The 53474-nt window shown below is 39.5% G+C and overlaps 1 long non-coding RNA gene and 1 pseudogene across 1 annotated transcript; both read left to right on the top strand.

The window, feature by feature from the left end:
- Nucleotides 1–5661: 5661 nt before the first annotated feature.
- Nucleotides 5662–37893, top strand: LOC118800557 (annotated as a pseudogene).
- Nucleotides 37894–47609: 9716 nt separating this feature from the next.
- On the top strand, nucleotides 47610–51832 carry LOC118800564. Its single transcript, XR_005006252.1, has 2 exons — nucleotides 47610–48446; nucleotides 51534–51832. It is a non-coding gene; the product is annotated as an uncharacterized LOC118800564 (long non-coding RNA).
- The last annotated feature ends 1642 nt before the right edge of the window (nucleotides 51833–53474 follow it).

Below are 53474 nucleotides of genomic sequence, written 5' to 3'. Positions count from 1 at the left end.
ACCTCCCTCATGTTGTTCTGCTGGAGTTTCCACTCCAGCTTCCTCCTATATTTGTTCTTAGCCTCCCTGATAGTTGTCTTCCATTCCCTCTGGATCGTTCTTACCTCCTCCCTGTCTCCAGCTCTGAAGGCCCTCTTCTTTTTGTTAAGGAGAGCATTAATGTCCATTGTTACCCACGGCTTGTTGTTTGGGTAAGGTTTAACAGTCCTGGTTGGTACAGTGGAGTTCACACAGAAGTTAATGTAGTCCGTGATGCACTCTATGAGCACGTCGATATCCTCTAAGTGCGGCTCACAGAGTGCCGGCCAATCAGTAGCCTCCAAGCAGTTCTACAGTGCCTCGTAAGTCTCCTCAGACCATCTACTCACTGTCCGTGTGGTCACAAGCTGACTCTTCACCAGCGGCACATACCAGGGACTGAGGTTCACCAAGTTGTGGTCTGACTTTACCCAGAGGGGGGAGGGGGGAGCAGCTGTATGCATCCTTAACATTAGTATACAGCAGGTCCAGTGTTTTTTCCTCTCTGGTGGGACAGTCCACATACTGAGTGAAGTTTGGTAGTGCCTTGGCCATAGTGACGTGGTTAAAGTCACCCGATATGGTGAAAAAGGCACTCGGGTGTTGAGTTTGGAGACGCACTATGGTTGAATGAATGACATCACACGCCGACGTCGGGTTGGCAGAGAGGGGGACGTAAACAGTCTTGATAATGACATGGGAGAGCTCCCGTGGTAAATAATATGGCAACAGCCAACAGCTCAATGTCCAGGGCAACAGGCACGTTGCTTGATGGTAATATGACCAGGGTTACACCAGCGGTTATCAACTAGCACAGCGAGACCTCCTCCCTTACACTTACCGCTCTCGGTGCAGCCCTGGTCGGCCCAAATAGTCTGAAAGCCATCGATGGAAACGTTGTCAACTGGAATGTCCTGGTGTAGCCATGTCTCCAAAAAGCACATTAAACTACACTACACTCCCGGTACTCCCTCTGACTCCTGGCTAATGCTGTTAGCTGATCCATTTTATTAGCCAGCGATCTCACGTTGCCCATGATGAGAGAGGGGAGATGCGGTTTATATCCCCTCTTCTCCATAAGCCTCCGTCACCTCACCCTTGCTTTCCCCATGCACTGTTTTGTTCCTCCTCTGCATTCCCTGTGCATCTGTCTCCAAAGCTCTTCGGGTATGTTAGTTGTCCTGCTCGCCATGCCGGCCAGCTTCAGTGCGATCAGCTGATCCCGGGTGTAAACAAAGCTGCCATGTTGCTGCACAGCAGTGGACCAGGAGAGTGAAAGAAGCACTTTCACGGCGAAAAAACAGACCAAGACTGAGAGGGCACAGCTTCACTTAGTTGCCTTGTCAAATAAATAAAATATTAGAAAGATAAATAAAAGTTAAAAAGAAAAACAAAATACACGAACGGGTGTGCTACTGTAACAGGCTGCATGCATGGCCCGCGCATACGCACTTGTGGCTTTGGGTTAAAAAGGCTTTGGGTTAAAATGTTCCTTCATCAACATCACCAGTTCATTGTATGTTTTAGTGCTTGATTTTGTTGGACTAAGGATATTTCGCATTAAGCTGTGTGTCTGCAGCCCCACTACACTGATGAGAACAGCCCTTTGCCTCCATCATCAATACTGTTTGCTTCAGAAAACTGCTCCAAAATCTCTCAGTGTTCTTCCCATGTCTGATTCTTTGAATCAGATGCCGTTAGGGTGCCAATCAGAGCCTTCAGCTGTAACATCCTCTTTTCTTTTTGTACGCCGTTCTGAGTTTTTCAGTAAAGCTGAGTCTGGACTCGATCTTCAGCTTGTGTGAGGTCTTTGGAAACACCATACACTACAATATGAATATATTCATGAAGTTAAGTAGTTCTGTCTGTTTTACAGTTGTTTGTGGAACCAGTATGTTTTGGCTCCTCTTCATTTTCAGTGAACTACACTGACATATTCACGGCTCCTGGTTCTGTGTATTGTGTAAAAGTCATAAGATGGTAATAAAATATCTTTTATTCCTGTGAATTTTGTCAATGTCCTGTTGTTATATGAGCCATACTGTACTTGAGAGGGCAAAAGAGTGTCTGTCATTTTAATAAGTAATGATTAACCTGTACTGTTTTGTTAGCTTTTAATCAGTAAAAAAGTCTGATTGGTTCATCACTTTACTTTAGTGGCACAGATGTTATAAATTCATCATGAATAATCAGTAATCATTACTTTCTTTATAATGAATTGAGAATTGACTCAGTCATGTGTTCTAGATGAGGGAAAGCACAAAAATGTCCATAGTGTGGGGTCCAGAACTGTAAGGTTTCAAGCAGAGTCAGACGCTCGCAGATGTAACTTACAGAAAGGGCTTTACTCATAGGAACAAAGTCATTGTCAAAAACCAGGCAGTGTTCAGATCCAGAAAGCACAAGAAATACAAACAGACATACATCAGACAATGCATCAAATCCAAAAAGGGAAAGGCAGAAGCGTGGTCGAAGGTGCAGGCAATTGGTCAAAATCCAAGATCAGAATGAATGCAAACAAATCCAAAGGGCAGAGCAGAAAGGGTAGAGTCGAGAAAACGAAAGGCAAAATCATACACGGAATACACAACATTAGAAAAATGCTCCGTAGGTCACAATAGTGGATACGATACCTCGCAACTTTACTAAGCTAAAACCTGGGCTTATATACTAAACTAACTGTCTCATATGACAACTAACACAGGTGATTCACATCAATACTCCGGAGATCTAGAGCGCTGATAGGAGCGCGGAGTCATGTGAGAAGTCATGTGATTCCTCAGAGGTTCTTGGGATATTGAGTCCGTCTCAGTGTTATTGCCTAAAGGACGCTCGGAAGTCATGTGATCTCCCAGAGGATTCTGGGAGATTGAGTCCGAATCCACAAGGGAGTTTGGTGGATGCGTGACCAGAACTTGGATTGGGAACCTCTGAATGAAGGATTCTCATGATCCTGGGAGAAAGACGCTGCACTTTCCCTATCAATTATTAACTAATTTCAAAGTTCAGTGGTCACTGTAGGATAAACCGTTCCCTCATGCAGCTCTGAGTATCAGCATAGGAGTTAAAACGTGTCACATTTTTAACATGAAAGATGAATTAAAACTATGGCACAAATGAGGACTAGTGGTAAAAAGATGTCAGTTTAAGTTTTAGATTTTATTACATCAGCAGACACTCAGTAGGTAGAAACAGACACAGTAACACAATAAACTCAAGACCTGACAGACAGAGACAGACAAATACAAGAGCTGCTCACACAACAAGATGAAGCAGAAGGACAAGATGATGAGAGGATGGAGCTACAGTTGACTTTGATAGACACAATATTCCAGAACACTGAGTCTCAGGAGGATCTTGTGACAACAGACGTTAATTAACACAGGAAATCCTTATAAATTCAGATGTCGAAGAAAAGCCTTTATTACCTTCATCATCATTCATTAGTACCCTTACCAAAAAAGTATACTTAAAGTTCATTTTATTAAGTAAACTTAAGTAAAATTCAAGTATATTTACAACGTATACTTTATGTAGTAAGTATACTAATATCAATGTACTAGTAGTGTACTTGTAAGTGTACTCTTTCTGTACTTCTTGGGACTAAATTGGCCCACTTTTTAGTTTATTGAAGTATACTTATAAGTATACTTTAGGTGTAAGAGTAGTAAAATTTGAGTACACAACTAGTTTACATGCAAGTTTTATTTTGTACTGCAACTATACTGTGAAGTACACTATAAGTGAACTTACAGGTACTAGTTATAAACCTCTAACCCATTTTTAGTTTATGAAAGTATACTTTCAAGTATAAAGCAAGTAAACTTACATATACTGTTAGTTTACTAGTTATGTAACACTAGTCCACTTTTTAGTTTATGAAAGTACACTTCAAGTATCCTTTAAGTGTAAGAGTAGTAAAATTTGAGTACACATCTAGTTTACATTTAAGTTTTATTTTGAACTGCAACTATACTATGAGCTGTACTAAAAGTGAACTTACAGGTATACTGTTAATTTACTAGTTATTTACTTATATCCCACTTTTTTAGTTTCTGAAAGTACACTTTTAAGTATACTCTCAATAAACTACTAGTTTAGTGGTTTTTATACTGCAAGTATACTTGTAGGTTTTCTTTAAGTGAACTTAACAATACTTATAGTTTACTACTTATACATTATTTTTGCACTTTAAAGCATACTACTAAGTTTCGATTTAAGTATTATTTTTTATTACTTACAATATACCTTTAACTGTACTTTAAGTAGACTTGGACTACATATATAAAAATAAACAAGACATACTCAGGATTAAGAAAAATTATCAAACAAATATTGTACTGGATGACACTCCATTTCCAAACAAAGCACAACAAACACACAGTCTTTAGGTAAGTGTGATATTAGAATTTGCGACATGCAGCCTCTACAAGATCAGTCCCTGACTGCCCACAAGCAATTTTGTACCTCTCTACAATTTCTGCTCTGTTAAATGGCCATCCTGAGCCAGAAGAACCACAAATCCCACCAAAAATTGTTCAACTAAATGGGGAAAAAAACTTCTTTTCACATGGTATTCTTTGCAGTGGCTTGCCTGGTATGGCTTTCGTTGTTTAATTTTTTTCTTATGATGCGTCTCACATCTTGGACGCTGATGTCAGGGTACTTTGATAGAGCATGGCCTAGGACACACAAACAAAACAAAATGTTACTTTTTTTTTCTATCACCCCAAATTCACCATCCAGAATTAACACAACAAAACAATCAAAGTGGCATGTTTCTACATGATGTTTAATTTTTTTTTTCAAAATTAGACTTAGGTAGAAGTCTGAACTCCCTTGGATTCTCACTGGACCCACCACTTTATCTTGCTGTGCAGGACTCAAGATATTATACAATAATGCATTACATCTTCTTCCATCTGCTCTTTTAAACAATCTAAAGACTTCCCACAAGAAAAACAAAAGTGGGCCAACTGGCTAAAATGAGTTCCACAAAATGGATAAAACATTATTTAAAATTACTCTCAGAAACTCCATTCACTTTACAAAACAGTTTGATTGACGCAATAGATCAGCAACAAGCATTGCCTGTTTAATGTGCCTTCCCTTTCCATCTGATTCGCCGTTTGTAAATTTGTTTCGGTATTGGTAAAAGTGTTTCACATCTTGTAAATTTGTTTGCTTTTACTTTTGTAGTTTTGTTATTTTGTTTTGTCCTTCTCAGCCACTGTAGACAGGCAATTTCTTACAGACATCACATTTTATTTACATGTTCAAGATTCAGCCACAAAGAAGAGAATTCTTCTCAATGAAATTTGAAGATATTCTTATATCAGATTTAACTGAGTGCTGTGGGAGATCATGCACTCTGGGCCAGTTTATTATAGATACAGTCGAGGTGAATCATGTGTAATGAAATACTGAAAACAGTGGATCATACAGAGGAAACTCACTTTTGGAAGAATTTGCCCACTTGAACTGTGTGAAACAGAAGAACAGTGAGTTGTCATTACTCACCAGTGGACTTGCCAGTTTTCACTCTGAACAGATTGTTTGGATTTGCTTGTTTCCTAATCACACTTGTTCAGACAGGTATCTTAGGAGAGAGCTGTGATTGGTCCAGTACAACATCACTCCACCCTCTTCACCCTGTAAAACACCTTCCAGCACTTCCTCTTGTGGTGCTGAACTAATCCAGTCCAAACCAGTTTACAGTGGAAATGAAACCTTCAGCAGCTTCTGTTCAGTGAAGAGAAGATCATAAACAGAGAGAGAAAAGCTCAGAGGTAATTACTGAAGATCAACACACAGAATTTACTTTCTGACTTGATGATTAAAGACATTTCAGACACAGAGAGAGCAGAACATCACTGTGGAACTCAGAGACAGAACTATATTTCAGAGAACAGCTTTCAGATGAAGTTAACATGTAGACTTCACTACTTCTGTGTGTGTGTTTACAGGATTAGGTCTAATCTGAAGGAGGAGCCATGACCTCCAAAATGAGCTTCTCTGAGGAGCAGCACTCACAGAAAGCTGAGAGGTGAGAGAATTATAGGATTTGGGGTAAAGACTGTATGTTCTCATCTACACCAACATGCAGGAACGTTTGTAGATCATGTCTGATGTTGGTTGTGTTCTAGACTGGTTCAGGGTCAGAGATCTGACTCACCTGAACCCAGCTGTGTGTCCATGAAGAGTGACCGACTGCTCAATAGACAAAAGAGTAGGCTTCAGAAAGTATACCAAGTCTTTTAAGCTCAGTTAAGAATGATGTGGAACAGAAGAATGAGATGTTTTTCTCTGAATTCCAGGGTTCTTGAAGAGTGAATTGATCAAGGGGCTTGAATTTTCCGATAAATAACAAAATTAACAATGAAAGTACAGAAAACTGTTTTACTGCATGCAGTTGTTCATTTTGTGTGATTTAACTCTGCATGAAGAATAAGAGTCTTTGCATATTATATCAGGGGTTCCCAAACTGTGGTACATGTTCTCTGAGGGGTTCTCCAAATGATGATGGAGTTTGTAAAAAACATTTGATGTTTACACTCACCAATTCTTTATCAAGAGATCCTCTCTGAAGCTTCTATGAGCTAATCTGAGTTTAATCTTAAAACAAAGCCAGATTTCTGGTGTGAACTCGTGAGTGATGAAGGTGTTGTATCGGTGATCGATGGCTCATCTGTGAGCATTGTGAAGAGCTGTTCATTTTACAGCTGACCACTCACATGCATGTGATCACCGTCTGTGTTGCTGTTTTAGATTACAGATGAAGAAAGTTCACTCCTCTTCCTCATCTCTGTGCTCTGAGCAGAATTCCAGAGTGTACCTTGTCTATAATACAGGCCTAACGTCATATAATTCACTTTCTGTATACCATTGCTGTCAGGAAAAAAATCATTTTGTATTTTTGTTGTTTTTCCATTGCAGTAATTTGAAATCTCGAGCTGCTCTTTGAATTGTGTAAGAATTTCACTATTAATAGAGTAAGAGAAATGGTCCCAGTTAATTGGAATAAATCATTTCTTCATTAAATTCCACTAAGTGTAAAGTTACCTTTATACAAGGTTTTTATGGTGATATGTGGTGTGATGTGTCATCATATCATAAACATGTTTGATGTTTTAAGGTGGACTGACTGCACAAGGCTAAATATCTTGCTTATACATCCTAACAGTATGCACATGTTTGTATACATAAGGAGTGACAGGGGAGGTCACAGCAGGAGGTTTAATGTCTGAGGGGGTATAGGACTGTTGAAGGTTTGAGAACCACTGTATTAGATTAAACTTTGTAAGCATATAGAATTAAAGAGAGTTTCAATGACATTTACTTACCAGAGAATCAAATTTTAACATTCTAGAATGTGTTTTCTGAATGTATGACTGTAACATCGTTTTCCCTTTTTGTAATGTTTTAGTCTGATTCAGAGAAGAAGACCAGACTCCCCTGAACCCAGCTGTGTGTCCATGAAGAGTGATTGGTCAATAAACCATCCAATAAAATTCAGAGAGGAGGACAGTTCTACTGAGCTGAGCTGACCACTTTTAAGTCAGAATAGTGTAGGGTTCCTGTTGCTAAAGTGGGGTACACTTATCCTCAGGGGTACAGCCAATGACACTGGGGGTTCATCGAACAATTCTGAAATATACTCTTTATTTAATTTCACTTTATTTCATTAACTGGTCACACAATTACTTAAACATAATTTCCCCAAACAACCCAGCACTCGCTCACCAACCCCTGAGCAGGAGAGTCTCACTGAAGTTTCTGTAAGCAGGACTTTGAATAATTTAATAAAAATGCACTGCCAGATTTATGGATAGCAACGTGTGCAGAGTATGGAGGGTGAGTTCTCATCCCTCTTTACAGTGAACACTAAATACAGTCACAGACAGTGTGTGGAAAACGATTGCAGATTAAAACTCTCTACTATGGAGCCCAACATTATGAACTCACACCCCCGTATTAACTCCTCTCATTAAACTGTGGGGAGTTTGTCGTTATTATCAATGTGTGTCTGATAATGCACAAATAAGGTGTTCTATAGAACAATATTACGAGGGAGTGATTTTACAAGACTATATGTTATGTACATTGTGGCAGTGGAGCTGAAACTATCTGTTAAAAATATGTGTTTTTTTTAACCAATATTGTGTTTTTTGTAATTAGTCCTTATATTCTTATATCCTTTCTATATCCTTAATGTATACAGGATATATCCTTAGTCCTTATATCCTTACTATATCCTGAATATATAAAGAATATATCCTTAGTCCTTATATCCTTACTATATCTTTAATATATAAAGAATATATCATTAGTTGTAATATCCTTATATCCTTACTATATCCTTAATATATAAAGAATATATGTTTATTCAAAGCCCCTACTGTTTTTACAGCTTGCCCTCTCCGTGTCCTTTTAGGTAGGGTGACCATGCATCCTCTCTTTGCAGGACATGTCCTCTTTTTGGGACTTAAACAGGATTTCTTAATTGTCTGAAATCTCCAGGATTTGGTTTTGCCACCTTCCTGCCCCCAGTGTCTTCTTTTTTTGAAAGCCAAAATATGGTCCCCTACTTTACAGCAGTCTCTGATCCCATCTTAAGTTACTATACTCTGCTAACCTGCTATTTAGAAAGCTAAAGTTCTACAGAACTAGCAACAAAAAAAGAAAAGGAGTGCACCAAACTTACACCAGACAAAGCTAGAATTAAAAATGTGTAGGTGCTCCACACTCTGACTTCTCAAAAAACTATTTTGATTACAAAGTTTGCTTAATTAGCAAATTAGGAGGCTGGTCTAAGTTGATTGATTAGCTAATTAGGAGGATAGTCTAGTCAAGGACAATGACAAAATTGAAAAAAAAAAAACTGCTCCTTGTTGTTCCCTGTTTGACCTTTGATGATCAAATGAAATTAACCATGACCTTTCATTGGTTCTCTTATTGTATCATTTTGGCATATGGTGTATTACATAAAGAGCATAGAGCCCTGGGAACACAGATCCTTGGGCACATAGGACCCTGTGAACACAGAGTCCTAGGAACATACACTATATTGCCAAAAGTATATGAACTTGAATGACTTCTCATTCTTAATCCATAGGGTTTAATATGATGTCGGCCCACCTCAGCTTCACCTCTTCTGGGAAGGCTTTCCACAAGGTTTACGAGTGTGTTTATGGGACTTTTTGACCATTCTTCCAGAAGCACATTTGTGACGTCAGACACTGATGTTGTACGAGACGGCCTGGTGTTCTGTCGGGTTGAGGTCAGGACTCTGTGCAGGCCAGTCAAGTTCTTCCACATCAAACTCGCTCATCCATGTCTTTATGGACCTTGCTTTGAGCACTGGTGTGCAGTCATGTTGGAACAGGAAGGGGCCGTCCCCAAACTGTTCCCACAAAGTTGGAAGCATGAAATTGTCCAAATTATCTTGGTCTGCTGAAGCATTAAGAGTTTCTTTCACTGGAACTAAGGGGCCGAGCCCAACTCCTGAAAGATAACCCCACACCAAACTTTACACTTGGCACAATGCAGTCAGACAAGTACCGTTCTCCTGGCAACCGCCAAACCCAGACTTGTCGATCGGATTGCCAGACGGAGAAGCATGATTCGTCACTCCAGAGAACACGTCTCCACTGCTCTAGAGTCCAGTGCCGGCGCTTTACACCATTGCATTCGACGCTTTTTTATTGCTTGGTGATTTAAGGCTTGGATGCAGCTGCTTGGCCATGGAAACCCATTCCATGAAGCTCTCTACGCTGTTCTTGAGCTAATCTGAAGGCCACATGAAGTTTGGAGGTCTGTAGCAATTGACTCTGCAGAAAGTCTGCACACTATGCGCCTCAGCATCCGCTGACCCCGCTCTGTCATTTTACGTGGCCTATATAATATAGTGTAATATAGTGTAAGTAAGCTCCCCAACTTACCAGGCTGTGCCTCTGAGAGGTTCCTACCCAGTTCCTACCCGAATCTCATAGATTTGATAAATATTTCGGTGCTGAGGTAGAGAGCTGGGGGTGAGAGGACTTCAAAGTGTAAACAAATACCAAAATTCATAATAATTAACTACATACAGTGTTTGCACTCAACTAGGTTTTGGCCGTCTACCCTTTTCAATACTGTCACACCATCTCCACTTGTTTACAGTATGCGGTATTATCGGGGGAGCGGGTTGTTTAAAAGAAGTATGACGCCTTTTGTCGTCTCGTCCTGCGTTTATTCAAAATTGATTGAGTTTTGTAACCATAGCGCATGATTTTCAATGTACCAATTAAATAAATGTTAAACAGTGCTGCAAACTCAGACAGTGCCACTGATTAGCATTAGCTGTTAGTTTAACTAGCATTATAACAGCTCTGCTTGCCACAGAACATGTTTGATAAAAGCACCGACCCAAGTTTAGATGATGATTCAAATCTGAGGGAGTGAAGTGGAGCAGCTGGAGCTGAAGCAACAGGAAAGAGAAATTAAACCTGTTCTGAGGTGTTTGGATCTTTAATTTGATTGGCTAGCTTAACGTTAGCTTAGCAAGCAGGCTACAGACCCGAACTTTGCCGCACACCACAGTACAGGTTTGATTCTGACTAACTGCTGCTCTGCTGACACGAGTTTAGATGATAAAAACTAATGTCTGAGAGCAAAAGCTGAGTAAGAGACAGAAAGCTGAAATCGAACCTGCTGGTCTGAGGTTGTACCTCCTCCTGAGGCAGTTGTGCTGCTGCCAGTCATTGCAGGATGATTCATTACTAAGATGTAAGATGACACTGAGACTTTTTTTGCCTACAAATGCAGCATATTACCTTGTTCAAATTCTCCCCTTGATATCTGGCGTAAAGCCAAAATGTGCCTAAATTGACACTTTGTTTTGAGCTTGTTTTGACCTGTTGGACACACCGACCCAGGGCAAGCATACAGTTCAATGTCAGTGCAGCAGCGTAAATTTGGGGCGTGTCTATTCAACATAAATGATGGACCTAACCTAACTTTGTGTAAATAGATCACAATATAGAAACATGTACACATATGCAGCTGTGACAGGTACGTTTCTTTTTTCTGAATTTATACAAACACTATTTCATTTTATAGTAAATTTGTTTTTGCTAGTTTATGTTTATGAACAGAGAAATTCATTTGTGAACCTGTGTTTAAAGCAAGTCTTTATTAAACTTAAACTTGTAACCATGTTGCAAATAAATCTTAAACTGATACTTTGCTTGTTTGCAAAAAGTGATTTCAGAGCCACTCGGTTCTACCTAATGGAAATTGTCTGCCTTCAGTGTTTTGTGCTTATGATCAATTTTAATAGACGTCAGCGTCAGACTAATTAATGACATTCTATTAAAAGATTGGTTTACCAAGAGTGACACTGGAGTACTTTCACCTAAAATGAGTTTAAGCAAGAGATTCGTTACAAAAATGGTAATAGGACATTAAAGTCATAATTAATCTTTTAGTACTTTTACTTTCGATACTTAAGTACATTTGAAGGCAAATACTTTTGTACTTTTGCAAGGGAGGACTTCTACTTTTACTGGAGTAATATTTTACCTTGGGTATCTCTAACTCAAGTATATGGTTTGTGTACTTCATCCGCCAGTATGTATATATATATATATATATATATATATATATATATATATATATATATATATATATATATATATATATGATTAAACAGATAATCTGACCTTCTGCCTGCCTGAGTTTTAAAGAATTTACATCTGTTTCAGAGCCTTGTTGCTCCAGTAGATTGCATTACAGCCTACCTGTTGTTTTCTTTCACTCTTGCAGGAGAATTACAGTAAACTAAAGTGTTTTATGACTGACAGAAAAAAACTGTAATCACTGGCAAAAGGGGTTAAACCACATATTGACAACGAAGATGCAGGCTAGGCTCAAATAACATGTTTTTAGTCTAATATCTCCTGCTGACATGACCAAAATACACTTCTCTCTACAGTCATGTTTACAGCCATGTCTACAGCCATTTCTACTGACTGTATCTCAGTGAGGTTTAAACAGCTTAATGAGTGCCATATGCTTCTTAATGAATTTGCCAACATCAGTGTACCTGAGCAATGAGTTTCTCCTCCTCCTCCTCCTCCTCCTCCTCCTCACACTTCCCCTTCTTAAAATATTTCTTAGTACTCATCTGTTAAGTAAATATTAGATTAATCAGTAGCGTAACTGAAACTACGCATTCTTTAGAAATCAGATTCAGCCAGGACAGCTTTACTACTTACGTGTAGCGGCTAGATAACTTTACTCAAGTGCTGCTTTAGCTGTGTTCATACAGAGCACGTTTTAACAGATTAATAAAAGGCTCAACATTTTTTATGGCTAAAATGTACATGATCAGGTGTCCATATCGCCTGAGTGTCATAATTACTGCAGAAGGTAAACACAAAAAATGATCAATCCAAACAATCCATTAAGTTATTTTAAGAAGTATTTTCAGGAATGGATCATATTCTAAGCACTAGTGTTGATTTAATGTTTTTAACTAGTGGTGATTTATTTTTTGTTTATTTTAAAGCCTCTCTATTGTTAAGCTTGGACTTTATTTGAAGTAGTTAGGTGCCAAATAAGATTTTGAGAAAATGTTTAAAACAAGTTTTAAATGCTAGATTTTCCTATTTTTAGATTATTGTGATGGCAAAAGATCTGATTTATGTTACTTAAATCCAAACCCAGTACTTTAAACCAATGGGATATTCACTGATTTTAAGATAACTGATGTTAAGATATTAAGATCATTTACAGCACAATATATATTTTTACTTTATTACGTAACAGTTTCTAACTATAGTGGCAAATATGTCTGTACCTTTTTCTTGATTTGGTTTTATTTTTGTTCTTCTTATAACAATTTTTTTTTGTTTTTCCCTATTTTACATTAAAAAAAAAATACTTCCCACAACTGCAGAGCCGTATTGGTCACACCACACCCCGCTACTGACTAAAACTAGAAGCAAATTGAAGAGTTACACCAGATCTGTGTCAGTGTTGTGCTAAAAAAGGTTCATCCCCCAGTTAATGTGTTACTGTGTTTGATCTCCCTCAGGCAGAACTCCAGTGAAACAGCATTGCAGAAAAACACTCAGGTGGAGAGAACCGGAGACCAGGATTCTTACCAACCAGTAGATGACATCCTTCACAGAGTCTTAGAGAGACACAAAAACTGCATGAAGAACAAGTACAAGAGCTTATTTGGGGGAATCAGAACAGAAGAGAATAAAACCCTCCTGAAGAGGATTTACGCACAGCTCTACATCATAGAGGGAGAGAGTGAAGGAGTGAATGAAGAACATGAGGTTCTACAGATGGAGAAAACATCCAGGAGACGCTTACAAGATTCTCCAATCAACTGCTTAGACATCTTTAAATCTCTACAAGGTCCTGAAGGAGAAACACTAGAAGAGAATATTAGAGCTGTGAAGGCTGACAGTCTCAGACACAAAGAAAAAAAAAAGATAACAGACCAAAAGAACCAGAGCTCAGAAGTATTCTGACTAAAGGTATCGCTGGAATTGGAAAAACTGTCTCTGTGCAGAAGTTCATTCTGGACTGGGCTGAAGGAAAAGCCAATCAGGATGTGGAGCTCATGTTTGTGCTTCCGTTCCGTTCTGTGTGACTTCCATCCTGAGCTCAAAGATCTGGACCATGAGATTTATGATCAGCTCAAAGCTGTGTTCATATTTGATGGTCTGGATGAAAGTAGAATTCCACTGAACTTTGAACAGTGTGAGAAAGTATCTGACATCACCATGACATCATCAGTGGGAGTGTTGATGACAAACCTCATCAAAGGAGAGCTGCTTCCCTCTGCTCACATCTGGATAACCTCCCGACCAGCAGCAGCCAATCAGATCCCTCCTAAATACATCAAGCGTGTGACAGAAATTCAGGGATTCAGGGACCCACAGAAGGAGGAGTACTTCAGGAAGAGGATCAGTGATGAAGACCAAGCCAAGAGGATCATCTCCCACATTAAGACAGCAAGGAGCCTCCACATCATGTGCCACATTCCAGTCTTCTGCTGGATCTCAGCCACTGTTCTTCAGCGAATCATCAAACAGCGTCATACAGAAATCCCTAAAACTCTGACTGAAATGTACTCACACTTCCTGCTCACTCAGACAAACATGAAGAATGAGAAGTATGAGGAGAAAAAGAGGAGAAACCCAAAGAACCTGCTGGAGTCCAACAGAACCATTCTCCTGAAACTGGCTGAACTGGCTTTCAAACAGCTGATGAAGGGCAATATGATCTTCTATGAAGAGGACCTGAGTGAGAGCAGCATTGATGTCACTGAGGCCTCAGTGTATTCTGGGATTTTCACTGAGATCTTTAGGGAGGAATGTGTGCTTTACCAGAGGAAGGTCTACTGCTTTGTTCATCTGAGCTTTCAGGAGTTCCTGGCTGCTGTTTATGTGTTTCACTGCTATGAGAGCAAAAACAGGGAGGAACTGCAGATATTTAACTCACTAAGCAGTGAGTGGTTTCAGAAAATTCCTCTGGATTTGCTGCTGATGGGAGCAATAAATAAAGCTGTAGAGAGTCAGAATGGACACCTGGATCTTTTCCTCCGTTTCCTGCTGGGCATCTCACTGGAGTCCAATCAGAGACACCTACAGGGTCTACTTACCCCAGCACAGAGCAGATCAAAGGAAATCAGAGAGCACATCAAGAGATTAATCAAGAGAGAAGATAAGCAACATCCCTTCTCCTCTGAGAGATCCATCATCTCCACTGAGAGATCCATCAATCTGTTCCTCTGTCTGTCTGAAATGAATGACGAGTCTCTCTCCAGAGAGATTCAGGAGTATCTAAGCTCAGAGAGACACTTAGAGGAGAAACTCTCTCCAGGACAGTGTTCAGCACTAGCCTGCATGTTTCTGACCTCAGAGGAGGTTCTGGATGAGCTGGACCTGAAGAAATACAACACATCAGAGGAGGGTTATAGGAGACTGATCCGAGCTCTGACTGTCTGCAGAAAAGCTCAGTGAGTGTTACATCTACATTAATACAGCGGAGTTATGACATTGTTATGTTGTCAGTATATACTGTAGTACATTGTGATATTGACATATTGTGATAGAGCTCTTCAGTTTCACAAACAATAAGCATGGAATTATACAATTTAATAATTCTATTTTTTTACATTTACATTTTTATTACTGTAAATATTTAAACATTCTTATAAAAGTACATATAACTGAGTAAATCTTGAATAAGCAATGTTAAACAGTAGCTTATTTGGATGTCCTCATCTAGAGTAAATTATATATTATATAAAACAAGGTTCATTTACATGTTCTTCAGTTAAACATATTAACAGTAATTAGAATTTTAAATTCTTAAATTCTTAAATGAAGTTCAAGTGATGTTTTACTCTCAACACCTTCAACTGTGTAGAAATACACAAGAAGACTTTTATATTAGAATTAGCTCGAGCTGATTACTTAAGATTTTAATCTGCATTTTACATACTTCCCTTTCTGGATCGGGGCCTTGCCATGGCAGAAGGGCTTGTGTGGTCTAGGGATCTTCAGAGCTAAGTTGTCAGGAGCAATATGCTCCTGGTAGGGTCTCCCAGAGTGAACAAGTCTGGGGTGAAGACGCCGACTAACTCAATCCAAAAATCCTCCATGACAAAAGCACACAGAAAACCATGTACCCTGCTCACACTGCTCAGCGTCCCTGGGAAACTATATGCCAAGGTGCTGGAAAGGAGACTTTAACCGATAGTTGAACCTCAGATTGAGGAGGGACAATGCGGATTCCGTCCTGGCCGTGGAAATGGACCTGCTTTTCACCCTCTCACAGATTGTTGAGGGGGCATGGGTGTTTGCCAATGTGTTTTGTGGACTTGGAGAAGGCTTACAACCGTGTTCCCTGAGATATCTTGTGGGAGGACCTCCAGGAGTATGGGGTGCTGGGGCTACTACTCCAGGCCATTCAATATCTGTACTCCCAGAGTGAGAGCTGTGTTCGTATACTCGGCATTAAGTGAGGCTCTTTCAGTGTTAGTGGTTGACTTCGCCAAGATTGTGCCTTGTCTCCACTTCTGTTCATGATATTCATGAACAGGGTGTGAAGGTGTAGCCGAGGTCAGGAGGGTATTATGTGTGGAGGCCGGAGGGTGGCATCTCTGCTGTTTGCAGATGATGTTGTTCTTTTGGATAGATGGATGGATGGATGCCTCCAGCATTCACTGGAGCGGTTTACAGCTGAATGTGAAGTGGTTGGTATGCAGATCAGCACCTCCAAGTCTGAGTCCATAGTCTTAGCCTGGAAAAGGATGGCATGCCAACTCCAGGTAAGGGGAAAGGACTTGCCCCAGGTGGAGGAGTTTAAGTATCTCGGGGTCTTGTTCACGAGTGATGGGAAGAGGGATTGTGAGATTGCTCTCTGTTTACCAGTCGGTCTACATCCTGACCCTCACCTATGGTCGTGAGCTGTGGGTAATGACAGAAAGAATGAGATTGCGTATACAAGCGGTGGAAATGAACTTTCTTCCCATAGTGGCGGGCTACACTCTACTTGATAGGGTGAGGAGCTTGGTGTAGAGCCGCTACTCCTCCGCATTGAGAGGAGCCAGTTGAGGTGGTTCGGGCAACTGAACCAGATGCCCCCTGGACGCCTCCCAGTGAGGGTGTACCAGGCACGGCCTACTGGGACAAGACCACGGGGTCATCCTAGGACTCGCTGGAGGGATTATATATGCAAGTTTGCCTGGGAGCGGCTTGCGGTTCCCGGGAATGAGCTGGAGGAAGTTGCGGGGACAGGGTCGTCTGGGATTCTCCGCTCTCCTAACTGCTACCGCGACTCTAGCTGGACTAAGTGGTTAATGATGATGATGATTTTATATACTTTACATTTCCTACAAAAAAAAAGGCAAGCCATAAAATATTCATAAATAAAGCAATTCAATTACATTTAAAATGTTATAGTGTTAGGGGAGAGGTCACGCTGAGTGTGGCTCTAGTTTTTACAGCATTATAGTGTTAGGGGAGGGGTCACGCTAAGCGTGGCTCTAGTTTTTATAGCGTTATAGTGTGAGGGGAGGGTTGATGCTAAGTGTGGCTCTAGTCTTTATAGCGTTATAGTGTTAGGGGAGGGGTCACGCTAATTGTGGCTCTAGTTTTCATAGCGTTATAGAGTTAGGTGAGGGGTCACGCTTAGTGTGGCTCTAGTTTTTACAGCATTATAGTGTGAGGGGAGGAGTCACGCTAAGTGTGGCTGTAGTTTTCATAGCATTATAGTGTTTGGGGAGGGGTGACGCTTAGAGTGGCTCGAGTTTTTATAGCGTTATAGTGTTAGGGGAGGGATCACGCTTAGTGTGGCTCTAGTTTTTACAGTGTTATAGTATTAGGGGAGGGGTCATGCTTTGTTTTTGCTTGAGTTTATATAGCGTTAAAGTGTGAGGGGAGGGGTCACGCTGAGTATGGCTCTAGTTTTATACCATTATAGTGTTGGGGGGTCACTCTAAGTATGACTCTAGTTTAATACCGTTATAGTGTGGGGGGGGGGTCACTCTAAGTATGGCTCTAGTTTTATAGCGTTATAGTGTGAGGGGAGGAGTCACACTAAGTATGGCTCTAGTTTTTTAAAGCATTATATTGTTAGGGGAGGGGTCACGCTAAGTGTGGCTCCAGTTCTTATAGGGTTATAATGTTAGGGGAGGGGTCACACTTAGTATGACGCTAGTTGTTATAGCGTTATAGTGTTAGGGGAGGGGTCACGCTAAGTGTGGCTCCAGTTTTTATAGCGTTATAGTGTTAGGGGAGGGGTCACACTTAGTATGCCTCTTGTTTTTATAGCATTATTTTGTTAGGGGAGGGGTCACGCTTAGTGTGGCTCCAGTTTTTATAGCGTTAAAGTGTGAGGGGAGGGGTCACGCTTAGTATGGCTCTAGTATTTATAGCGTCATTGTGTTAGGGGAGGGGTCACGCTAAGTATGGCTCCAGTTTTTAGAGCGTTATAATGTTAGCGGAGGGGTCACGCTAAGTGTGGTTGTAGTTTTTTTAGCATTATAGTGTTAGTAGAGGGGTCACGCTATGACACCACCACATAAAGGGACCTGTGGAATACCTATTTTTAATGATTAACACTAACATAGATTTCAGGTAGTGTTATTTAGGTTACCCCACAGAAAATGAAGTCCTTAAATTCCTTTATGACTTCTTACTGGGATGTTCTGATAGGAGTTGTGGCCTTATCTTATTTCTGGTATTTTTATTATGCTTTGTTTTTCCTTTTTTTTGTGTTTTGAAAGTGTTTCCCGTTCATTCCAACGGGGGCACTCTTATTTTGAATATAACTCTGGTTTGGGAACAGGAAAGGGAAATGTGGTAGCCATTTTCATGGAGAATCAAGGTTGGGGAAGAGAGGCCTGGTGGATCATTGCTGCTCAAGCTGCTAACAGACTTTTACTCCTTTTTCTACTCATCTTTGTCCTTGAAGATTGGATCCCCCTCTAACTGTGGAGATACCTCAAGGAACTGGGTGAGCTCGTTCCTGTTTTGGTTTTGGTTTTTTTGCATTGCTGGGCCCTGTTTTGATTTTGGAGTATTTTGGGGACATTTTTTGCTTGGACTATGGTTATGGATTTTTTTTTATATTGGATTCGATTGAGAGAATCACTGGACTTTGATAACTTTATCCCACCTAACGGACTTCTGCAGCAGATTTTATATTCAACTGCTTTTCTGCTTTGTTTTTTTTGGCTTTGTTGCTGTTGCTGATGCTGTTAGTGTGTTGTCTGTTCTGGGAAAAATCAAGGAAAATCTAACTTGTGCAAGCTCTGTGGTATTCTGGTACTCACATGTTTTTTTCCCACCAAATTAGTGTTCGGATTTTATTAGTAACTGCTGAGTTTGATCAGATTGTTACAACGCTTAATATGCCTGTAGTTTTTATAGCGTTATAGTGTGAGGGAGGGGTCACGCTAAGCATGGCTCTAGTCTTTATAGTGTTGTAGTGTTAGGGGAGGGGTCACGCTAAGTGTGGCTCCAGTTTTTATAATGTCATTGTTGAGGTGGGGTCATGCTGATTGTCCTGCTAAGCCACACCAGAAACTGAAACCTCTTATGGACAACAACCTCAGTTATTTAAAAGTGCTAAAATAAAGAATATAAGATATAGTTATATGATTATATAACATTTTGTTTTTTAAACTTGTGTTCATTCATTTATTTGGATCTAATTTCCATAATAAAATTCTATCAAATTTATTGAACAGTGGTTATTTTTGGTAGAAGTAATTTGGCTGCGAAATAATTTTTTTTTTAAAACTTACATTGTTCATGTATATATGTGTAACCCAGACTCTCTCACAGCTCCACTCTGCGCTGTGTTGAATGAGACAGAACCACAATGGAATCTGCAGTGGTTTATTCTGTACAGCAGTTTTCACAGAGAAATGGACAGACGGCACTAGACCAGTCAAAGTCAAGTCAAAGTTTATTTATATAGCGCTTTTTACAACCGGTGTTGTCACAAAGCAGCTTTACAGAAAAATCCAGGTCCAAGCCCCCATGAGCGTCGCCAATGACAGCATGAAGGAAAAACTCGCTAAGAGCAAGAGGAAGAAACCTTGAGAGGAACCAAGACTCAAAAGGGGAACGCATCCTCCTCTGGTCGACACTGGATAGCAAACAGCATTAGTATAAAATATCATAATATAAAACGGGGGAAAAAAGGTGGAGCAATGGTTAATTAGATAGTTTGAGTTTATGCAGCAGCAGCAGCATCAGGAGGGTCATTTCATGCAGGTGAGGTTTGCACAGCATTGTACAGCATGAAACTCCCTGGTGGTCAATACGGTGCAGATTAGACAACAGAGATGGAGCTCTGGTGACTCCCATGTGGCAACTCAGGCAAATGTCGCTCAGATGAGAGAGAGAGAGAGAGAGAGAGAGACTGATTAGCAGGACAGACAGGTAGATATTGTATATTGTCATAAGCTTTAGTGCTTGTTAATTCTGGAGAATAATTAATTCACTACGAAACTGTGGGACCATTTAATGATTTATACATTAAGAGAAGAATCTCTACTCTACAGGAAATTTAACAGGGAGCCAGTGTAAAGATGACAGGATTGGGGATATAAGGTCAAATTTTTGGTCCTTGTAAGGACTCTAGCAGCTGCATTCTGGACCAGTTGGAGCTTATTTAGTAAAGTGTTTGAGCATCCAGCTAAAATGGTGTTACAGTAGTCCAGCCTGGAGGTTATAAAGGCACCAGCTTTCGTTTAGGCTTGAATATTACATAGCATAGTGATGTTACACAAGTGAAAGAATGTGGTTCTAACAATGTTGCAAACGTGCATCAAAGAGACACTGGAATGAAAGACGACGCCTAGATTTTTTACAGTAGTGCTTGGAATGACCGTATGGCCTCTAAATTTCATTCAAATTTGGAGAGTTGAGATCTCTCTGCTTTGGGTCCAAGTAGTAGGACCTCAGTGTTGTTAGGATTAAGAAGAAGGAAATTGTTGGTCATCCAGCTTTTGATATTTTAACACATTCTTCAAGATTATTTAGATTCAGAGCCTCATTTGGTTTAGCAGGTATGTAGAGCTGAGTGTCGTCAGCATAGCAGTGAAAACTAACACCGAACCTGTGAATTATAGTGATCAGACTGTAGATCTACCTCATACATCAATGTGGAAAAGAAAAAAGGATGGACTCTTTCAAAATAAAAGTCACTTACAGCTCATTGATACAGTGGTGAATTAAGTACAGCAAAGACTAAACATGTATTATGTGGTATTAATTTTATGCACAGCAGTAAAAATCTAGTGAAACATTCCAGTCAGTGTTAGTTCTGCTACATATGGTCCTGTTGTTGGTCAAACTGCTGTTTCTGATGCTCATTACTGTCCACTCTTATCCACAGAGGGACTGTGTGGCTGCCGGTTTTTTTTATTTCCACGAAGCAGGAGCTCAACTGATGTCCTCCTTTGTTCTACTTGTTTTAGTCTTCAAACATCTGATGAAGGGGGTGTTTTACAAAGCAGGATTTCTCAGCTAGCCAGATAACTTACAAGAAGCACTGTCCAATCAAAGGAGAGATAAGGGACATTCCTATTGGACGGTTCTCACATTGGGCTTGAGTTCAGGGGTGATCCTGCTTAGTTGGACTGAAGACCTACAGCTACACTGGCCCTTTATAGATAAGACTTAACATCCTTACTGTAAGGCTAAGATAACCTGAACTGTAATCTGGTCACTGAAAGCCTTGATGTCTGTCTGTAAGCTTTTATTAGTTATCATTTTAGAAAATACATTTGGTGTGAAGTCAGTGTTATGAAAATAATGTTTTTTTTATTTTGATGTTATAGTTTTGAAAAAAGTCTCAAATATCAGAACTTTTAAAACTATTTTATCAAACTTTAAACATCCAATATTGTAACAGAACTCATGCACCATGAGTGACAATCTTATATGTCTTATTTCAGCAGTGCTTTGGATTATTTTAAACTGGACTGTGGTTCTATACACAAGTCTAGGCACCCCTGTCCAAGTTACAAACCCAGTTCCATAAAAAGTTGTGACAGTGTGAAATGCCAATAACACAGAAAGCAGTGATGAGTGAATTCTGTTTAAGCTGTTAAACTGAAAACACCCCAAAAATGTTATTTTACCCCATGTTTTGCCGTCTGAACTTTATTTAGATTTGTTCAAAAAAGACAAGACACAAGCAAGTTTATCACTTTACTACATCATCTTTCCTTTTACCTGCATAAATAATTGTATGTGGACTGAAGACACAAACTGATCAGTTTTGAAAGTGATTTTTTGTCATTCTTCCATTATACCAGTCTTCAGCTGTGCAGTCGAGTGGAATCTTTATTGTTGTATTTCGCTCTTCATAATGTGCCACACATTTTCAGTAAGAGATGGCAGGCCAGTCTAGAGCCTGCACTCTGTGATTAGAGTCGTACTGTTTTAATACAGTATTGAATTACTGTGGTACAGTATTGAATTACTGTGGTAACCTACTGTGGTAAGGTTCACGTGGTGCTTATACAGGACTAGGCCTGTCCTGAATGCTTCTTTTATACTGAGCATGATTAATCTCCTCTTTTAAAATGTTTTCAGAACATTTAACAGTGATCATAGTGTGAATTTGCCCCTGTCCCAACTTTTTTGGAATGTGTTGCAGGCATCAGCTTCAGAATGAACTTACATTTACAAAAGACAATGAGGTTGATAAGAGTCTAAGTTGGCAGCATTCTAACCATCACTGAACCTTATAAGACAGATAAATGAGACACTGTAGTTAGACAGTGATGACGTAGCTGCTTGTTCCCACCCACTGCACACGACTGGCATTACTGACCTCAGCCGTCAGAATTGCCTCAGTGTTTAACCACCATGGATCATGATCTGGTGGTTTCTATAGCAATTTAAATTGAATTTGCTCTGAATGAAACAGCAGGATAGATCTCCTAGCTACTTCATTTAGTCCACCTCCTTATATTTGCACTTACTGTCCATTTTATCAGCTCCACTGACCATATAGTTTCATTCTGTAGTTCTACAGTTAGAGACTGTTGTCCATCTGTTTCTCTACTTTTTTAGCCCCCTTTCTCATGAAATGAGGGGAATTCTCCCAGCATCCAAAAAGTGCAGAATTATGAATCATGTAAAAGGTTCTGTGAGGCTGGGGAATCATGCAGTTTTCTGATGTGCAGTTTGTGCTATAGATGCTGCCATGTTTGAATTAAAGCTCCTGGAGAACCTGTGCAGCTGCAGGCTGTATGTGATCATCAGGCAAAGATTTGGATGTTTTATAGGCTTTTCCTGCAACAGTGCAGGGTCCTTCACACAGAACTCCCTATCAGCAGGCAGTGTGATCCTTGGTGATGGTTGTCAGTCCCACTTCTGGACGATGGAGACTTCAGCTCCTAAAATAAATGCTAAACTGTAATCTAACCTTTGAGTAAACTTGTAGGAATTTAATCTAAGCAGAACATTTTGAGGAGAAAATCATTTTAACTAGTTCAGTTTGTTGAAGGTAAAGGACTCCAGCCACTCTGAAGTAGTTACAGTATTCTTGAGATCTGGATTGGCTTTGTAAGGCAGCAGGTTTGTAGAGGTTAACTGTGTGTACTTTTTTGCCTGATTTTTCAATGTTTTTATTCAAGAAATTCATAAAATCATTGCTGCTGTAGGCTGATGGCATCTGGGGTTCAGTAACTGGTTCTTAGTTAATTTAGAAATAGTGCTAAATAATAATCTAGGATCATTCTTACTGTTTTCTATGAGACAGTCTAAAGGCTATCCCTCCAGACGGACTGGAACACTTCTAGTTTAGTCAGGCGCCATTTTCGCTCTAGTTGTCTGAGAGTCTGTTTTAAAGCTCGAATGTGCTCATTAAACCACGGTGCAGCTTTTTCTGTCTTATTATTTTACTTTTAAATGGAGCCACAATATCTAGAGTAGAACAAAAAGTAGCGTCTATGCTCTCAATCATAATATCTAATTCGGTAGGATTAGATGGACAGCTGATAGAAGCTGATAATTGTGGAAGGTTTCTGATAAAGCTACCAGCTGTGGAGGAAGTTATAGTCCGCTTAACACGATAGCTGGTGATGAACGTACATTACCACTGAAGTGAATTTCATATGAGATTAGGTAATGATCTGAGACTGCTGTGCTCTGGGGGAGAACAGATAAATGATCTATGTTTACACCAAAGGTATTTATGTTCAAAATAAACTCAAAGGTTAAAAATAGGTAAATCCTTAATCTTTCAATTAATCTACTAATCTAGTGTTAATCTTCAGCTCTTTTTTGGATATTGCCTTGTATTTCTTCTTTAGGCTGTGCCACCTTTTCCTATAGCCCCAGTTCCAAAGGATAGTCCTATCAACAAACAAACTAAATCAAATTAGGGCTTTTAACTTTGTTAGAGAATAGGTAAAGAGATTAAAAGACCTTAAAACACCTCAGTGTCGCTGCTGGACTGAGAATAGTCCACCAATCAAAAATATCCAGCCAACAGCATCCTGTGACCACTGATGAAGGACCAGAGGATGACCAACACAAACTATGCAGCAGCAGATGAGTTATCGTCTCTGACTTTACATCTACAAGGTGGACCAACAAGATAGGAGAGTCTATTAGAGTGGACAGTGAGTGGTCACAGTGTTTAAAAATTCCAGCAGCACTGCTGTGTCTGATCCACTAAGACCAGCGCAACACACACTAACACACCACCACCACATCAGTGTTACTGCAGTGCTGAGAATGTACCTGCTCTGTGAGGGTCCATGGGGGTCCTGACCACTGAAGAACAGGGTAAAAGGGGGCTAACAAAGTATGCAGAGAAACACATGGACTACAGTCTGTAGTTGTAGAACTACAAAGTGCACCTATATAGTAAGTGGAGCTGATAAAATGGACAATGAGCATAGAAACCAGGTGGTCATGTGAGTCAGTTGTGAAATGGAAGCTGAAAAGAGGCTGATGGTTTCTACAACAGGACAGTGATACAAAACATACCTTACAACACCTCATGAACTACTTTAACAAACTGAAGCTGAACCTTTTGGAATGGCCCTCACAGTCCTGACTCAAACATCATTGAAAATCTGTGGGTAGATTTTAAACATTCAGTGCATGCAAGACAGATCAAGAATATCACAGAACTATAAGTGTCCTGTAAGGAAGAGTGAGGAAAAAAACACTGAACAGAAAGACGCCTAGCTGGACAAAAACACTGTGATATCTGGCAAAAGGGATGGTACTGAGTGATGACTTAGTATAGCATCTAAATTTTAAACATTCCAATGTATCATTTACTTGTTTTTATGTTTAGCATTATTAAAATCTAAAGTAACTGTGTATTAGCAATGTATTTTTTAAATAGTTTGCTGTAGATATATTTTTTTTTACTTCAAAAATCAACAAACTTCAAAAATCAGACTGTTATTGTGAAGTTACTGTGAAGCACAAACATTCTATTGTTTTTTATGTAGTATTTCTGTTTGAGACTTTTTTCCTAGTTTTTCTGGAAATAGAGATCCTATATACATAAGATTTGTTGGAAAAAATTAGGAACATCCTTCCAGAGAGGGGTGATTCCACAGCTTATTTACTATATAGATTATTTCTGTTTCACTGTTGGTTTAACACTAAACTCTCAAATTAGGTAAATATCTGATCAGTATACATTCTGATAGGTACAAAATGAGGTATATAAAAACATATTCTGATCATATCGAAGTGAAAAGAATTTACTGCAACAAAAGGGTTGAATATCTTTGACTCTGTCTTACATTTTAATATTAAATTACCTTTTATTTGCTGAGCTCAAAATATTGAGATTTTAGTGAACCCACTAGTGTAATTTTTGTAAGGGCTCATTTGATTCATTAGGCCTTAATGCAACTGGGGTGTAGACAATTCCATAGCATACTAAATTCTGTAACCCTTGAGGATCTTAAGCTAAAGATAATTGAATCATACACAGCAATAGAAAACTATAAAAGATAACTAAACACTTCCTGTTTGCAATTTGTACTGTATGAAATGCCTTTAAGGAAAAGACATTAAAGAGAACAGTTAAAGTTAAGACGAGATCATAAAGACCATGAAAAATAGTCAGGTATGCAGAGTAAAAGCCCTAAATCACTGCCAAGGACTTACAGGAAGATTTAGCTGGCACAAAAATAGTGATGCTAGTCCTCTGTGCAGTGTTGTTGCACAAACATCATCTACATGGAAGCGTCATCAGGAGGGTAAAAGAGACATAAGTGTAAATGTAAAATGCAATTGAACTTGCTACAACCATCAAAGTCATGTTTGGGAATAAATAAATAAAATAACTTTTTGCCATCTGTTAAGCAAGGGGTGAAGCTTTTATGCTGTGTGGTTGTTTGGCAGCCAGTGGCAGGGCTGCAGAGCTGAACTAGTATGTTCTGATTTATGCTCAATATTTAATATTCATTTCACATGGTTTTAGACTTCTACTGAATCTCTTTCTCTAGCCATCCTTGAATTATAAAAACACGCTAAAAGTATAAGGTGCTGCTGAAAAAACATGATATTTTGTCCACTTAATCTACTCAGAAATGCTTCTTTTAGTTTATTGCAAAATTTGTTCTAGGTTTAACTGCATCATATATTGCCTGGATTGTGGTGGCAGTTAGTGTTTTATGCTACTAAATAGGTAGCTTCTACTTAGAGAGGAAAACAGTAGCTATCTTTACTGTTTTAAATGGGATCACATGGATGAATAATCAAGTTATGAATATCTTGTGTACTTATTCCTGAAAGTAAAGTCAAAGTAGAAAATAGAGAGTAAGGTAATTATATTACAGTTCTCCTGATTACACCATGTTCTCTATTTATTCTGATTTTTACAGAGTAGCTGGGTGTGGTCTCACCACAAATTCCTGTGAGAATCTATCATCAGCTCTACAGTCTTTTAACTCATCTCTGAAAGAACTAGACCTGAGTAACAATGACCTTCAGGATTCAGGAGTGGAGCTGCTCTCTGCTGGACTAAAGAACTCACAATGTAAACTGGAGACACTCAGGTGAACTTTGCGTGAATTCTTTAATAAAAAGTTGACAAACTATAATAAAATGTAACTTTCTAATAATAATATATTTATGTGTAATTTTAATATTACTTTCACATGGTTTTAGAATAGTACTGAATCTCTTTCTCCGGCCATCCTTGAAATATAATAATGAATAATGTGCTGCCGAAAAAACATGATATTCTTTTTCTCTTTATTTATTCAGAAATTATTTTTTTAAGTATATTGCAAGATCTGATCTAAGGTTAACTGTATCATATATTGGCTGGATTGTTGTGGCAGTTAATTTTTTATGCTAATAAACAGAGAACTTCTACTTAGAGAGACAAAACTATAGCTCTATTGTCTGTTTTAAACGGGATCACATGAATGAATAATCAAGCTATTAATATATTGCGCACTTATTTCTGAAAGTAAAGTCAAAGTGGAAATTAGAGAGTAGGGCAATTCTATTACAGTTCCCTGATTACACCATGTACTATATTCTGACTTTTACAGACTAGCTGGGTGTGGTCTCACCACAAATTCCTGTGAAAATGTATCATCAGCTCTACAGTCCAAAAACTCATCTCTTAAAAAGCTAGACCTGAGTAACAATGACTTTCAGGATTCAGGCATGGAGCTGCTCTCTTCTGGACTGCAGAGTACATTCTGTAAACTGGAGACACTCAGGTGAGCTTTCTGTGAATTCAGTAGTCTCTGAAAAATGTTAGAACCAATTAACTGGCAAATCAATAAGTTAACATCACTTTTTCAGTTGTCTGTCTCTCTGTCCTCATTACTGTAATGAATGTGTAGTAAATTGTCATGTCATGTTCTCTCTCATTCAGTTCAGAAATCTTTCTTTGAGTCTGTTATAATAAACTAGAATAACCACCAGTAAAAAATCAACACTATGTTTTCCTATTTAGTTTGTTTTTTGTCAATTTTGTTGTTTCTGCTATTAAGCTCATGGTAATTACATATAAAACATTAATGTAATGGCTAGTATTTAGCATGTGCTGTGATAGGTTAAGTAATGATCATAGACTACATGAAACAACTCTAAATTTAGCTGTATGGTGAAATGTTTTTGCAATGAAATTTAAACCTACTTTAGTTTAAAAATAGAACAGGAGTATCTCCAAGGTTTTATAATAGTGTCAGTCCTGCACAGGTACAGCTTGATCATCAGTCTGTCACCAGTCCAATGAACTCACAGTCTGATGTGGTATAAGTAGAGGGTCAGGGGAGGGAACACATAGAGAGGAGAAGTTGAAAAGAGGGAGGATCAAAAGTTATGGGAGAAGGAGGAGAGGGAGGTGAAGGGGTCAAAGTTAAAAGGGACAATGTTCTCACCTCAGGAAGGACAAACACAAAAGGTCATACAACTGTAAGTAAATACAGCTGACACAAGAAAAGAATAACATATTGGAGAACAGAAGAAAATGTGAATAATATGTATTTTCTCTCCATAGCAAACCCAGACTATGGCTATACATACAGTAGCCAACCTTTCTGTTTTAAATGGGATCACACGGATGAATAATCAAGTTATGAATATCTTGTTTACTTATTCCTGAAAGTAAAGTCAAAGTAGAAAATGGAGAGTAAGGAAATTCTATTAGAGTTCCCCTCATTACACCATGTACTATATATATATATTCTGACTTTTACAGACTAGCTGGGTGTGGTCTCACCACAACTTCCTGTGAAAATATATCATCAGCTCTACAATCTGTTAACTCGTCTCTGAAAGAGTTAGACCTGAGTAACAATGACCTTCAGGATTCAGGCGTGGAGCTGCTCTCTGCTGGACTGAAGAACTCGCACTGTAAACTGGAGACACTCAGGTGAGCTTCCTGTGAATTAATTATTGAATAAAAACAGTTAAAGAAAGAATCAATGAACTAGTAAATCAATAACTTTACATCATTTTTTTCCTGTTATCTCTCTTTGCCCTCATTCCTGTAATGAATGTGTAGTGAGTTGTCATGGCATGTTCTCTCTCATTCAGTTCAGAAATCTTTCTTTGAGTCTGTTGTAATAAACTAGAATAACCACCAGTAAGGATGAACACTAAGTTTTTAGATTTAGTTTTACAGTTTTTTTGTTTCCACTGTTAAGCTAATTGTAATTATGTATAGAAACAGTAATTTAATAGCTAGTATTTAGCATACACTGTGATGCTAAATGATCACAGACTACATGAAACAACTCTAAATTTAACTGTATAGTGAAGTGTTTTGGCACTGAAACTTACTTAAACCTACTTCAGTTTAAAAGTGGAGCAGGAATTTCTCCATGGTTTGGTAATAATGTTAGTTTTGAAATTAGAGGAAAAAGATTTGAAGACACCATTGATAGCTTTGCTTTTAAAACAAAGAAGTACATTTTCTAAGGAAATGATTCTCACATAAAGTGGGAGATAAATATATTTTACATTGAGCCGGTGAAGTTTTGTATACCACAAGCCCTGCACATTTTTTTCCAACAACTCAACACCATGGTCAGTGTGGCTGCTCAGGGCTATGTTTCTCAGAACCCCTCACTGCAGCACATGACTCAGGACTCTCTCAGATCCACCTATCCCTGTTCAGGTACGCCTGACTACTGATTACTCACACCTATCGCTTGTTACAAATGTTTGTTAGTTTAGTACATAAGCCTGAGCTTTAGCTTCAGATCTTTGCGAAGTACCATCACACATGCATACTGAGCGTTTCCTTTGTGCCAGTTTCTGTCTCTCTGTGACCCATGTTTTGTTTGTGACCACGATTCAAGCCTTACTCTTTTGTATTGTATTGTTTCTATGGTTTTTCACCTTCTGCCTATGTTCATTGACTGTGAGTTTGGATTGCCCTTCTGCTATTAAAGCATTGTTCTCAAGCCTCTGCTGCAAGCGTCTGGTTCAGTTTGCCATCATCACAATGTGCTACTGTTGCAGTGCTGTGCTGTCACTAGCAGCTTTAGCACATAGTGTTAGAAATTCAGCAGGAATAGTCAGGAGACTCCATCTTCAGATCCCAAGTTTTATTCACATGTTTGCAGAGAATCATGCAGAGACACAGCTTGATCATCAGTCTGTCACCAGTCTAATGAACCCACAGTCTCACATGGTTTAAGTAGAGACACTGAGGGTCAGGGGAGGGAGCAAATAGGGAGGAGAAGAAGTTGAAAGGAGGGAGGAAAAGTTAGGGGAGAAGGACAGAAGGTGAAGGGGTGGGGAGAAAACGTGAAAGGATACTTTCTCTCCATAGTGAACCCAGACTTCTTATGGGTATACATAAAACATATAACACACGTGCACTGTAACAGTGCTGTAACTGATGGAAGAGGCCTACTGACCCAAAGGGACAGCAGCTGGTATCACTGCTTATCTTCACTGTTTAGTTTAGAGGTGTGGAAGGAGTAACAAATCAGTTTATGTTGGAACAGCTAACCAAAAATATTCCACTGTGTCACTCTCACAAACTCATAGCCTAATTGCATATATGTAATATAAATATGATCAGGCCCCAGCTTTAAACTTTGGATAAAAGTTATAAGGTATACGGTGTGGCATATGTTTGGAGGATTGTGAGTGTGGAGATATTTGAGAATACTGTGCTCCAGTGTCTGTAGGCTGTCAGCTATGTTAGGGATGTATGGATCATCTATCCTGTACTTTCTCTACTCATCAAGGTAGACCAAGTCTGATGTGAGTCTTTTTTGGGGGGGGGCAGGCACTGGATATGTACATAGTTTTGTACTGAAATGTCTTGATGGGAAAGATAAAAACACAAATAAACTTTTGATCACAAAAAAATATGAACAGGCCTGGCCTAATAACATTTTTCAGGGGCTGCCGCTAAAAGATTTACATGTAACAGGGTTTATTCAGCTCCTCATGAATTGCAGAAAATATTCAGCTCTGTGGATTGGATCACCTGTCATGTTCTTACAGTTTTTACTGAGCTGAGAAAATCAGTGCACTGAACTGGAATACATTCCAGAAAACTCTAAAGCTCCACTTGCTGTGTCACTCCACCATTATAAACTTTTAAACTGTAACTCAGCCTGCAACTATTAATATGATGTTAGTTCTTTTACTTATCAATTTAATTTTATTATTAGTTGATACTTTATTTGGAGAGCCCACTGTAGATGTCTTGCAGATGCTTATCTATTAAATTCACATTAATCTATGTAAAACTAACCCTGATCCTAACACTAACCATAATATCATCCCAAAGCCTAAAACTAACCCTCACCCTGGTGATGAATTTAACCCTCATACTAATCCTCACCCAAATCTTAATACTGTTGAGAATCAATGGAGGTGCTGTGAGAGCCCCATTGATGTGTTCAACATGTCACTAGTGTAGCGAACACTGGCTGAAACTTTACTTCAAGCTGAGTGTTTACCTAACTTATCAACAACCCAAAAGCTAAGGGCCTTTTGGCTCCAGCGAGTCTGGAGTTGAAAGTGTAAATCTGTCGACTTAACACTCCCAACCCCAAACTCAGTCAAATGTACTGCTGAATCAAGAACCAGCACCCCTCTCCCTTGACCCAGGGGGCAACAGAACACCTCCCTGGAATTTGGCCACATGGCTCTCCAAGTCCTGTTGACAACTCTATCTTTTAAGTAACAGAAAGTACATTTCTAAGGTATATATCCACTCCAAACTGCAATCATTCGTTAGAACTCTTTTTAACTAAACTAGATATACCAAGAACGCAACTGATACGACAATCTGGACTGCAAATTTAAACTTTCTAAGTTCCCTGAAGATCTCAAGCATGGACCCACAGCACCCCAAGGGGTGAAAACGAGAGTTACCACATCACCACCGTAAGGACCATTGCTCACAAAGGACCCCGGGAAAACTCATTGATATGCATGTTGCCTATCAACCTTCTGTAATTTGCAAGTGATGATGCTTGTATTTGTGTACTCAGTTACTTAAAGTGTGTATTTTCCTTTCTTTTACCAGACGTTAGAAATGTGTAGGATAACTGTCTGAAAGTTACTGAAATAATCATTTAAATTAGTGAGTTTAGAACACTAAGTATGCTTAGTATGTACTTAAGATTTCGTTGCACTGGGTTAAATCTGTGTTAAATCTCCTGCCACAAAAAGACACCCAAAGTGTTACCTACAGAACTATTTCTGCCTTTACAATAGTTGTTTTCAGGTAATGTGGATAAAAACTGTACATTGACGCACAAATGTTAGGTTTATCTGTTGTGGATTTTAGGAAGCTAATTAATCTGAAAAATGTTTTTTTTAATCAAATTAAAACCTAGAGGGAACAAAGAAGGGAGTTTCCCTGGGAAGGCACTCACAGAGAAACCCCCATCAATCAGAACCAAGACCTAGGAATAGCTAATTACCCGTTAGGTAAGGGAACCTATCAACACCTTTGCTCCACCCCCGAAGGGAAGAGCCAACAGTCGGGTAAAACCGGCGTGCACGCCTCCACATTCCAGTTAGTTCGAGCTTGCATTCCTGAGAAGAAGAGGAACTTCCACAAGTCTGTGCCAACCGCAGTTAGAAAGGTTAGAAGTTAGAATGCTTAGATCAGATCTGAACATTTTTGTTGTCTGTGTAGTTGTCTTGTTGTTTGTACCTTTAAGTTTAACCCAACCTTAGAGAGGAAGGTCAAGATCTCCTTATGTGGCCAAGTAAGGAATTTCTTCAAGTTTCAGCTCTGATGGAGATAGGTAGTTAATGCAGGTTAGCAGCCTCGAACTTTGACTGCATTTCCCCAGCCGACTGTGAGTCGAGGTAGCCCACGATGCCAAGAACCAAGATTTCCTTCGAGCTCCACCTCAATCTGCAGGCAGATTGACCACGAAGGGCCGCCTTGCTGCAAGTTCCTTCCTCAAGCAGCCCCAAGAAGAAGCCCAGAGAGACTGAAGCATAGCCAGAGCCAAGCCTCAACCTTTCATACCATTTTAATCTGTGAAATAAGTTACGTTACCTGAGCCATTCCTTTGTTTTGTTTATTTCTTTTCTTTTGTTTATTAACCAAGTTATCCAATTGTATTGTCATATTTAGCCAATAAAGTCTACTTTTGATTGAAGCATCCTCGGCACGAGTGTCTGTCTCTCCCCTGCATTGGTCTGTAGACTTAAGACTAAATCCAAGTTACTCTGACTTCCTGTTAAGTTTAAGCAATAATAATCATATTCATAATCAGATTAAAATTGCAATAACCTCAACACTAGCCTACTTTTTTAAATGACTTCTGCTTTATAATAGTTGCACATGACAGAAATTTAAAATGCTCACAGCTTCACAATGTGAATAACACATTAGATACAATAACCTAATAAGATCAGAAATTGAATATATTTAATCTAAAAATAAAATATAGATAGATCAACTCTAATCTAAGTAAAGAACTTGGCCTCATTCAGGAAGCCTTTGTAAAGACATGAGCAAACCACAAGTATATTAGCAGGGTTGGGATAGCTACAATTTAGCTACTTTTCCAGAAAAAGTAGTGGCTACTTTTTGAAAAATAGTGCGCTACTTTTTAGCTATTTTCAAAGCATGATCGCCAGTATGTTTGTGAATCTCCACCTGACACACCAAACAAGCCCAACTGATAGTGTGAACTGATAGTGTGAACAAGACATTTGCATTTAATCATGTACCAGAAAGAAACATACAATTGAAAAGCTGCAGATATACAGTGTAACTAACAATCTAACACACATTTACATAACCAAAGGTGTGATATCCAACAAAATTGTAGACTAAGTAAAGGCAAATTCAATCATTCCAGGTTTTTCCTAACAAAAATCAACAAAAATAACCAAATACAAACCAAACAATTTTGTGCAAAGCATTGTCAACTGGTGAAATAAAACTGCTCCAATTTAAACATTTCAGCAAGATATTTACAGACGTGACATTCAGAGTCCTTTGTTAAACTTCAGCAACACTTCAGCCTCAGAATTCTCATCAGTGATCCTGACTCTGTTTGGGGTGAGAATCAGGCCTGTGCAGCTGAATAACCTCTCCAATGATACAGACCTGACATTGCATTCCCTCACAAATGTTTTGCAGTCCCTCGCAAAAAAATATGCGTTCCCTTGCAAATGTTTCGCATTATGATGCAGTTTGCAGTTTGCAATCACTCGCAAAAGCTGTGCTTTGCTTAAGCTCAGAGATGGAGCAGCTCATTGAATTTACGTTGATCTTGGATTGAAATATAAAGATATAGTGGCACTTCTCAAAATCAAACATGATTTTGCTATTAGTGACTCAAACTGTAACCGAGATCGAGTGTCCTGGTATAGTCAAAGTTACATTTACAGACACTGCAGAGACCAATTGCTGAATAAACTCAGCACAGACTGGCGAAACTGGGAAAACAGTTTTCAACGTTAGCTATGCTGAAAACAATGTAGGCGATGTGATTGGGCACCTCTGGTCCTATGTTTACTTGCTGTCTGACAAGCATATATTTTGCGAGGGAATGTAAAACATTTCCAAGGGAAAGCAATGTCATTAACTTTTTTTTTAAACCACGGCCCCTTAGGGGCTCAATACTGCCACAACTGTAATCTGCAACAAGTCGCAAAGCTGAAGTCGCTCCTCGTTCTCCTGCTTCTCATTCAAATTGTCCCATTCCGCCTTAAATGGCGCAGCAGTACAATCTGGTGCCTCAGGCACCATTTAAGATAGAATGGGACAATTTGAATGAGAAGCGGAAGAATGAGAAGCTACTTCAGCCTCGCAAAAAAGTTGAACATTGACAGACATTTTACAGTAAACTCGCAGAGAAGTTTCTTGATATGCGAGAAAAGCGGCTATAGCTGAGCTAAAGGTTAAAGCAGAGCAAAAGGAGTCTGCGTTTTCGTTTATATTTTTAGCCTATATTGGCACATCAGCACACACTGAGACATACTTACAACAGTGATGGTAAAACAGACATAAAATGTTGTGGCTCCCAAGGTGGTTTCATTTTTGTTGAAAGGACAAAATGGCTCTTCTTAATATTTCGGTTGCAACCCCTGAGCTAAGCCTTCTAGTAAGGGGTGATCAGCATGTGCCCGTTTGCATGAACTACAAAAACTACAAAACTACAAAAAGTAGCACGCTACTTAGCTACTCCCTCATCCCTATATATTAGGAATCCAAAAACATGTTAATAAAATGAGGTTTGTAATTTGGGTGTGTGTGCATGGTTCTTTGAATAAGCATAGCATTAAAATAACCAACACTCATTTACAAATTACAAATGACCACCACATAAAGAATCAATTAGACTCTTTGATAAAGCTGTGTAGTAAAGCTTTAACATGTTTGTGCAAAATAAGTTTAAAAAAGGAAATTATTAGAAACCTCTTGGGTGATACGCTCTCCAACTCACTGTAAAATGATTTGTTTTAACTTACATTATCGTGGCTGCCCTAAAACTGAGATTTTATTACATTTCTATAAAAAGCTAACAGGACCTAAGACATAACTGTTCTGTTAATTCACAGTTTCAGATTCAGCACACTCAAAAAGGCAGTCATGCTACTTTCTTTTCAACATTATAGGAAACACGAATTTTACAGTTATATACTGGACAGATCTCTACAGTACATTCATTCAATTTGCTATACTTTGTTGCACCAAACAATTAGTTTAAAATGTATTGGCTGTCAGTATAATATCAACACAAAACATTTACATATGTACAGTGCTGTGCAAAAGTATTTTCTGATTTCCTCAATTTTGAATATTTGACACTAAACAGTTTTAGATAATCACACAAAAAGACATAAAACAAGGTGAACATGATTAAATGTAAAACTCTGCTTTTAAGTGATTTCAGTTATTGAGGGAAAACAGTTATCCAACATCAACTGGCTCTATGTGAAAAAATAATTTTCCACTGAGTTACTCATTAAGTCAATTAATGATATTTACTTTATATTTGGGGCCAATTAAAATAGACACACCCAGACTTGATTACTCCCAGCCCTGTTGAATCTAAACACCACTTAAATATACCTCCTCCAACAATGTTATATAGGCCAAAATGTCTCAACAAGCAGCACACTATGCCATGATTAAAAGAAATTCCAGAAAAGATGTGAAATCAGTCTGGTTACAAAGCCATGTCTAAGGCACTGGGACTCCAGTGAACTCCAGCGAGAGCCATTATCTCCAAATGGAGAAAACTCCTACCTTTTTGATGACACTCAAGCCTTTTGAAATAGTGTTCTGTGGATTAATGAGTCAAAAGTTGAACATTTTGGAAAACAGGGGTGCCACTACATCTGGTGTAAGGCTAAAGTCAGCATTCCACAATAAGAAAATCATACCAACTGTGAAACATGGAGGTGGTAGTGTGATGGTGTGGGGGTGCTTGGCTACTTTAGGGCCTCAGTGACTTGCCATTATTGATGGCACCATGAATTCTGCTCTTTACTACAAAATCCTGCAGGAGAATGATTAATCACTGATCATGATCTGAAGCTCAAGCATAATTGAGTTATACAGCTAGACACAATCCCGAGCACAAGATAAGGTCCATCTTCGGTTTGCTCAAACAAGATTAAGGTTATTGAGTGGCTTAGTCAAAGTCCTGACTTAAAACCATTGAGATGCTGTGCCACCTCATGCTCAAAAGCCTTGGCTGAATTAAAGCAAAAAAATGAGTGGACCAAATAACTTGAGGGTTTGGTTACTTTATTTAAGCTAAATGTCTCAGTGCTCAGGCCAGCAGAGTGAGCTCCTGTAGTGTGGCTGACCGGCCCTGTGCAAGAATTAAACTTAAGCGTCTAATACTAGAGACCAGCGCACAACAAGGCACGTCACCTACTGTAGAAAACCACAAACTCAAGTGCTGAACTCAAGAACTGGTTAAACTAACAGAGAAAATTAGAGAAGAGAAAGGAATAAACCTAACAACAGAAATCACTCTGTCAGTCACTCTGAGGTGGATGTGAACTGTGGAACTATGGGTTTGAAAACTGTCATGACACAGGCTGAACTAGAGGGAGGGCCAGAAATAGGTTACAGAGTAACATACAAGTAAAGTCTACTGAGATCACTAAGGTTAAATTAAAAATATTTCCTGTTAGCATTGGGCACATATGATTAGTTAGGTTTTGTTTTGGTGCCAGTTTGGTTCATATTTTGTGTGTTGAAAGCCTTCTCAGTTGGTAGGTACAGTGGCATGTCCATTTGGTCATGTCAGCCCTTTTTTGTTTTAGTTTGTTATTTTTGAATGATGATCGTATGTGAAGCAGTTGACTCAGGGGCACATACGAGGTGCTAAGTGTAGCCTGTTATTTTATTTTATTTTACTTTATTTTGCACTAATGGGCTTTAGTGCATAAATACCCAACACTAGTAACTGTTTGAAGATCAGGGTTTACTTAGTTATTTGTGTCTTATCAGTGTCAAATAGCGAGGGGCTTTCACACACTTGTTTGACATCTTTTGTATCACTTTTGTATCCCTCTTTTTGTAATTTAGATATTTTTTGGTTCCACTGCATAGAGTTTCTCGTTTTTCAGACCTCATTAAACTTGAGGTCATGTTAGAGGTTTGCCCTGCACTCCCTGTGGATGGGGCTTCTGTAAGTTTGGAAAAAAGCCTGGCTGTGTATAGTGTGATGTGTAACCACTTTTAATGGTACCGCCCACTCCTCCTTGTCTCAGGTTTGTGATGAGCTGGTGCCTTTTCTTGAAGCCTTATGTTCTTACTATTTGTCAAAGGTACTGACAATGTGATAGCAGATACATTGTTACAGATACCAGTCTCTTAATCTTTAAACCTGTTATTTGGTGTTCTGGCCTGTTTTGGCTGTCTTTAAACTTCCCAGGGCTGGGGAAATGCAAGGACATATTGAATGGGACATGTCTAATTTTAATGAAAATCTTTAAATTAAAAATTATTTTTTTGCACATCTTAGTGGTTGGTGGTATATAAAATTTATTTATTTTTTATGTGGGGTTATGCCAGTGCTTTTTTAACCAATTTTTAAATGGATTAATTTAAAAATAATAAGTTTTTGCTACAACTTTCACTCATTGTCTCTATCAATTGTTTGGCCTCCAGCCAGTTCATAACAATTCTGTACTGCAACTGAGTTTTACTGTATGTAAATGCCATCTGTCCCTCTTTTCCTTTCTTTTCTGCAGATTGTCTGGCTGTATGGTTACAGATGAAGGCTGTTCTTCTCTGGCTTCAGCTCTGAAATCAAACCCCTCCCACCTGAGAGAACTGGATCTGACTTATAACCACCCAGGAAAGTCTGGAGTGAAGCTGTCTGATCTATTGGAGGATCCACACTGTAAACTGGAGAAACTACAGTGAGTTACTGGCTTCCTGTTTCTGTACATAGACTGTATTCATCCACATTACTGTAATGTATTACGGTATATGTGTTTGTTTTTGAATTGTGACCAAACACATCTTACACGTTGAGTTTACCTTCTTACAGACTTTGGCCATTTAGGCTAAAATTCTAACTTGCCTCTCACACTTACTATCAAACTCTCTCAAACTTATCAAACTCTCTCACACTCGCTATCAAACCTCTCACATTCACTATCAAACTCTCTCACACTTGCTATCAAACTCACACACACACACTATCAAACTCTCTCACACACGCTATCAAACCTTCTCACACTCACTATCAAACTCGCCCCCCCCCCTCTTAAAAACAGACGGTTCTTCAAGGGTCCTTTGGTTAAGACAGTGACTCTATAAAGAAATACGAACACAAAAAGAACAAATAGCTTTGTTTCACAGTTTCACAAACTAATCAAAAACTTCATTATAGTGACTGTGTTACAGCTCCAGACTTAAGAATTAAAGCACTGAGCTCTACTGTTCTGAGTTCATATTATTCATATAATACTGTGGAAGCTCTGGTTTTGGGAAGGAGCTTTAGAGGTGCGGTACGCAGAGCTGCGCTGTGGCTCCACCACCGTATAAAGGGACAGTGTTGTGGTTTAATGTTGTTAATGTTGTTGTTCTGTTAGTCTAAAATGTATATGTGTGTTATTTGTGTTATTCTGTAGCCTCTCCCATGTCGCCTTCTTCACCAACACACTCATCACTCATCTCTGAGTGAGGCACCAACAACCAGCGCCTTCACATTAAACTAAGCTCTCACTGCGAGACTCTGTGTTTGGCTTTAGGTTTAATAGTGGATTAACCATTATTTACACACAGAAACAACCGAATAATAGTAGTAATAATAATAATAATAATAATAATAATAATAATAATAAAAATGTTTATTTCTATAGCACCTTTCATACATTAAAAATGCAGCTCAAAGTGCTTTACAATACAAAGTAAAAATAACAGAGGAAGAAGAGCAAAAAGATAATCAAAAATAAAAACAAAATAAACAAATAATAAATAGCAGAAAATAGATACATTAATAAATGCAATTTTAAAAAGCACAAGATAAAACTATAAATGAAAAGAAAAAACAATAAAACTTCAACTAAAAAGAACATAAAAGTGATAGTAATATTCCAGTAAAAACAAAGGAAGAAACAATAACTAAAACACTAAAGTAAAGAAATGTTTTTAACTGTTTTTAAAACACTGACTGGAGGAGCCTGACGGATGTTCATCAGTATCTTTGGTGCATTTGAAACAAAACGTTACTTCTCCACTCATTTGAAGTTTCACATGTGGAACATGGAGAAGCAGCAGTGGATGATCTTAAAGCTCAATTAGGAACATCATCTATCAGCGCTCAGAGACATATGAAGGTGCTAAATCATTAAGAGATTAAAAAACTAGTAGCAAAATTTTGTAGTCAGTTCTAAAAGAGACAGGCAGCCAGTGCATTGAAGCTAAAACTGCTCTAATATGATCCTGTTTTCTAGTCCTTTGTTGGTTGTACTTGCAGGACGTCCTGTGAACAAAGCATTACAGTAGTTTAGTCGAGAAAACACAAAAGCATGGATCAATTTCTAGCATCTTGCAGACAGAGATCAGCTCGAACTCGTGCTACATTCCTTAAAAGCAGTTTTGGTTATATTAATATGTGCTTTAAAACTTAAATCAGTGTCTAGAGATACACAAAAATTCTTAACTTCAGTTATTATTTGTAGAGCCAGATTTCCATATTTCATTCACCTTTTTCCTCTTTACTTCACTACCAATTATAATTATTTCTGTTTTTTCTTCATTAAGCTTTAGAAAACTGCTGTTCATCCAGCTAACTATGCTGGACAGACATATAGTGAGCTTATATACTGAACTAACATTGTCTGGAGCCACAGATTTATACAGCTGTGTATTATATGCATAACTATGAAAATTGATGCTATGCTTCCTAATAATCTGACCCAGTGACAGCATATACAAAGAAAACAGAAGTGGACCTAGAGAGCCTTGTGGTACACCACAGAGAATATCATGCTTATCAGAGATATGTTCACATATGTTCACCTATGTTTACAAAATACTGTCTTCCAGTTAAATATGTAGAGAACCAGTACACAGTTCTATTACAACAAAGTTCTCAAGCTGACTGAGAAGTATTCTGTGGTCTATAGTATCAAATGCAGCAGTTAAATCCAGAAGCATAATTACAGAAACATCACCAGCGTCAGCATTTATTCTCAGATCATTCACAACCTTCACTAAAACAGTTTCAGTGTTGTGATTTGCTCTGAAGTCAGATTGGAATTTTTCATGAATATTTTGTTAATTTAGGAATTCATTAAGCTGTGAGAGACTATTTTAAGTTATTTAACTTAAAAATGGAAGATTGGTCTGTAATTGATAAGAACTGAGGGATGAAGGTTCTGCTTCATCAGTAGTGGTCTTACAACTTCTGTTTTGAGTGTGTCTGGAAAAGTGCTGGTTTCCAAAGAACAGTTTACAATGTCCAGCACACGTGGACAAAGACTATCAAATACTTTAAAAATACTGTTGGAACAAGATCTAAAACACAGGTAGAGAAATTTAACTGCATCACCACTTTCTGAAGTTCTGTCTCAGTGATCTTTTTAAAACTATTGTTGTGTATCTGAGTTTTTAAGACTACTAAGTACTGAGTCTCTTCAGTACACTAACATAACTTGTTACAGGAACATCCTAAGAATTTTAGCAAGCATAATCTCCTAGTGTCTCTTAAAAATTTTAAGATTCAATTAAATATACGTAGTCCATGTCTCTCTTCTTCTTCTTTTAGCTCTTGTATCTTGCAGGTTTGTGAACTTCCCACCTCTTAATGCCTTTACTGTTCTATGTCCCATTTCCACAGCATTGCTGTCCTCCTCTTGAGCAGTTTGAACTGTTTTCTCTTGTCCAGAGGTCCGACCATCCTTTAAATCTTCTGCCCCTGGCTTTTGTCCCTGTGTCTTCGGTTGTGTCGTCTGCTGTTTGGCTTCTTGATAATCCAGGATCATGTCAGGATAGCTGCTGGCAGGTCGCTGGTCTGTTTGATGGTGTGAATCAAGTTGTGTGCCGGTATTTGTGGGAACCGCACTGCACTGTAGGGCTTGATTTCTCTGGCATCGGATCCATGCTGATATCACCTCGCTGCCATAAGGCGATCATGATGCATAATCTTCCTGTGTCGCATTCCTTGAACTTCATAAAGTACAGTTTCACTTGTCTGTTGGACGCAGGATGATAGGGGGTTGTCCTTGTTTTCGAAATCTGCAGGAGTCTACACATGCTTGCAAAGAGTGAGCTTTCGAAATTGTGCCCCTGATCAGTGTGAAGTTCCAATGGAGCACCGAAACGAGTGACAAACTCATACACCAGTTTCTTGGCAGTGGTTTCAGCACCTTGGTCTGGGATTGCAAAGGCCTCGGCCCATCAGCTAAACTGGTCAGTGATGACCAGGATGTATTTGTTTCAAAAGGTGGACACTGGAAATAGTCCTAATATATCCAGATGTAGGCAATCCAGAGGTGCTCCAGCTTGGTAAGTTTGTAGTTTGGCACATTGAGCAGGGCCTGCAGCTTTGCGCTCATTACAGTGCTGGCATCTTTGTATGAATGAGTGGACATCTCCTCCCATACCATACCAGTGGAAACTGCGACGGAGATGTTCCAGTGTCTTCCCCTCCCCTAAACGACCAGATTGTGGAGGATTGTGGCAAGCTTGCAAAATTTCTTTCTGCAGTGAGGCAGGAACCAGCAGAAGTAGAGAAGGATTTAGCTCCCCAGGTCTCTCCCAACGATAGTACAGCACTCCCTTCCATAATTCTATTTGGGGCCAACACAACCAGTATTTCCGTACAGCTGGGCTTTCAAATGCTACTTGTTCCTTTTTTTTTGAGGGGGGGGGCAAGTTCTTTCCACTGGCACAAAATGGAGAGGACAGGGTCTGACTTCTGCTTACTGGTTAGGGGCTGCAGCCAGTTTGCACATGAGGTTTCTAGTAGGGCTTCTGTCTGACCCTCTCCTGTTTGACCTATACTAGTCATCTTCTCTGCAAGTTTAATGTTCCTTAATGCTAAAAAAACAACTTCCTCACCACATCTGTAACACAACGAAGATACATCATGATTGGGGCTTGGAGAAAGGGTTCTAGGTCGATTTTCTTGTGGCATGGTGTGGCGCCTTTGCCTCCTCTCCTGACTATCCACACAGCCATCTAACTGGCTTGAGGCTGAAGTTTGCTCAAGCGTAACCTGAATTTTCTCCAATTTTTCCATCAAAACCTGGAATTGGTTTGCAGTGATTCGGCCAAAACATCAGTTCTTTCAGTTAGCATAGCAAACTGATCCACACTGATGTAAATTGGGCTCCAAACTCTGAGATGTTACTGGGGGTTCATCAGACGTATCTTCCTCATCCACCCAGGATATATGTTGAGCCCGACTCCTCGTATCAACTTCTCTGCTCATAGTAGCATGGTAGTTATGCTCGTGTGCAAGTTGTTGAGTCGTTGAGCTTCCAAGAGGGAGTGCGGTTCTCGGTTCATTACTTCATATGCCACTTTTTGTTTTTTAGCCCTTTCGGAAATGCATCAATTGCAAGTTGATCTTGAAGCTCCAAATCTACACCAGAGTATGCAAGTGTGACCAGCCGCTTAACTTCTTCTGCAAACTCAGCTGTGGACTCCTTGATCTGCCGTAGCTCTCCCAACTTCCTCCCGGCTATAGTTGGAGGGTCTCGTTGACCAAAATGCTGAGTAAGCTGTTCCTTCTACAGCATATAGTCTTCCCTATATAGTGTTCCAACTATATTTTCTTGCCAGCCTTTCAAATGGGAAGAGAAATTAGTCCCAGTCTTTAGTGCCATCAAAGAGAGCTAACTTTGCTTTGGAGCCTTCCAAAACAACATGTTGGGGCTGCTGGCTGGGACTAAGAGATCTGTAATCAGCAGAATAAGCGGATGTTGAACGTGGAAACTGCGCTCATCATCTCTATGTTTCACATCAGGATTGGGGAGACTTGCTCTGCCAGGGCCTCCATTGCGTGCTCATTGCTGTATCACATCTAGTTCTGCAGCAAAAGGACCGCCAGTCATGTTGCCGGACCTCGGTGGATTCTCCCATGGTGATGGCTGGTGAGCATTTAAGTAAGGATGTCTCTCTGATGGTCATTCAGTGTGCTGGCCTTGTGGGAATACAGGGTTGGTTTTTGTTATCTGCTGCAGTATGGGTTTGAGCATCATTTGCAGTTGGTGATTATTTTTATTTTGGTTATCCAACAGCACTTTTAGCCATGTAGGTGGTTGGTCAAGATCAGACACTCCAGCTCCAGCTTCCATAGTTTCTTCATTAGACATACTGCTGTCAACCCTCTTTTTTATTTCTATCTTAACTGTTTGCACTTTTCTCCTTTTTTTGTTTATTTCTTCACTTATTCATTTATTTTGTATTTTGTTCAGCCTATGTATTTTAGCAGTGCCTCACGTGTTGCTTCATATAATTGTCTCAGCGTCCTCATGTGTGATGTCACTCACTCGTCCGCTGCTGCGCGTGTGAGGAGAGAGCAGCGCTAGCATGCTGAGCTAGCATTTAGTCTCTATCAGAATTCTGGTTATTACTTTGTTCAGAATAGGTAAGCAGAACAGCCAGCACTCACCAACATATTAGGATAAGTGACAGAGAACTTCTAGCTTCCATATGGTCCTTTACAGTTATCGGTGTACAGGTGCTCTTGCTCAGCTAACTAGCCTAGAAATCTGATTCAGAGCTATCTAGCCTAGCAATGTGATTCAGAGCTAACTAGCCTTGCACTGTGACTTACAGCTAACTTGCCTAGGAGTGTGATTCAGAGCTGTGTAGCATAGCTGTGTATATAAGGGCTAACTAAACTAGTAGTGTGATTTAGCGCTAACTAGCCGAGCAGTGTGATTTACAGCCGACTAGCCTTGCAATGTGATTCAGAGCTAACTAACCTAGCAGTCTGACATGGCAATAACTAGCCTGGCAGTATGATTTAGACCTAACTAGCGTAGCAGTGTAATTTAGAGCTAACTAGCCAAGCAGTGAGATTTTTTTTAACTAAATAGCCTAGCAGTGTGATTCAGAGCTAATTAGCCTAATAGTCTAATTTAGAGCTAACAAGTGCAGCATTGTTATTTAGTGCTAACTAGCTTAGCAGTATGAGTTAGAGCCAAATAGTCTACAGTGTGATTTAGAGCTGTGTGGCCAAGCAATTTGATTGAGCTAATGAGCTTTGCGGTTTGCTTTAGAGCTAATTACTTTAGCAGTTTGATTTCTAGTTAACTAGACTTGCAGTGTGATTTAGAGCTATCTAGCCTGGCTGTGTGATTTAGAGCTAACTAGCCTGGCAGTGTGATTTAGAGCTAAATAGTTTACAGTGTGATTTAGAGCTGTGTAGCCAAGCAATTTGATTTTGAGCTAATGAGCTTTGCAATTTGATTTAGATCTAATTACTTTAGCAGTTTGATTCATAGTTAACTAGCAATGTAATTTATAGCTAACTTGCCTAACAGTGTGTTCTATTTGCAGCTGTGTAGCCTAGCATTTTGATTTGGAGTTAACTAGCCTAACAGTTTGATTTAGAGGTAAATAGCCTAACTGGGTGATTTGATCAGTTTGATGTTTGTCTTTATTTTAATTTAGTTTTTTCTGGACTGTAAGGTCTGAAGGGTGTTTTATACTGTAATGATCTGTTTTAGTCTTTATTTTAGTTTAGTTTTATCTGGACTGTAAGGTCTGAAGGGTTAGTTTTGATATGAAGTTTAATGAGTGTATAAATGTGTGTGTTTGTTCTTCAGGGTGGATCATGGAGGGAAGATCAGGATCAAACCAGGACCACAGAAATGTAACAAACACACACACACACACAAAATTTTCTGTGTTGTGTCTCCTCTGTGTGTGTGTGTATATCTGTGTATGTATCTGTGTGTGTGTGTGTGTGTGTGTGTGTACAGATGCTGTTGATCTCACTCTGGATCCAAACACTGTGAACAGTCGTCTCTCTCTGTCTGAGAGGAACAGAAAGGTGGAGAATGTGGGAGAAGGTCAGTCGTATCCAGATCATCCAGCCAGATTTGATTACTCGTGTCAGGTTCTGAGTGTGGAGAGTCTGACTGGACACTGTTACTGGGAGGTTCAGTGGAGCAGAAGAGCTGAAATATCAGTATCATACAGAGGAATCAGGAGGAAAGGAGGCAGTGCTGACTGTGGATTTGGATACAATAATCACTCCTGGAGTCTGATCTGCTATAATAACAGGTACTCTGTCAGACACAATAAACAGTTCACTGTCCTACCTGTCCCCCCCCTCCCCCTCTAACAGAGTAGGAGTGTATCTGGACTGGGGCGCCGGCACTCTGTCCTTCTACACCATCTCCCCTAACACACACGCACTGACCCACCTACACACACTCACCACCACATTCACTGAACCACTCTATGCTGGATTCTGGGTTTATGAAAACTCCTCAGTGAGTCTATGTGAGATAGAATAACATCTACAGAGAGAGAGAGAGAGAGAGAGAGAGAGACAGAGAGAGAGAGTACAGTCATGTTTCACTGCAGCTCTTAAAACTTTTTACAAATAGAATAGTTTCAAAATAAGATAAACCAAAGTAAACCGGTTAAAAAAGTACTCAGAAGTACACTGCCTACAGGAAGGAAAAAAGAGAACAAGTTATTTGGCAGAAAAAAGCTTAGTAATACAAAGAGAAAAGCAAAGGCTAAAAGAAGCTAATTCAGCTAGCAAAAATGAAGCGTGACCCAAAAAACTAAAGACCAAAACAACAAGAAAAGAAGAAGGCTAATCTTCACTCAAGCCATTGAGGAAGATTGAGGTAAGAAGCTCCAACTCAACAAAATGGCTAAAGAAATATACATTTTTAATTTTCAACAATTAGCTCCAACGCTATTCCAGCTAGCCTGAGTGTGTGTGATGGCTAATGCAGCAGCAGGAAAGCTCCACCCCCTCACTATAAACTACTCACAAGAACTGAAAACTGCACAGACAAAGAAAACATACAAACAAAAATTACTGAAAGAAAACCCAGAATGTCTCCTAGCAGATTCCAGTCAATCAGCATAAAAAATTACAGTCACAAACCTCCTGCTACACACTGACCGCACAGATGCCTGGCACAGGGCTATCTGTGCCCACTACAAGTAGCATAGAAAGAGGGGCATCTGTAACAGGAGACAGATAACCTTAGACAGCCAGGACGGTGATGTCAGTTTCCTGACTGTAAATGTTTATCACAATGGGACCATCATGTTTCAAGGCAGTGAGGCTAGTCTCAGCTCTGTCCAGCAGGACTTTACCTTTATCAGAGCACTGACAAAGGCTGAGACTGAGAGAGGGAGTGAAGCGGGGGAGGGGCAGAGCAGCAGCAGTGAAGCCCAGCAATCGGGGGAGAGAGGAGCAGACGCACCCCACAGAACTCAGCCCAGAGATGAACTACATCTCAGAGACACGACTATTTCCAGCCTGAAGCTACAGAGCCTCAAAACCAGCCAGCAAATACTCCATCCCTTAGACAAACAGCCCACCCACTTCAAGCCACAGACTGCCCACGCTGAGCCCTGTCCTGCAATATCTGAGTCACACCCTTCCTGCAATGAGCCACAACCTGACCAGCCTGAGCCACGGCCTAAGCTCCCTGCCTACACAGAATCACGCAGTGACCAACTTGAGTTACATCCCGTCTAGCCTGAGCCATACACTAACCTGCCTGAGCCATGCCCTAATTGCACCAAGCCACGCCCTGATCACCTAGAGCCATGCACTGACCTTCCCAAGCCACATTCTGCCTGCAGAAAGTCACACACTGACCAGCCTGAGCTACACCCCAGTCAGTCACAGCCACACCCGGACCAGCCTGAATCCCACCCTGCCAAATCTAAGCCACACCTTGACCAGTCTGAGCCCCACCCCGCTGTGTCTAAGCCCCTCCCTGACCACACCGGCACACAACCAACAACAAAAATGTCCAGACCAGAAGAAAAAACAAACAAACACACAAATATCCCTGATGATGCTGACATCATTATTCTGATTGACTCAAACAGAAAATTCTTAAATGGAGTACAGCTCTTCCCAGGAAGCAAAGTTTGGTGTCCCCGAACCAGCGACACTCTTCACCTTCTTACACATGCCATCTTTGGTGAACCAAACCACATAACCATTCACACCGGCACTAATGATTTAAGGGTACAGCAGGAAAGAGTGGCAGACTGTTTAAGGAAAGTAGCACAGACTTCCCCTCCACTAAGATCACCATCTCCACCATCCTACCCCGAAGAGACATCAACCCTGCTACCATCCAAAAGATTAATGCAGACATCTCCCATGGATGTGCATTAATATCTAATGTGCATCTGGCACGCCATCCCAACCTCAGCATCCACAGCCCCCATGACCACATCCACCTACATAAGGACTTTGTGAACACCTCTGCTAAAAATCTGAAGGATGTAGCTCTCTGACGCACTCCATACAGCCCCCCAAGGAGCAACAGACCACCCAGCCTACGTACAGCCAGACTACTGTACCCACCACCACCTAGGGAGATCAGCACACACCGAGCTACTCATCACTACCGCCCCCTATTTCAGCCCCAGCAGCATAGCTACTCTACACCCAGAGTAACACACCGGACCACCTCATTGCACAGATAGCCCAGACTCAGCCCAGCGCTGCATCCACCACCAGTGCCCAGTCTCAGCAGGCAGCCCCTGCAGCAGACCTATGCCTCTGCAGTAAAAACTCCAGCCCCCACCAGCATTACAGACCTGGGAGAGATCAAACAGCTACTCAGTCTCATATGCAACAGACTGCTGAGCTAAGTGATGTTCATAATTACTAAGTAAATAAATAGCATACACACTATATACAATTGTAATTAAATATCTTGTTAATGGCCTTTTAAAGCTATTTGTATTTGTATTTTCTCTTTCTATATCTCACACACATTTAAAGAATGAAACCTTATCTATCTCTTCATGGAACATTCAGGGCATAAAGTCATCACTATTTGGATACAAAAGTAAAAACAAAGAATTCACAAACAACACAAAGGACATCGACATTATAATTCTCCAGGAAACCTGGTGTAAATCTGAATCCATCGCTCACTGTCCCACAAACTATAAAGAAATAATCATCCCCTCTGTTAAACACTCTCATATTTAAAAAAAGGTAGAGATTCAGGTGGAATTATAATTTGGTATAAATCAGAGCTATCAGAATTCATAACCCCTCTAAAATTAGAAAAATCACATATTTGGCTGAAGATTAAGAAAGGAATCACAAACACGTCAAAAGACATTTTTTTATGTACAGTCTACATCCCTCCCAGTGAATCCCCTTATTATGATGACATCTTCCCCAGTCTGCACGATCAGATCAGCAGCTTCCAGGCCCAGGGAAGTGTGTGGGGACCTGAATGCTCACACTGGATCTCTACCTGACCTCAATACCGAGCAAGGTAACAGTTATATATTCGGACACCAATACTCAAGAAATATCACTAACCTCCCCGATACAGCTCTGATTCACAGGTGAACTGAAACAGAAAGGACCTCCTGCAGCTCTGTCAGAGTCTGGGTCTGTACATTGTCAATGGTAGGTTACGAGGGGACTCTTTGGGGAGATTTACCTTCTGCTCACCTCTTGGAAATAGTACAGTAGATTACATTATAACAGATTTAGACCCTTTCTCTCTCACAGAAGAGTTCCAGAAAGCAATCAGAAACCCCAAAATTCAGACACCTTTAGACAGCTTTCCGGACACCACAAACACTCACAGTAATGAAGGCATCAATTTTGCAGTCAGAAATATCAATCACATTTTTACTAAACCTGCTCAAATAAGTAAATTAAAACAATCCAGGAACAAACCCCCCAAAAAAACAAGTGATAATAAATGCTTTGATATTGAATGTCAGAAAATTAGCAAAGAATGAAGGAAATTATCAAATCAAAAACACAGAGACCCAAATAATGCAGATTTACACCTTCAATACTGTGAGACTTTAAGACTTTACAAACGTACACTCAGAATCAAAAAAGCACAACACACACAAGCACAGCTGACACTAATAAAGGAGTCCATAAATACATTTAGTTTTTGGGAACACTGGAACACCCTAAATAAACCAAAATCAGAGGAACTGGTCATTCAAAATGGAGACATATGGATCACACATTTCAAATCACTATATAATAAAGTACCCAGCAACATCATACCTGAACAAAACCACATAACTTTAAAGACTAAACACATTAGAATTGGCAATAAAAGGCTTCCAGAATCCCCTGGACTCCCCCATTACTGAGCAGGAACTAAGTCAGTAATAAAGTATTTTGAAGGGAATATAAACCTACACTGTATGAAGAAATTGTAAGATAAAGCTCACATGACTGTATTGGTTCAGTGGTGACCGGTGTTATGGTAAATTCAGTCCCCCTGTTTCCCCTCATTGCGCATATCAAAATCATGATGTCTTCAGCTGACGCTGCGCTGCAGGGCTTAGATGATCCTCTGAATGTCTGAACTGAGTCTGAGGAGAATGTCATCCATTCTTGAATGTCCTACCCATCACATTAATCTAAGGTTAATGTTCATTAATTTTATACAGTTTTATACAGTTGTATGTAACACAGCTCATAAACTGTGTGGTTAGGGTCAGATTTGAAGTGGCCAGTTTAGCAGCTTTCATACAAATGAACACAAGCACAACTTCGTAGTTAACATCTGACCAACACAACACAGACCCCTGATAGAGCTCTTTCTGCTGGTAGGAGGGGAAAAAATCAGGTTTGGTTCATATTGTGACTCATTAGGTTAAAATAATTATTTTTTCTTGAGATTTTCAAAAATAAGGTCTCAATAATCTTATTACTCATCAAGGAAGTGCATGATTATTTTATAATGAGTCATTATTATGAGAAAATAAGATTGAGTCAGAAAATTCTGGAAAATATTTATTCATTTGGACTTTCTGATTTGGAACACCTGCTCATCTCAGATGAGTTTGAGTTCAGTATATTTGGAAACTGAGATATTGTACATTTTTAAAACTTGCTCTTAAGACACTTTGTTGAGTGTAAATCGACCCAAAGTTTTAGGAACAGCAGTTTGAAACTGCACACAGTCAGTATTAACTGGTATTCACCATCAGCCCACTGTGAGAGAGATCAGAGTAGGTGCTGTTTATGGAGCAGAAAACTTTAATACATTTGTTCTTTAGGCTCGTGTTTCATACAGAACTCGCAGATTTACACCTGAAACTGGATCTAAAAGCTCAGAACATCAGGTCCTCTGTTTACTCCAGATCACCCAGAGAAGGTCGGGGCTGATTCCTCTTAAAACATTGTAACAACTTTAACAATGGGTGGAGGAAAGACGCCGGGAGCAGGTGTGAAGATTTGGAGCTTTCTTTTATTATTATTTATACACAACGCAAAACACTCGGCTTCTCAGCCCACAAAGTAAAACAAGGCGCTTGCTGGGACTTTTCAGTCCTTTCTTTTCCTTCTTTCTAGTTTAGCTCAGCTCCGCTCACGCACTTTCATAGGTCTCCTTCTCTCTCTGGGCTCTGCCACCTACTGAAGGAAGAGATGCCTATTAGTAGGCTGGCAGAAACAAGGCACAGGTGAACATCATCAGCTACTTATCCCGCTGGTTCAGCCAGACTGGCTTCTCCATCCTGCATTCGACGCTCAGCCATGCCCCCTTCTCCACAAACATGTACTGCATTAAGAGTCTGTTGGTGTGTTTGAGTTCAGTCTGTAATGAACCCTGAAAGCCATGCTCCCTACCAGAGTCTGACCTCTGATTACTGTATTCTCAAAAAGTAATTAGTGGCATGGTTATGGGTATTGGTGTGTTTGAGTATTGTGTCTTGAGTTTGTTCATTTGAAGCTGGTGGAGTGCTGTCTTGGTTGCACTGAATTCAGTGGGTTTGTTTTTGAGAGATGCTGAAAGCTTTTTCATTGATATATGGCCTGTAAGTCTTTCTGCCTCTATTCTCTAAGCCTGCGAGAAGAAGCCGCATCATCCTATCAGCTCTTACACTACAACTACACGGCGAACGAGCACGAACAAACGAGTCACCCACAGCTCAACTGCAGCACGAACAAACGAGTCATCCACAGCTCAACTACAGCACGAACAAACGAGTCACCCACAGCTCAACTAATTTAGCTGTTAGCCGATAGCATCTTTTCTCCAGAATATAAGTCTTTAAGGAGCTCATTCTGAACTATTTATAACCAAAATGTGGTGATTTACATAAATTAAAGATTCTCTTCACAGAAAGAAGCTCTGATATTCTAAAAGCTCAAACATTTCTCTGAGTTTATTGGCTACCTGAGCATTAGCTTAGCTTAGCTTCAGTTATCTGACTTTATCAAACAGACCCTTTCAGCAGAACCTAAAACAGAAGCCAGCAGCTGTTCCTCTCAGATTAGTGTGGTTCTCATTGTTCTGCTCAGTAAACTGTGAGTGTTGATCTTCAGTAATTACCTCTGAGCTTTTCTCTCTGTTTATGATCTTCTCTTCTCTGAACAGACGCTGATCCAGTTCAGCTCCTGCTCACCTGGGCGCGCGCACCAACCAACGCCCAGCAGCTCTGAACTACGGAAAGAGAAAAGGTTCAAAACACGTTTGTAGGGCTGCGTGTGTTCATCCAATTAGCCACGAGCAGCACAGAAAGTATTGATCAGTATGATTGGAACGGTTGGTGGGATTATTATAATGTATTTCACTGAATCTCAATGATGCCGTGTTTATCTAAATGTTCAGTTATTTATCAAATAAATAAATAATTGAGTTATTTATCATAAATAAATAACAATATCATAAATAAATAAATAGCAGATTTCTGTCTGATTAAGAATGCGATTCATAATAATCGCTGCTTTATCGTTTAACTCCAGCGTATCATCACTGATCTGTTGTTGGGGTCATACAGACTGAAGGATGGTCTATATAATTATCCAGGTGTGTTTTTAGGGGAAACACTTTTACTTTAACCCAGCAGAAACATCCAGATCAGCTCCTCCTGCCATGTTCAGAAAGCTCCACAATGGACACAGAAACACACACCATGGCAGAGGAGCACTGTGACTGACTCTGTTAGACTCCATCAGTAATCAGAGTCAGAGTCAGCCTCATTCTGATCAGCTCAGAGTGAGAAACACTGCTAGTTCATCAGAACAGCTGCTGTTCCCTGAATATCCAGTAGGTGGCGCCAGAGTGGAGATAATGACGCCTCCTACTGTTCAGCTTTGCGTTTTGTCCCCGCTGTCATGCCGTAGTTTCCTTCCCTCTGAGTACATTTTAATTGGCTGATTGTTCCCGAGATTCTCTATGAATGGACTTCAATACATTTTAGACCAGCTGTGTGTCCCACATCCGGCAGCGTTTCAGGGGGACGTCTGGTTCCTATCACCACCTCTGAAAAACTTCCCCTTTAAGTGTTAATTATGAATAATAAGATAAGATTTTAATATCAGAAACTGATCTGGAAAATTGTAAATACACAGAGAACCTCAAACCGCTTTTCAAACAGATTATTGTACGAGTAATTTCATTGAATTAAATTTAAACAATCAGCTTTTAAAATAGTTTATATATATGTTTATATATATATATATATATATATATATATATATATATAATATATATATATGTATGTGTGTGTGTGTGTGTGTGGTGTGTGTGTGTATCAGAGATAAATGTAAGAAACATAATTAATATTAGTAATAATAATAATGACCTCATCACCTCAGTGCTCTTTAAAGGTCCAGCACTGTGTTTTTCCTCCTGACTCAGAATGTTGTATTAGCAGGAAGTGATTATCTTCATATTTCTGATTCAGTCCAATTGTACTGAGAAAAGATTCTTTGACTCAACAAGTCTCACTTATAAAACTCACTTTCTTTAAACTCTTGAGTTTTTAGATTATTTAGATTAATTTGAATAAATTAATTTAATTATTTTCTGAAATATGTTGATTGAAAGAATAATTGTGAATTAATTCAACATCCAGTTAAATTCAAGTTCAGCCAGCTTATTTCAGTTCAGTAACTCCGTCATTTTCCTCCTGAGCTGTGTTTTACTGATCCTCACAGCGCGGAGCTTCTCAGTGAAGATTACAGTAAATAAAACACCTTTACTGATGATTTTATCACTCTAAAAATAATTCAGCTGCTCTCAAAATATCAGAATAATAAAAGAGCTAACCTGCCTCAATAAAATCTCTCAGTGTCACTAAAGTGATTGACTGAGTTGGACTCATCAGAATAAAAGCCTATAAATCCAACAGTCCATTTTGTCCTAAATCTGCATTTATTATTTAAATTTATTTCCCGGAAAAAAGCAGCTGATTAAGAAATCATATTTTCAAGATTTCCTTAGTAGTTTTGGTAAATTTGAACTAAAAATATTAGAGAAAGGAGTGATTATACTGATCAGTTTCAGGAGCTACAATAAAGACTCAGCCCAAAT

Source organism: Colossoma macropomum, unplaced genomic scaffold (assembly GCF_904425465.1).
Source record: "Colossoma macropomum unplaced genomic scaffold, Colossoma_macropomum, whole genome shotgun sequence".
Lineage (NCBI taxonomy): Eukaryota > Metazoa > Chordata > Actinopteri > Characiformes > Serrasalmidae > Colossoma > Colossoma macropomum.
The sequence above is the reverse complement of the archived record's forward strand: the minus strand, read 5'-3'. Positions and strand labels throughout refer to the sequence as shown.